We start from the raw sequence: 72,089 nt of genomic DNA, 5'->3' as shown, positions 1-72,089 counted from the left end.
ATGCATATTCTTCATAGTGCTCTTTTATGGGTGATAGTGTTTTGACTTCATACCCCTGCATACTGATATGTATTCCAAACTGTTTATTGTAAGGACATCTTTCTTACTGGTGTTCTGAGCTTTTACTCTTCAGTATTAGAGAACAATCATTTACTTTTAAATTTTGAATTTTTTCTTATTTCTACAAGATTGACATGTGGGAGTAGGTACGGGTTTCACCATTTGTTCAATCTAGCGTCTTGCAGTTTTAAAGTGGAATATTATATTTTTTTTCTATCTGATTCTTTTTCTCTTAAGAAATTAATTGAATGAGTGTTTTTTTTTTTTTTTTTTGAGTTGAATGTGTCTTTTTTGGTTCTGTGAACATTTTTCAACCTCATAAACTTTGTCACCCTGGCTATATCTTGCTGATTCTCTGATTCCATTATTCAGGCTTACCTTTGCCCATCGCCTCACCTACCATGTAGAAGGGGTGGATGCCAGGAATGAGGTCAAGTTTAAGTTTCTGCTGCACGTATGACTGCTTTCTCTTCCTTCCTTCCTTCCTTCCTTCCTTCCTTCCTTCCTTCCTTCCTTCCTTCCTTCCTTCTTCCCTCCCTCCCTCCTTCCTTCCCTTCCCTTCCCCCTTCCCTTCCCTTCCCTTCCCTTCCCTTCCCTTCCCTTCCCTTCCCTTCCCTTCCCTTCCCTTCCTCCCCTTCCCTTCCCTTCCCTTCCTTTCTTTTTTCTTAAAAAAGATTAAATTTGTTTGGGACCATGAAATGTACTCCAAATCATGGTGGTCAAAAGCTAAAAACTTTCAGTTATGGGGGCTGACTCTGTGGCTTAGTGTGTAAAGCCACCTCCTACCATGCTGGCATCCTGTATGGGTGCTGGTTCTAGTCCCTGCTGCTCCATTTCTGATCCAGCTCTCTGCTATGTCCTGGGAAAGCAGCGGGAGATGGTCCAAGTCCTTGGGAGTACCCATGTGGGAGACCCAGAAGAAGCTCCTGACTCCTGGCTTTGGATCAGCACAGCTCCGGCTGTTGCAGCCATTTGGGGAGTGAACCAGCGGGTGGAAGATTTCTCTCTGCTTCTGCCTCTCTCTAACTCTGCCTTTCAAATAAATAAATAATCTTTTAAAGAAAACCTTTCAGTTATAAAATGCATATTTTCTGGGGATCTAATGGACAGCATGGTGGCAACAGTTAATAAAATTACACTATGTACTTGCTATTTGCTGAGAAAGCGAATCTTAAATGTTTTGACTGCACCAAAACATGCTGTGTGAGGTGATGGACATGTTGACTAGCTTGATTGGTAATCATCTCACCAATGTATATGCATACCAAAGCACCACATTGTACTCACACATACTTTTATTTTTCAATTAAACTTCAATATACTTTTGTGATTTTTTCATCAACATTCTTAGTTTTTCAAAGTGTACTGAATTAAAATAACTTGAATTCATTGCAAAAATTGAGCAACTTTATTGCTCAATTTATTTATTTATATGAGGCAAATATATTTTGCAAAAAATATTCTGTTTTCTCCTCGCAGAGTTTCTTCAGTAGATCATGTGGTTAATGTGACTAATTAGAACTTTTACATTAACTTTGCCCTAGCCCAGAAAATATAACCAACTTTTCTTAAATGTAATGTGGCATATTCAATTTCCATTTTCTTTAACACACTTTTTTTCTAGAATATTGTTGAATTTTCCAATTTTATTCTTATTTTAACTTTTTTTTTTTTTTTTTTTTTTGACAGGCAGAGTGGACAGTGAGAGAGAGAGAAAAAGGTCTTCCTTTGCCGTTGGTTCAACCTCCAATGGCCGCCGCAGCTGCTGTGCTGTGGCCGGCGCACTGCGCTGATCTGATGGCAGGAGCCAGGTGCTTCTCCTGGTCTCCCATGGGGTGCAGGGCCCAAGTACTTGGGCCATCCTCCACTGCACTCCCTGGCCACAGCAGAGAGCTGGCCTGGAAGAGGGGCAACCGGAACAGAATCCGGCGCCCCGACCGGGACTAGAACCCGGTGTGCCGGTGCTGCAGGCGGAGGATTAGCCTAGTGAGCCGTGGCACCGGCTTATTTTAACATTTTCTGAAATGACAACAGGGAAGTGGTGGAAAGCATCTTTCTCATTCTTGTTGCAGCTGATGAGCCACACTTGAGGTGCTCCCTAGATGAGCTGGATTGGAGTCTGCAGAGACTGCTGTGGAAGTGACGTAGCAGTGACAGGAGTGCTGCCTAAGTGTGACAGTCTCAGGACCTGCTAGGGTACAAACCCCGAACCAGAAGTTTCTCACATACGAGGGCATTTTTTCTGATAAAAGGGTGAGAGAGGAGAAGATGGATTTCTGTAGGTTAGTTTCATAATAGCACCAAATCTCAGTTTCTCCAGGCTGGGGAGCGGAGACACAATCATCTGTTTGTTTTTCTCACTTGAACTGAACTAGGGATGTTGGAACTTGATTATCTATTTGTGCAAGCAAAGTTTTTTTTTTTTTTATTACATTTCTGAATTTCAAAGTTAGAAAAGTCGTATCTTGAAGGCTCTAATACTTAAAGTTGCACAGACTCTGGGTTCTAATCCACAGGCCATTCTGCATATATCCTCATGCTTTTTATTTGGGAGACAAAATAAACTTGAAATTAAAAAAAAATCCCATTTAAGCATATGAGGTAGGTGAGGATGGGAGACGAGGAGACTCATTAGAATAAAAAAAGTGTGTATTATTTTTGATCTGGGTCGCGTGGCCACCAGGATATACTGCCTTATTAAGGGATGTGTATTCTGTAGAGCTGCTTTCCTTTAATAACTCATTTTTATTTCCCCGTTTCCACATAGAAGTCCAAAAGGGTATAAAAGCTATGGAAACAAGGTACAATCAACCACTGCTCTTTGAACAACTGGGTCCCTGTTCTATCTTTTTTTGTTGTTGTTTATTTATTTGTTTTTAATTTGTATGTATCTGATAAATACAGCACTATGTACTTATTAATTCTCCCCACTGTACCCATCCTCCCACCCATTCTCCTCTCCCCTTCCTGCTCTCACTCCTGTTTTATGCAAGAAAAAAAAAATGAATAGATTAAGTGAAAAAAAATCTAAGAGATCTGTTCCTCAAGTCTATACAAAGACTGATCTGTGTTGTTGCTTCTCAAAGGTGATTTCGCTTTTCCCCCTTCCTCTTTTCCCTTCCTTCCTCCTCCTCTTTCATTTAGAAGCTTACTTGTCTTTAAAGAAGAACCCAGGGATGATACATGTTTTGTGAGCTCTTAAAACAATAACTTATGAGAAATAATAATATCCTCCTTTTAATACACTAAAAGAAAGTGATTCTTTTTTTCTTTTATTTAATGAATATAAATTTCCAAAGTACAGCTTATGGATTACAATGGCTCCCCCCCATAACTTCCCACCCACCCACAACCCTCCCTTTTCCCACTCCCTCTCCCCTTCCATTCACATCAAGATTCATTTTCAATTCTCTTTATATACAGAAGATCAGTTTAGCATATAGTAAATAAAGATTTCAACAGTTTGCACCCACATAGAAACACAAAGTGAAAAATACTGTTTGAGTACTAGTTATAGCATTAAATCACATGTACAGCACATTAAGGACAGAGATCCTACATGAGGAGTAAGTGCACAGTGACTCCTGTTGTTGATTTAACAAATTGACACTCAGTATATGGCATCAGTAATCACCCTAGGCTCTTGTCATGAGCTGCCAAGGCTATGGAAGCCTTTTGAGTTCACTGACTCTGATCATATTTAGACAAGGTCGTAGTCAGAAAGGAAGTTCTCTCCTCCCTTCAGAGAAAGGTACCTCCTTCTTTGATGACCTGTTTTTTCCACTGGGATCTCACTCACAGAGATCTTTTTTTTTTTTCAGAGAAAATTTTTTTTTTATTTAGTAAATATAAATTTCCAAAGTACAGTTTATGGATTACAATGTCTTCCCCCCCCATAATTTCCCTCCCATTTGCACCCTTCCCATTTCCTGCTCCCTCTCCCATTCCATTCACATCAAGATTCATTTTCAATTCTCTTTATATACAGAAGATTGATTTAGTATATATTAAGTAAAGATTTCATCAGTTTGCACCCACACAGAAACACAAAGTGTAAAACACTATTTCAGTACTAGTTATAGCATTACTTCATGTGGGACAACACATTAAGGACAAATCCCACATGAGAAGTAAGTACACAGTGACTCCTATTGTTGACTTAACATTTGACACTCTTGTTTATGGTGTCAGTAATCTCCCTAGGCTCTAGTCATGAGTTACTAAGGCTATGGAAGCCTTTTGAATTCTCCGACTTCGATCTTATTCCAACAGGGTTATAGTCAAAGTGGAAGTTCTCTCCTCCCTTCAGAGAAAGGTACCTCCTTCTTTGATGGCCCCATTCTTTCCACTGGGATCTCACTCACACAGCTCTTTCATTTAGGTCTTCTTCTTCTTTTATTTTTTTTTCCAGAGTGTCTTGGCTTTCCATGCCTGAAAAACTCTCATGGGCTCTTCAGCCATATCTGAATGCCTTAAGGGCTGATTCTGAGGCCAGAGTGCTATTTAGGACATCTGCCATTCTATGAGTCTACTGTGTATCTCGCTTCCCATGATGGATCGTTCTCTCCCTTTTTGATTCTATCAGTTAGTATTAGCAGACACTAGTCTTGTTTATGTGATCCCTTTGACTCTTAGACCTATCATTATGATCAATTGTGAACTGAAATTGATCACTTGGACTAGTGAGATGGCATTGGTACATGCCACCTTGATGGAATTGTATTGGAATCCTCTGGCACGTTTCTAACTCCACCATTTGAGGCAGGTCTGATTGAGCATGTCCCAAATTGTACATCTCCTCCCTCTCTTATTCCACTCTTATATTTAACAGGGATCACTTTTCAGTAAAAATTTAAACACCTAAGAAGAATTGTGTGTTAATTACAGAGTTCAAACAATAGTAATAGAACAAAACAAAGAAAAAATACTAAAAAGGATAAAGTATTACATTGTACATTAACAGTCAGCACAAGAGCTGATCAAGTCACTCTTTCTCATAGTGTCAATTTCGCTTCAACAGGTTTCCCCTTTGGTGCTCAGTTAGTTGTCGCTGATCAGGGAGAACAAATGATATTTGTCCCTTTGGGACTGGCTTAATTCACTCAGCATAATGTGTTCCAGATTCCTCCATTTTGTTGCAAATGACCGGATTTCATTGTTTTTGACTGCTGTCTAGTATTCTATAGAGTAAATGACCCATAATTTCTTTATCCAGTCTACTGTTGATGGGCATTTAGGTTGGTTTCAGATCTTAGCTATTGTGAATTGAGGTGCAATAAACATTAGGGTGCAGACTGCTTTTTTGTTTGCCAATTTAATTTCATTTGGGCAAATTCCAAGGAGTGGGATGGCTGGGTTGAATGGTAGGGTTATATTCAGGTTTCTGAGGAATCTCCAAACTGACTTCCATAGTGGCTTAATCAGTTTGCATTCCTACCAACAGTGGGTTAGTGTCCCTTTTTCCCCACATCCTCTCCAGCATCTATTGTTGGTAGATTTCTGATTGTGAGCCATTCTAACTGGGGTGAGGTGAAACCTCATTGTGGTTTTGATTTGCATTTCCCTGATTGCTAATGACCTTGAACATTTTTTCATGTGTCTGTTGGCCATTTGGATTTCCTCTTTTGAAAAATGTCTGTTGAGGTCCTTGGCCCATCTCTTAAGTGGGTTGTTTGTTTTGATGTTGTGGAGTTTCGTGATTTCTTTGTAGATTCTGGTTATCAACCCTTTATCTGTTGCATAGTTTGCAAATATTTTTTCCCATTCTGTCGGTTGTCTCTTCACTCTCCTGACTGTTTCTTTTGCAGTAGAGAAACTTCTCAATTTGATGCAATCCCAAATGTTAATTTTTGCTTTGACTGCCTGCGCCTCCAGGGTCTTTTCTAGGAAGTCTTTTCCAGTACCTATATCTTGCAGGGTTTCTCCAATGCTCTCTAATAATTTGATGGTGTCAGGTCATAGATTTAAGTCTTTAATCCATGTTGAGTGAATTTTTGTGTACAGTGATAGGTAGGGGTCTTGCTTCATGATTCTGCACATGGAAATCCAGTTTTCCCAACAACATTTATTGAATAGACTGTCCTTGCTCCAAGAATTGGTTTTAGATCCTTGATCAAATATAAGTTGGCTGTAGATGTTTGGATTGATTTCTGGTGTTTCTATTCTGTTCCATTGGTCTATCCATCTGTTTCTGTACCAGTACCATGCTGTTTTGATTACAACTGCCCTGTAGTATATCCTGAAATCTGGTATTGTGATGCCTCTGGCTTTGTTTTTGTTGTACAAGATTGCTTTAGCTATTCGAGGTCTCCTGTGTCTCCATATGAATTTCAGCATCATTTTTTTCCAGATCTGAGAAGAATGTCTTTGGTATCTTGATTGGGATTGCATTGAATCTGTAAATTGCTTTTGGGAGAATGGACATTTTGATGATGTTGATTCTTCCAATCCATGAGCATGAAAGATTCTTCCATTTTTTTGTATCCTCTTCTATTTCTTTCTTTAAGATTTTGTAATTCATTGTAGAGATCTTTAACGTCCTTGGTTAAGTTTATTCCAAGGTATTTGATTGTTTTTATAGCTATTGTGAATGGGATTGATCTTAGAAGTTCTTTCTCAGCCATGGCATTGTCTGTGTATACAAAGGCTGTTGATTTTTGTGCATTGATTTTATACCCTGCTACTTTGCCAAAATCTTCTATGAGTCTATTAGTAGAGTTCTTTGGATCCCCTAAATAAAGAATCATATCATCTGCAAAGAGAGATAGTTTGAGTTCTTCTTTCCCAATTTGTATCCCTTTAATTTCTTTTTCTTGCCTGATGGCTCTGGCTAAATCTTCCAGAACTATGTTGAATAGCAGTGGTGAGAGTGGGCATCCCTGTCTGGTACCAGATCTCAGTGGAAATGCTTCCAACTTTTCCCCATTCAATAGGATGCTGGCCGTGGGTTTTTTATAAATTGCTTTAATTGTATTGAGGAATGTTCCTTCCAAACCCAGTTTGCTTAGAGTTTTAATCATGAAAGGGTCTTGAATTTTATCAAATGCTTTCTCGGCATCTATTGAGATAATCATATGGTTTTTCTTCCGCAGTCTGTTTATGTGGTGCATCACATTGGTTGATTTGCGCACATTAAACCATCCCTGCATACCAGGGATAAATCCCAGTTGGTCTGGGTGGATGATCTTTCTGATGTGTTGTTGCATTCTATTGGCAAGAATTTTATTGAGGATTTTTGCATCTATGTTCATCAGGGATATTGGTCTGTAATTTTCTTTCAATGCTGCATCTTTCTCTGGCGTAGGGATTAAGGTGATGCTGGCTTCATAGAAAGAATTTGGGAGGATTCCATCTTTTTCGATTGTTCTGAATAGTTTGAGAAGAATTGGAATTAGTTCTTCTTTAAATGTCTGGTAGAATTCAGCAGTGAATCCATCTGATCCTGGACTTTTCTTTGTTGGGAGGGTCTTTACTACTGTTTCAATTTCTTTCTTAGTTATGGGTCTATTTAGGTTTTCTGTGTCTTCCTGGTTCAATTTAGGTAGATCGCATGTGTCCAGGAATCTATCCATTTCTGATAGATTTCCCTGTTTGCTGGCATACAAGTCCTTGTAGTAATTTCTGATGATTCTTTTTATTTCTGTGGTGTCTGTTGTTATGTTTCCTTTTTCATCTCTGATTTTATTGATTTGGGTCTTTTCTCTTCTTTTTTTAGTTAGTTGGGCCAATGGGGTGTCAATTTTGTTTATTTTTTCAAAAAACTAACTCCTCGCTTGGCTGATTTTTTGCAATGTTTTTTTTTGGATTCAATCCTGTTTATTTCTTCTCTGATTTTAATTATTTCTCTTCTCCTACTAGATTTGGGTCTGGTTTGCTGCAGATTTTCTGGATCCTTATGATGCGTTGAAAGCTCATTTATTTGGTGCCTTTCCAATTTCTTGATGTAGGCACCTATTGCTATAAACTTTCCTCTCAACACTGCTTTTGCCGTATCCCATAAGTTTTGATATGTTGTGTTGTTATCCTCATTTACTTCCAGAAAGTTTTTGATTTCTTCTATGACCCAGTGTTCATTCAGGAGCATGTTTTTCAGTCTGCATGTGTTTGCATATGCTCTAGGGATTCCTGAGTTGCTAATTTCCACCTTCATTCCACTGTGGTCTGAGAAGCTGCATGGTATGATTCTAATTCTTTTAAATTTGTGAGAAAGTGATTCTTGAGAACAAGTTTTACTATTAAGTTTCATGCCTATCTTTTTTATTTCCATCACATATATTTCACAGTTTCTGGTTAGAATATTAGCAGATAATAAATCTTTAAAGTCTGATTTTCAATTAAAATTCTTACAAATCAAATTTTAAAGGAATTCTATAGGATAGAGAAAACATTTTATATTATGTATGTGCCTTTGAAACACAAGAAAATTTCTGTACATTTTAGACTACACACTTAAGAGTGCATTTAAGACTACGCATTTAAAAGTGCCCTTTTGCTGAAGACTTAGGAGAAAAATAAAGAGGTCTAGAGTATTTGAAATTGGAGACACAAGACATATGAAGATATGATGATCAGGATAATATAAATCAGATTCCAAACCCCGACTCCCCACAGCAACATTCTGTAGTTCTGTTGCTATGCGTACTCACTTGGCACTTGCATGGCCTTTTAAGTTTTTGTGTTGCTATTTTTCTTGGAAAATGAATAAATCACTCAGCAGAAGTAAATTCGACACTTGCTTGCCACTCAAATTAATCATGCTCACCATGCTCAGAAGATGGCTTGACGGCTCCTGGGCATTTATCTAGCCATTTCTTGACATCAGGACATGAGTTTGCATGTGGGTATGATGAGAGTTTCGACGTTTAGAGGTAATTATCTTTGCATGCCCTTAGGATTTAAAAGACTGATCAAAGAAAATTTAAGACACTCTAAGTCTTTTTTTTTTTTTTGAAGCCAAGGATGTCTTGGAAACTTTTTTTAAAGATTTATTTATTTATTTGAAAGGCAGTGTTACAGAAAGGCAGAGGCAGAGAGAAAGAGAGAGAGAGATAAAGAGAGAGAGAGGTCTTCCATCAGAGAGAGAGACAAAGAGAGAGAGAGAGAGGTCTTCCATCCGCTGGTATACTCCCCAGTTGGCCGCAATGACTGCAGCTGCTGTGCTGATCCGAAGCCAGGAGCCAGGAGCTTCTTCTGAGCCTCCCACGTGGGTGCAGAGGCCTAAGGACTTGATCCAGCTTCCACTGCTTTCCCAGGCCATAGCAGAGAGCTGGCTTGGAAGTGGAGCAGCCAGAACTCAAACTGACACCCATATGGGATGCCGACACTGCAGGTGGAGGTTTTTATCCACTATGTCACAGCATCAGCCCCATTCTAAGTCTTAAGGAGACAGGCTTACGATGTGCAATCCAGTCAGAGTTTGTGATTAAAATTAGGAAGTGGGTATGTTGAAGAGGATTGCAGCAACATTGAGCTCAGTCAGGATTTAATTTCTCACAAAACTGAAATTTTAATAAAATAGATGAAAACTGGTAGGTTGAGAGACTCGAGTCTATGACTTCTGAATTAAGAAAACAAATTCCAGACCTCTTTTCTAGGCGGCCTTAGGAATATGCCCTGGAATCTACTTGTTTAAGTAATGGTGCTGACATGCTGCCTTCCACTGACTGAGAGGTAGTAGAGAGACATAATTAGGAAGCAGGCAAGAGAGAGTGATGTGAGAGTGGATTTTGATGCACTAATTTCTGTAGACAGCATCAGTACCCGTGTATAAAACCTATTCTGTATTCTTAACTCTTAAAACCTCTCTCTGCTTTATATCCTTTAGCAGAACACGTGCTTAGGCTATGCAATTTCTTTAAACACATGAGCAAAACTACTGATTCAATGCACCCATTAAGACCTGAAATATTTTAGAGTGCAACTGAAGAAAATAAGGTAAAAGTCTAGAAGGAAAAAAAAAACTCAATCAATTTTTTTAAATTTATTTAAGAAGTGTTTTTAACAATCATTCTCTCGGAAGGTGCACCTTTGTTTTAGCAGATGCATTGTGACTTGGGTAAAAATGGAATAGAATTGTGTGAGAATCATCAGAGGACTGCGTGATTATCATTAATTTTGCTTGGCCAACTGGGGTAAACATCTACTGAAAATTCTAGCAGCAGAGTAATATTTGAAAAATATTATGAAGTGATTTCACCTATTTTTCCAAGCAATAGTCTTCAGGACCTGCCATCTGGGGAAGTGTACTGGAAAAGAATGGATGCTTGAATGAACAATAAATGGGCTCCATGATGACTGGATAGTCTCACTGCTAGGACATCGATTTACTTCTATTACAGATATTTCAGGACAGAAATTGTTTTAGATGCCTATATAGTAACAAAACAAGCATTTTTCTTTTACTCTCTTCTCTCAGTTAGTTAGTTCTCAATTCTAAAACTCATATTCCTGAGAGAAATGTGTGAACTTCAGCATAGAACCAAATTCTGCTTTTCAGGTAAGGAAAAAGAGACTTAAGAGATAAAGTAACTTAGAACCAGCAGCTAAGTTAGCTACACTGTGTGCACCTTTGTCACATCTTACCTGCTCTCTGGGAAGGGGACATCCTTTTTTTTTTTTTTTTTAATTTTTTTTTTTTTGACAGGCAGAGTGGACAGTGAGAGAGAGAGAGACAGAGAGAAAGGTCTTCCTTTTGCCGTTGGTTCACCCTCCAATGGCCTCCGCAGCCGGCGCACTGCGGCCGGCGCACCACGCTGATCTGATGGCAGGAGCCAGGTGCTTCTCCTGGTCTCCCATGGGGTGCAGGGCCCAAGCACTTGGGCCATCCTCCACTGCACTCCCTGGCCACAGCAGAGAGCTGGCCTGGAAGAGGGGCAACCGGGACAGAAGCCGGCGCCCCAACCAGGACTAGAACCTGGTGTGCCGGTGCCGCAAGGTGGAAGATTAGCCTATTGAGCTGCGGCCGGCCAAGGGGGACATCCTTAACAGGCATGGGCCATGTTACATACTGAACATTCGTGTTAACCCTCAAAAAACATACAGGTTGGGGTGAGCCTTACAGTGCAGTGGGTTAAGACAGTTTTGGGACACCTGCTTCCATGTCAGAGTGTCTGCTTCAAGTTCTAGACACTTTGTGCTTCCAATCCAGCTTCCTGCTAAGGTGCTTGAGAGACAGCAGCAGATGACCCAAGTACTTAGGCCCCAGCCACCCATGTGGGATACCCAGAGGGAGTTCCCAGATACTGGTTTTGGCCTGGCCCAGCCCTGGCTGTTATGGGCATTCAGCAGTGAACCAACAGACAGTTGATATCTCTTTCTCCTTTCTTTCTCTTACTCTCTCTTTGTCATTCTGCCTTTCAAATAAATCAATGAACCATATCAATCAATTGATCATATATATAAACAGAAGCCAAAACCCCTAGTGTGGCTGTATTTGGAAACAAGGACTCTAAAAGTTAAATGAGGTGATAAAGGTAGGGCTTTGATCCAATAGGATTAGTGTCCTTATGAGAAAAGACAGCAGAGGGGCCTCTCCTGCCTCATGTCTCTCCCCACCAAGTGATTGCACAGCAGGAGAGCAGTGCCTCCAGCCAGGAAGAGAGCTTTCACAGAAACCAGCCCCTGCTGGATCTCCATCTTAGATGTTCCAGGCTGCAGAACTGAACAGGGAAAAACCGTATTTCTGTGGTCAAAGCTGCAGAGTCTGTGGTATTTTGTTGGCTATGGAAATTTGGATAGACAAGACAGACCATCACATGTGTGGCTATTGAGACATTTTCTCACATGCTTGACTGTACATTCGTAACTGGAAATTATATAGGCAGAAGAGGTGAACGGAGGTTTTCCTTTCTTTTTATTTTAATATGTGAACCTCAAGTGATTAGTTATTTGCTGTGGGCAGTGTAGGGATATTACTATTGATAAGAACTTATCACATAATCGAAAATGTTTATAGAGTCTCAGTTGATTGTAGATGTTTAAATGGCTAGGTAAATTTTTATATCATTATAATAAAAAATAACATGGGGGCAGGCTTTGGTATAGCAGTTGAGATGTTGCTTAGGATGCCTGCATCGCATACTGGAGTGCCTCAGTTCTATTCCTGCCTCTGCTTCAGTCCAGGTTCCCTTTAATGCACACCTGGAAGACAGCAGGTGATGGCTCAAGTACTTGGTTCCCTGCCACTCACGTGAAAAGACTTGAGACTGAGCCTGGGCTCCTGGTTTTGGCCACAACAAGCCCTGGCTGTTGCAAATATTTGGGGAGTAAACCAGCAGATGGAAGATCTCTGTCTCTCTCTCATTGCCTTCAAATAAAATGAATATAAGTAATTTTAAAAATTCATAAAAATAAATATACATAACAACATGTGTTATTTTATATTCATGAAGAGAGAGAACATGTCTATGTGAATTGGAATAATATATACAAATAAGCAATGCGATAATGTGGTCCCTTTATGAGGATGCTACATGCAAAGTTTTTGTTTTCTTTTTGCTTGTATGAGTTTTAAAAAAAGCAAATTTTGTAGAATTTCTGCAAAATATTGTTAAAGTAAATGTACTCATTGGAATGAATTTAAATAAGCTGCAAGCAGGTGACATTTAGCTAGATGATTGAGGTGCCTCATTTGGCTGTTCTGAAGATGCTAAGAGTGCCAGTTCAGTTTTGCCAAGTCACTCTGTGGAATTACTCAGGCCATGTGCTGAGAGAAGAAACAGTAGATTTGCAGTCAGCAGACCTGTGCTTAACTTAGCTGCCATCTGTGTCATTCACAAAGCCCTCAGAGCTTTAACCTTCTCATTAGTGAAACAGAGTAACGATTCTATGTCCAGAATCAGCACCAAAGCAAATGAAATGTGTGAAAAGTTTTGTGATCTATGGCGCTCTATGCAAATGCTAGCTATAATTATTCTGAAGATGACTATTACAAGTGAAATTATATAAATATAAAAATGTAACAGAAGTTGCCCTGAAAACACTACATCTTGTGACTATAATCTAATTATGCTTGAGCATATACTATTGCATATTCTTAATTTCTGCTCTGATCTTTTAACAGATACCAGGGTAGTCATTTTGCATTTCTAGTAGACAATAGAAGTTGGAGTTCAGGAGTACTATTAAGAAATGATTCTCTGAATAGGATGCAGTTTTGCAAGTTTCATATTTCATTCATTTGATATTTACGGTGTTCCAATTGTGGTTACAGCAGAAAATTGAACAAAATCTCTGGCTCACGAGAGTTTACGATCTAATGGGGTGGAGATTACCAAAAATGCCAAAGAAAATGGGCCAGCATCACGGCTCAATAGACTAATCCTCCACCTGCGGTGCCAGCACCCTGGGTTCTAGTCCTGGTAGGGGCGCCAGATTCTGTCCCGGTTGCTCCTCTTCCTGTCCAGCTCTCTGCTGTGGCCGGGGAGTGCAGTGGAGGATGGCCCAAGTGCTTGGGCCCTGCACCCACAAGGGAGACCAGGAGAGGCACCTGGCTTCTGGTTTCGGATCAGCGTGGTGCGCCGGTCGCGGCAGCCATTGGGGAGTGAACCAACGTAAGAAAGACCTTTCTCTCTGTCTCTCTCTCACTGTCCACTCTGCCTGTCAAAAAAAAAATGAATATATAATATATCAGTAATGACTGTGTGATAGTAAATGTAATAAGTGCTAGGGAGGAAAAAAAAAAAGGAAGGCAGAATCTGGGAGGGGAGCTACGGGTCAGGTGTGAAGGCCTTGAGTCAAGGATGGAGGTTAAAGTGCAGATGGTTTATTGAAGTGGTCTTAGGATGGAAGGGGGATGTTGGAGGGGGGACCTAGGTTACAAAGCAGATGCAACTGGGCCTTTGCCGACCCCCTAGAGTTGGAAGTCTGGAGTGGGCCCTCAGACATGCCTGGAGTTGGAGCAAAGGGGTCAGGCCTTTATACTCTTGTAATGATCGGGAATGGGACCTTCCCTGGGAAGGCTTCTCCTTCACATGTACTCTCAAAAGTTTCTCTGGCGCATCATGGTTTTCTTCATACACTCATCCTTCTTTCTTAATAAACCAAGTAAATGAAAGTACTGGGACCCTTCCAACTTTCTTTACTTACTTGCTTTGCTCTGCACCCTCAGGTAGGAATGTAATGCCAATTCCAGTGCCTTCTTTCTGTTTGGTTCAAAGTAGAGTGTCTGGACACTATAGAGTGTCCAGTATGAGGTTTAAAGTGTCTCCTAATTTAACTAGGTTAATTTTTATTCTATACTTAGGTTCTTTTTTTGTTCTTTTAGGCAGATTTCAACTAGATATAATTTGTAAAATTTTTCTTAAATTACACTCTTCTCTAGACATTTGAATCTTCATTAATGAACACTTAAAATTATTATTATTTTTCTTAATTTGTTTTTAATTGCTATGTCATTGTTTTGTGTTTCCAAATGAATTCTCAATTTATCCTTCTTATTAGATAGGATATATTAATAGTGTGTTTGAGAATGGGAGGAGCTGTTTTATTGGAAAAGGCACAAAAATGGTCTGTGAGGTTTTTTTTTTTAACTTTTGTGCAATTGTTTTGCCTTACTACAAACACATAGCACTTTCCTTAGGGTTTACTATGAACAGCTAGAATGGTATAGATGCCATTTCTCTTTTCAGTTAAACTGCAAGCAGCTCCCTTTTTAAAGAATTGTGCTTGTCTCTAGCAAGCAGTCCAAAGTATGTGATATATAAACACACTTATTGCCTTTTTTTAAACTCGATATCTATAGGATAAACCATTTACTATTTCATGGTGCCTGCTGAGGATGGATCTCCTGGGGTGCTGCTTTCTTTCCGGGGGCCATGTGCACCATTGACTTTCCACTGTCTACCATCAAACTCCCCCTGCCATGCAGTACATCAGTCCATCATCACGTGGCAGGAGGACACAGGAAAAGGCTGAGGTCTTGCTGCACATCTTTCTAGGAGCTGGATTTGGCTGTCATTTTGTTTTTAGTCATTTTTTGTAAAATTTTTAGTAGCATTTATTTCCATTCCATTCTATTTGACCCATCCCAGTGTTTTCAATGGTTTTATGCAAGTAATTTTATTTCCAGCATGCTATTCTAATTTCCTTATAGCTAACAGGATAAATATGAGGGAAAATGTGTCAAAAATATATCAATTATGAAGTTCAGATGGGGAGGGTGATGAAGAAGCAACCAGTATATAACCACATATGTTTGCTCCATAAGCTTTTGATACTCATTAAAGTTTTTAGGGGAATCTTGGGAGCAATGAAAAATGTACCCAAATTTCTTTCTGAAAGATTGCTTTGAATGATACTACTGTAATAGTGCAAGTTCACTGTAGCCTCTGCGCATTGTTGTATTAAAAGTAACACTTTGTAAGCTTCACGGATAATGAAAGAAGTTTCACTGTTTTAATTTCTATTTTAAAACATTAGTTAGGTTGAAAATAGTCATGCAACTTTGAAATTCGTGTGCATAAATAGTTGAATAGAAGTTTATTGATCAGAATGTGAAATGATATTTGAACAAGTTGAATGGTTTTTTTCTAAAAAAGATTTATCTATCTATGTGAATGGCAGGAAAATGGAGGGAGAGACAGAGAGAAAGATAGGAGAGAGAGAGAGATCTTCCACTGGTTCAGTCCTCAAATGGCTGCAACAGTTAGGGTTGGGCCAGGTTGAGGCCAAGAAATAGGAACTTCATCTTTGTCTCCATGTAGGTATCAGGAGTCCAAGTGTAAGGAAAAGGGGGTGTGGAACATAGCGGAGACAGGATGTGAACCGCAGCCAGCACGAGTTTATTCAAGAAAAATTTGCAGAGATAGTCAGCTGCCGGCGGACACACAGACTGAACACATGGCAGAGGACACAGTCCTGCAGCAGGCTGGGCCCTAAATATCTTAAGGTGGGCTAAGGGTCTGGAGGTGGCATTGGGGGGGGGTGGTAGTCAGATGATGCGTTATTTCATACAGGTTTTTCAGGTTTTTGGGGGGCTTACACACCTGGAAAAGAAAGGAGAGGATGGGGTTGGGAAAGTACAGGGTATAGGGTTTAGCTGATCTCTTAAAAGAAGGAAGAGGTAAGGTGTAAAAAGGAATTTTATCTATTTTCAGGAAAGGAGCTCAACTAGCTGAGGCTTAGCTGAGGCTTATGTCCTGGTTCCATCACCAAGTTCTCAGGACGTCCTGCTCTGCCTTCCTAGGTGAATGAGCAGGAAGCTGTCAGAAGCGGAGCAGCCAGGACTCAGTGGGACAGAATATAAGCTTGGAAATGAATCAAGCATCTTTGGTCAAGAGTTTCTAAACAAAGGTTCCAAACACATCTAGTGGGAAAGGCTGGTACCTTCAATGAATGATTCTGGTAAAACTAAATATTCACATGCAGATGACTGAAACGATTCCTCTACCTTTCACTCTGTACAAAAATTAATCCCAAATGAATCAAAGATCTAAAGGTAGCATCCAAAACTACAAAACTGCTAGAATAAAACACAGCAGAGACAACACATTGAAATCGGCAATGATTTTTTTTAACAAGACCCCAAATGCACAAACAACAAAAGCAAAACTATTTATAACAAAGAAGCTCTGCACAGCAAACACAGTGAAGAGACAACCAGAAAATAATCACAAACTTTGCATCTGATAAATGATTAATACCCAGAATATAGAAGAAATTTTAAAAATTCAACTGCAAAAGAACAACCTACCCAGTTATGAAGTAGGCAGAGTATCTGAATAAATATTTCACAGAAGATTTCTGTGTGTGTGTGTGTGTGTGTGTGTCTCCCTCTCTCTTTGTAACTCTAACTTTCGAAGTAAATAAATAAGTCTTTAAAAAAGTCAATTCTCGGCCGGCACTGCGGCTCACCAGGCTAATCCTCCGCACACCGGGTTCTAGTCCCGGTCGGGCGCCGGATTCTGTCCCAGTTGCCCCTCTTCCAGGCCAGCCCTCTGCTGTGGCCAGGGAGTGCAGTGGAGGATGGCCCAAGTACTTGGGCCTTGCACCTACATGGGAGACGAGGATAAGCACCTGGCTTCTGCCATCGGATCAGCGCGGTGCGCTGGCCGCGGCGGCCATTGGAGGGTGAACCAACGGCAAAAGGAAGACCTTTCTCTCTGTCTCTCTCTCTCACTGTCCACTCTGCCTGTCAAAAAAAAAAAAGTCAATTCTCACAAGACAGACTGGTGTTTTCTAGGTAGCTCATGTAATTTTTCAAAGAAAACCCTATTGCCCAAATTACACTTTATTCTTTCTTCTTCAGTCAACATTCTTTTATGTACTTTCAATTTTCCAGAAATGTTCCCCTGTTTTTCATCTCCCTTCTGTTCTTTTCTCTTTGCTTTTATCCTTTACTATTTTTAGACGGAGTCTCAGAAAGGAAAGAATATAAATTCACAGGTTCGCTCTACCATCTTGACCTAAATATTCCTTTAGGTGTGATTAGAAGTGTGATTTGCACTAAAATTTCATCAGTTGGGACTTGTGACCTACATCAGTCTGCTTTCCCAGGCATGATTCATGCTTCTGAGATAAATATCTTTTCACTTATATGTGCCTTCTATTTTCCTATTCTGAATAACTCCCATCTCTAACTCTTGAGTCTTTCTTGAAACACAAGCTGAACACGATTTCTCTCCCAGCTCCCCATCCCTCTATCATCTGAACTCCTAGGGCACTTTTAATATCTCACTGATTGTATTTACATGTTTTCTTTTTTACTATGACCACTCCTATGCACATTTTCATCTCCATACTGTACAAAAGCTTCTTATGAATGTTAGCATATGTTAGTAGTAAATAAAAAAAGCAAAAAAAAAGATGTGCTTTGGAATTAGGTACAGTTGTATTCAAATAATAATTACAAGACAGAGATTTCTCAATAGCTTCAGAAATAAAGCACTTATTAGATAGGGTTCAATATTATCTGTGATGTTAGTATTCCTTATCAATTAGAAAAGAGCTTACTTAATATAATAATGATGATAGCTTAAAAATTACAGACTTACAGGAAACAAAATTCTTTTCTTTCAACTTATATTCACTTATGTGCATGGGAGAGAGAAACAGAGACACAGAGAGAGAGAGAGAGATCTCACAACCACTGTCTTACTCTCCAAATGTCCACAGTGACTGGCTGGGCCAGGCTGAAGCCAATAGCTGGGAACTCAATCCAGGTCTCCTACATGGGTGGCAGGAACACAAGTACTTGAGCCATCACCTGATACTTCCCAGGTTGTGAATTAACAGGAAGTTAGAATCTGGAGTGAAGCCCAGATTTGAACCCAGGCACTCTGACATGAGATTCAGGCATCCCAAGAGGCATCTTAACTATTATGCCAAATGCCCACACCTAGAACATTATTCTATTTTTTGAAGATTTTATTATTCATTTGAGAGGTAGAGTTACAGAGAGAGAGACAGACAGACAGATAGAGAAAGAGAGAGAGACAGAGAAAGGTCTTCCATCCACTGGTTCACTCCCCAAATGGCCTCAATGGACAGAGCTGAGTGATCTGAAGACAGGAAACAAGAGCTTCTTCCAAATATGCCACTCAGGCGCAGGGGCCCAAGCTCTTGGGCCATCTTCTACTGCTTTCCCAAGCTACAGCAGAGAGCTGGATCAAAAGAGGAACAGCCAGGTCATAAACTGGTGGCTGTATGGGATGCTGGTGCCATAGGTGGAGGCTTAGCCCACTACACCACAGCGCCAGCCCCTAGAACATTGTTCTTAACAGAGAAACTTTAGAAAAAGAATCAGAATTTTTCTGACTATCTCTGCCACTGTCTAACATATTACTGGAAGCAGTGGCTAAAACAGCTCCTGTGGGGAGCAATCCGGACTAGACTAAGTTACTCGAATTAGGACTTATTCTATGCATCTGCTCTCCCACAATATGGCGCTGGGAGAGAAGTAAACAGCTTCCGCACAGCTGCCTCCAGTTCAACTAATAAACTGTAGGACTTGCTCCTGATTGGAGGAGAGCAGCGTACTCGGCGTGTGGGCAGCCGAGTTAGGATTGGCGGAGGAGGACTATAAAGGAGGAGAGAGACGGCATGCACGAGGAACATCTATGGGGAACATCTAAGGGAACCCGTGCAGCCCCCGAGAGAGCCGGCCGGCGGTGTGCCGCTCCCCTGCGGAAGTGGGGAATGTGGCCAGGGGGAACTGCCCTTCCACGGAGGTGGAAGGGATAGTAGCCAACCCGGGAAGAACCAGCAGCAAACCCGGGGAGGGCCGAGCAGACGAAAGAACAGCGCAGGGTTTAGTGTCGTTCCTCCACGAAGAGGGGGAGTGACATAATGGTGCCGTGACTCGGATATGAAGCCTAGGCAGGACTTAGTGTCGTTCCTCCATGAAGAGGGGGAGCGACATAATGGTGCCGTGACTCGGATAGGAAACCTAGCTCGGATAGGAAACCTAGGACGGATATGAAACTTAGGAGGGAAGAAACGGGAAGAACTGGGAAAATATCAGAGAGAGAAACTAGCAAACAGCCTAGGGAAAATATCGGAGAGAGAAACTAGCAAACAGCCTAGGGAAAATATCGGAGAGAGAGACTAGCAAACAGCCTAGGGAAAAGCCGGACGAAAAGGGTGCCGGAAGAAGCTATTGAAAGCCTAGGCATAGACTCGGATACGGACTACGGGGGGAAGCTGGGAGAAATCTCTAAGGTCGAAAGCGAAAGTGAAAGCTAGAACAAACAGACTCGGACGCGGACTGTGGGGAGAGGCCAGGAGAAATGAGGGAGGAATATCGTTGGAAGAAAACTTAGGGAAACATACCGGGTAGAGAAAAATGTTAGGGAAATTGAAGCCGCGGGGGGCAGGCCAAGGCGGACACGAAAGCCACTTTGGGGTTCTCAAGTTAGCCCGGGAATAGGGGGCGAAAAGTTGAAACCAGAAGCTGAAACGTGAGCCTGGTTGGGATCCGTCTGATTAGCCCGGGGAGCAAAGGACGGGAAGCCAAACCGTGGGGCGGAGACGTACGCTGGGTTGAATTCGCCAGGCTAGCCCGGGGAACTTAGATTGAATGCTAGTGGCGGACACGTAAGCTACACGCTGTGTTACTCGCGGAAGCCGCCGCGTGCAGAGAGAGCACGGGGCGTGAATAGATAGGGAACGGGGCTGGCGTAGGCCGTGGTGCAGACACGAAGGGCGTGGAGACCGCGGAGCGCGCGAAGCCGAGCCGCGCAAAGCCGGGAAGCTGCGCAGATGAGAGAGGCGCGCGGGCTGAAGCGGCGCAGAGCCGGGAACCCGCCGGCGGGGCGAGGTGCCGGAAAGCTGCGGGGATAAGAGAAACAGAAGTTTAGAAGTAAAAGAGAAATAGGAATGTTGGCAGACAGAAGTAAAATGGGAGAAATAGAAATGCCCGGAGATAGAGAAATAGAGAAAAATAAGGCCTCCCCTCAACATGCCAATGAGAAAGCTTGGATTCGGTCTGCCTGATTAAGTGAGGCGATGAGCACCTGGGCGGCTAGCAGCTTATGCGCCGCAGGTCACCGAAGACAGGCACGAATTAACATCAGTAAAGCTTCCCCACAATGCAACAATTAGGAGGCTTGGATTCGGTCTGCCTGATTTAAGGCGGTAAGCGCCAGCAAGCAGCTCGACCAGAGTATGAGCTGCAGGTCACCGAAGATAGGCACAAACCAACACTAATAAGTCTCCCCCACAATACGGCAATGAGAAGGCTTGGATTCGGTTTGCCTGATAGGTTTTGTAAGCACCTGCAGGCAGTTCTAGCAGAGCAGAGCATGCGCTGCAGGGCACCGAACACAGGCACGCATCAGCGCCTAAAAACCTCCTCACAACATGGCGAAGAGAGGACCCGGATTCGGTTTGCCTGATTGATAGGACTTGTAAGAGCCTGTGGCAACTCTAGCAAGTAGAGCAGAGTGTGTGCCGCGGGACACCGAAGACAGGCGCGTATCAACGCCAAAAAATAAAAAGAAAGGGGGATCTGTGGGGAGCAATCCGGACTAGACTAAGTTACTCGAATTAGGACTTATTCTATGCATCTGCTCTCCCACAATATGGCGCTGGGAGAGAAGTAAACAGCTTCCGCACAGCTGCCTCCAGTTCAACTAATAAACTGTAGGACTTGCTCCTGATTGGAGGAGAGCAGCGTACTCGGCGTGTGGGCAGCCGAGTTAGGATTGGCGGAGGAGGACTATAAAGGAGGAGAGAGACGGCATGCACGAGGAACATCTATGGGGAACATCTAAGGGAACCCGTGCAGCCCCCGAGAGAGCCGGCCGGCGGTGTGCCGCTCCCCTGCGGAAGTGGGGAATGTGGCCAGGGGGAACTGCCCTTCCACGGAGGTGGAAGGGATAGTAGCCAACCCGGGAAGAACCAGCAGCAAACCCGGGGAGGGCCGAGCAGACGAAAGAACAGCGCAGGGTTTAGTGTCGTTCCTCCACGAAGAGGGGGAGCGACAGCTCCCAGCATCATTGGTAGTTAAATGTGGTCATTCAACGACATGACATAGTGAATGGTGTATGATGAAGGCTATCACTTACCCAGAACACCTCCACATCCTTTTCCCTGGCTGCTGGTTGAATGGGAAGGTGCTGTCCAAGATGACTTTGTAGATTGACAAGCATAAGTGTGTACTTGATGACTATGGGGAGTCTCTTCCTCTCCCCTCTAGATTCACTCTGGACAATTATATAAGAAAAACGACAACTCTAATTGTCTTCAGCCTTTCAATTTTGGTTCTGCTTGTTACAGTATTTAGCCTAATTAAGAAAGAGAAATGCTAGCATGATAAAATCCTGACATATATGGCTTGGGTTAATATTTTCATTTCAGGAGATAAAGAATTGGACATTACATGCTGGAAAGAAATGTACTAATGCTATGTTGATTGCAAGTTACCTAGTGGGTCTTGTCTATAGTAACTTAGAAAGAATACCATGTGTCTGGTGTAGCCATACTTAAGGAGAGTTGTTAGAAAAGTTTTGTTTTTTAATTGTTGCTTATTGATTTTAGCTATATTATAAGAAAAAAATGAGTTCATGAAGTAATTGGCTGACTTTCAAGAGTAAATTCAAGATTTCAGAGTGTTGTAGTAAACAAATGTTCTTGCATCTAAAACAGTAGGAGGTAAGATGGGAAAAGGCCTAGAGGAAAATAAACTTCATGGTCTCATTAACCCAAAGAACTCAACCCCATGGCTAAAATCATGTGAAGAATGCTGATTTTCATCTTAGCTCATTATTTCAGATGCCTCAAAGAAGCTTCCATTAAATTTGAGACAAAGATAAATGCAACTACACAAAGAAATAGAGAGATTTAGCACTGTGCTTTGGAGGTAACTTTGGATGTACTTACAGAACGATGGAACGAACTCAAAGCAAGCAGGTTGGAATCTCTTAAGGTTTCTAAGGGATTAATATTGCCAAAGTAACCATAAGCCTGCCTTGACAAATCCTTTGCCTATGTGTTCTATAAAATAACCCTAACACCATTAGAAATAGCTTTGCAAGAGCTGTGTATTTCTCACTGGGATTATGCCCCCAATACTCCAAATGTGATCATGGAATCCAATGACAAAGCAAGAACCTTTCAAAGTGCAAAGCCAAGAGCAAGGAAGATCAATGGGTGCTTCTTCCACTTCATGGGAAGGAGTCTTCAGTGTTGGTATAGCAGACCGAGAACTATGTGTGTGTCACATCTGTCTTTTTCTTGAATGGTAATTTTATCATCCATATCTTAACCAGCTTCACCTTTATGACTTGGGTGTGGCAGTGGGCAGATAACGTGTATTTTAATTTATTGAATGTCTGATTGTGAGGAGCTACACTTCAACCTGGTGAAAATTATCATACATCACCAAGAGACTCTGGCTTTGAGCTTCATGCTCTCAGCTTAGATCCATGAATGACTGCATGTAGGATAATCTCAGTTCCCCACTGGAATGAAATAATGGTGTGCCATTAATTGAGCAAGAAGTAATTTTTTTAAAAAGATTTAATTTTTTATTTGAAAGTCAGAATTACATACAGAGAGAAGGAGAGGCAGAGAGAGAGAGAGAAAGAGAGAGAGAGGTCCTCCATCTGCTGGTTCACACCCCAGTTGGCAGCAATGGCCGGAGCTGCACTGATCCGAAGCCAGGAGCCAGGAGCTTCTTCCAGGTCTCCCATATGGGTGCAGGGGCCCAACAACTTGGGCCATCTTCTATTGCTTTCCCAGGCCACAGCAGAGAGCTTGATCTGAACTGGAGCAGCTGGGACTCGAACTGGCACCCATATGGGATGCCGGCACTGCAGGTAGCAGTTTTACCTGCTACACCACAGTGACGGCCCCAGTAAATTTCTTATGTATCAGCAATATTATACTTTAGGTCTTGAACTGCCCTAATTAAGATGATTTACAATCAGACAAATGGGATATTGTAGCAATGATCTCAAGCTGTGACAATCCTCAAACTCAAAGTCCTTGTCTTCATGCAAGAAAGAATTCAGGTGTGAGACAGAGAGTAGTGGAAAGCAAAATAGCAAGGTTTATTAGTCACTTTACCTTAAAGTGCTTTCATAAACGAACAGAAAATACATTACTATTTTCATTTCCCCTATCTACTTACAGAATACTTGAGGGAAAAACAAAATCAGGAACTCCAGGTCTGTCTCTGTTTTGACTTCAAGAAGAGTTACTAGAAAACTCATCTACATAATGGTAATTTTGGTGGATTCTACTCTAGACATGACTGAGGAGCCGGGGTGTGAAGGAGCTTTGCCTTTGCCTTTGCCTCAAGGCTTTCCTGGTGCACTGGAAATCAGAGAACCACATGCCGTGATACTGCAGCTCACCTCTACACTCATATTGAGAAAGAATAAGGGGAGAAATTTGGGACCTATAATTTCTGTATACCAGAAGTTTTGTAAAAACTTCAAGGTGAATAGATTCAAATTGTTAAAAGTTTTATTAAAAGTAATTGTGGCATGGTTATCATTTTTTAGAAGATTGTTTTTAGCTTCAGGAGTAAACAACAGCTGTTACATATCTGAGAAAGCAGACAGTATAAAACACCTACATTGATTGTTGCTTAAATGGTCCCCGTGAAAGAGATGAGAGCTATGTTTGCTGTTCTTTTGGGTTTTCTTTATAAGCCTCATTCGGAATCATGGCCATAGCTATATGGGCTAGCTATTAAATATCTAGAAACCAACTTATATTAGGAGCCGACTTAGTTTGAGCAAAAAACAGATGCATGATTTTCTACCTTCAATTGCACAGAGTTCCTCAGGTGCTACACAGGAGAATTTGCCAAGTTTTTCCAATTAGGATTTGAAAGATGAATTAGAATTTTCTAATCTGCTAAAAGATGACATACACACTGTCCCTAACATTACATCAAATTTATATGTTCTAATATAAGAAATGGGTTTTAAAAATAGGTGCTTTGGTATAAAAATTTTTTTTAAAATACAGCACAATTATAAAGTTCACATTCCTTTCTAAATAAATGAAGTTATCTTATTGATGAATTAGGAAGCAGAAATATTTCTGTCTCTCGCTCTCTTTGAAACATTTTTACTTCAGCTCTCAAGGATTATTTATGCAGAGTCATGGCATATATTGAACACACCCCAAAAACATGTTTTGTGAGATAAGGACAATGATGCCCTATCAAGATGTCCCTAGTGTTCGGTTTGAAGTAGGGTTCCAGCTTAGAGACTCAACAGGAAACAGCAATGTTGTCTTTACATATTTAAATCAGCAGTACTGGTTCTGAAATAGCAACAAGAAGAAAGGCACTGTTGAACTCCGAATATCGCTGTATATTTTTTATGAGCTTTTAAATTATACATTTATATTTTTGTGTAGATGTAGCACTTCACAGAAGTGTCGCTTAGTGTCCCTTGAGAGATTTGAAAAACTCTTTGCATGAGCCCTCTGCAGTCCTCCTAGGATTCTATTAAATGTACACTCTGTGCTCTTTATGCTTTTTTTTCCGAATTTGGCATACTTCTGTTGTCTCTGCACTTCATTCTGAATATTTTCTTCTGATCTACCTTTCAGTCTTCCCATTCTCTATTCAACTGAACCCTATGCTATTAAATCTAGTACTGAGTTAATACTTTCAATGGACTTTTTAGTTCTGGAGTTTCTGTGTGATGTTTAACTATTTTAAAGTCCCTATCTTGCCAAATGATTTCTTCTAAAAGTCAACCAGAATTATTTTAAATCCTATTTCTAAGACCTGTAACATCTAGATTTCTGATGATCTTATTTGTTTTATGTTTTGTGTGAATATGAAATTAGTTTTTATCTTTTTGAATTCCTTTTTTTTTAAATTAAGTATTGGGCATTGTATAGAAGAGTAGTAGAGATAATCTGAGTATCTGTATTTGTTATTGTCCTCTCAAATATTTATGTTAGCTTTTGTCAGGTAGTTAAAGTAGAGGAAGATAATCTTCAATTAGTCTGGGGTTAAGGCGATACAAAGCAAGTAGTCTGTGTTTGTGAAGATTTGTGTATTTCTGGTCCCTCCCTAACTACTGCCTTACACTTAGGTTCCAGCCGTTTGGGTACTAAACTGAAACCCTGTGGGATTCCCCCAAGGCTTTCTTTGGTGAGCCCTGTGAGAGCACTAGCTTTCCATCTAGTCCCCTGAGATGGTCAGAAACTCTGCTTATCTTCTTGTCATCTCACTTCCTGCTTTGAGACAGGCAAATGCATGGAGGGGAAATGTGCGTCATCCATGGCCGTTGACTTCAGAGCTTCCTTTTCCTTTAAGATTACGGACCCTTAAGTCCTTACTGCTTTGCTAGTTCTCTGATGCCTCTGTCAGATTAAAATAATTATTTTGTTAGTCTTTCCTAGAGGGAGTTTCTCTGTGGCAAGCTACTCTCCATTACCAGAAGCAGAAGTCCCGAGAGGCACTTCTGCACGGTGATAATGAGAAGGGGGCTAGTGCTGTTCTCCTGCATTCACACTGCGCTCCCCCACTTACACATCAGGTTATGTTGGGGATGTCATGTAGCCTCTTTGAGCATGAACTGCTTCATCTTAATATAAATGAAAAAATGATATCTACCTCAGAGGTGTGTATGAAAACCAAAAGAAACATTTCAAACAACCTTGACCTTTTCACGTGTCCCAAAGGTCAGGCGACCGGGAAAGCAGGGGTGCCTCTCTTTGTGCCTGTGGCATTGGGGCCATGGCAAAACAAGTATAGGGGATGATTCTTTCACTCTTTAATTGGGTATCCGTTGAAAGGAGTGCTGCGGGAACCCTAACCAAAAGAGGTGTTGTGCTCCTGGAAAAATCTGAAGGAAAAGTATCGCAAGCAACACTAGTAGCTGGATCAGGCTTTGAAGGAATGGGTGGGGAGACTCAACAGTTAGTGTGAAAGTTGGACATAAAGTTGTTCTAGAACATGGAGGCACCAAAGTGGCTACAGATGACAGGAATTAGTTTTTATTGAGAGATGGGGACATTCTTGGAAATATGTAGACTGAAATCTCGTAAATAATTTCTGTGTCTCTTTGTAATAAACTAAAGTTGTCTAAAATAATAACATCCAAAAATAAATAAATAAATAAATAATAAAACAATGTGGAACACATGGTAAGTGGTCAAGAAATTTACCCATGCCATTTGTGTTTTAAATAAATTTAAACATTGAAATATTTATTGAATGCATAATTGCACTATGATGCTATGGTAAACAAAAGAGAAAAATTTGACCTCATTTCTAACAAAACTTTAAAATTTAAGATGTAATGCAAATGTCTGCATTTGTGGAGAAAACCTCGTGAGAGAAATCTATTGTTATCCTCACAACCAACTCACCTACAAAAACACAATTCAGAAAAGAGACAGGTATTACAAAAAAAAAAAAAAACATTTTTGAAGAGAATATTTGGTAGGCTCTTGCAAATTCTTTGGGTTTAAACATCAATGCAATGTGTGATTCTGAATAGAGGAGCTATTCCTCTGTTGGTTAGAATTGATCAATATCCAAAAAAAAGTGTCTTCCTATTTTAAAGAAACTTTTTTCAGGTACAATGTATACATTGTAGCTGGTACTTTAGAATTATAGGATTTAATCCAGGCTGGCACTGTGGTGTAGTGGGTAAAGCCGCTGCCTACAATGGCAGAATCCCATATGGGTGCCAATTCAAGTCCCAGCTGCTCCACTTCTGATCCAGCTCTCTGCTATGGCCTGGGAAAGCAGTAGAAGATGGCCCAAGTCCTTGGGCCCCTGCACCCATGTGGGAAACCTGGAAGAAGCTCCTGGCTTTGGATGGGTGTAGCTCTAGCTGTTTCGGCCATCTGGGGAGTGAACCAGCAGATGGAAGACCTCTCTCTCTCTCTGCCTCTGCCTATCTGTAACTCTGCCTTTCAAATAAATAAATAAATCTTAAAAAAAGAATTATATGATTTGAAACTTAACTATTAAGGTATATAAATATTTAATTCATATGTTTCCATAATTAGCTATTAAGTAAAAATAGCAAGAATTTATTTTAGGAAAGCCTAAATTTTTCATGCTTTCCAACTAATTCTCTAAGAGGAAGACTAGAATAGATAAAAATTATTAGAGGGAAGAAGTTTTTTTCTCAAATTGCAAATGCCCAAAGTGAGTCATTGTGTTGGTCCAGAAAAGATAAAGAAAATCAAGATATTATTCCACTTTATTGAGGTCCGATTTTCCAACCCTGTTGTCTTCAGAACAAAACTGCTTTTTAAACTCAAGTAATATTTTAAATCTACTAAGGAAAACTGAAATATTAAAGGACAATGGATTTTTTACACATCTACTCAGTGAAAGAGTATATTTGTAATATTCCAATGATAAAAGATAAAGAAAAAATTTTGATTGTTCTATTTTGCAGAAGAAAAATAAGGTGATGAGGCTGGCCTTGTGGCATGGTGGGTAAAACAACAGCCTACTATGCCAGCATCCCATATGGGTGCCACTTCCCGGTTCGTGTCCTAGCTGCTTCACTTCTGATCCAGCTCCCTGCTAATGGCCTGAGAAAGGTAATGGAAGATGGCCAAAATGCTTGGGCCCTTGCTACCCTGTCTCCTGGCTTTGGCCTGATGCAGTGCTGGCCATTGCAGCCATCTGGGGAGTGAACCAGTAAATGAAAGCTTGCTCTCTCTCTCTCTCTCTCTCTCTCTCTTTCTTTCTCTCTCTCCCCCCTTCTCTCCCCCTCTTCCTCTCCCTCTCCCTCTCTCCCCGTCTCTGTAATTCTGTCTTTCAAATAAATAAGTGAATCTTAAATTTAAAAAGAGAAAAAGAAAAATGAGATGACCAAAAGAAACTTAAGACCAGCCTTCAAAGGCTAAATGCTGCCACTGGATATTTAAAATGGATTAGGCAGGGCACTCTATGCTGCCTTACTGATCAGTGGGCAAGGAAGAATTTGTCCCCAGGTGACAGTAATGACAGCCACCGTTTATCACATACAGAGTGCTGACCATGCTCTGTACCTCATTTCATAAAAATATCATATTAATTCTGAAAAGTTGTTATCATAATCTGCATATTAGAGATAAGGAAACCAAAGTTACATGGATAAATAGTGAGGGTTCAAACTCTGTTTCCAAAATTGAATCTCCACACCATGGCTAACTAGACATTTATGATGTCCCCATAAAAATGCTATCATGAATATTAACAAAGGCTTATGGGGCCAGCATGTGGTGTAGCAGGTTAAGCTGCCACCTGCGACCCCAGCGTCCCATTTGGGCATCAGTTTGTGTCCCAGTTGCTCCACTTCTGATCCAGCTCCCTGTTAATGGCCTGGGAAAAGCAACAGAAGATGGCCCAAGTGTTTGGAATTTTGCCATCCACATGGGAGACCCAGATGAAGTTCCTGGCTCCTGACTTTGGGCTGCTTTGTCTCTGGCCACTGGCAGATGGAAAATTCTCTCTCTCTCTCTCTCTCTCTCTCTCTCTCTCTCTCTCTCTCCCCCTCCCTCTGTGTGTGTGTGTGTGTCTACCTGTCTCTCTCTGTAACTTTTTCAAATAAATAAATAAGAAATAAGAAACAATTTTGTTAAGTCTCTCTAGAATCACAGACATGAATTAAAATCCCTGATGTTAATGAGTCACAGGAAAGCAGGGTTGGAATTCAGATCACAGCAATGCTGGGTGCTGAGTGCAGAGTAGATCCGAGGACACGTTGAAATCCGGGAGCAGAAGATGGTTCAGCAGCAGCAGAGCATGTCTTCCAGCTCAATGGAAGCAATACACTAGGACTGATATGATGCAACAACAGGCCTATGCATTAGTGGGAGCAGCATGTTTATTTGTTTTTATTTGAATAGCATTTGATTCATAGAAGCTTCTTTGAAGAGGCATGCTACATTGATAGGATGAATACCTAGAATAAGCCAGAGGCTATTCCACGATGACTAAAACACCACCTTCACTATGCCTTTGCTGTCCATGTTCTGTCTTCACAAGACCCTCACCTTTCTGCATTCACTGTCTCCCTAGTGTAGACCCTTTGTTCACACACACACACACACACACACACACAAACAGTACTGAAGAGTAAAATCGTCTAATGAGCTTCACCACCCCTCCCACCCTAGCCTTCAGTTTTAAGAAATTCAGCATGGGGCAGGGGGCTGGTGCTGTGGTGTAGTGGGTAAAGCTGCCGCCTGCAGTGCCGGCATCCATATGGGCGCCGGTTCGAGTCCCAGCTGCTCTACTTTCAATCCAGTTCTCTGTTATGGCCTGGGAAAGCAATGGAAGATGGCCCAAGGTAGTTTGTTAAAGTTGCTAGGCCCACATCCATACATAAAATTATTCACTTAATTATCACATCAAGTATGGAATTTTATTAATTTGGAAATAGACTATTACAGGACTGTATTTCTTATTTTTATTTTTTTTTGTTTCACTATAAATGAGTAACAGCTGGATATCCACTAGAACTCAGTCTAATATCTAGAAATTTCTTTTAGATAACTTAAAACAATTTCCAAAGTTTTATTAATGAGAGAACTGAAACTGATGGGTTAAAGAATTCAGTTGAGAAAACAGAGTGACCTATTCAAATATTTACCTACATGTCACATTTACACATTTTGTTACATTCAGAGTCAAATTTGTGTTCCAAAAAAAGGAATTGATTCTTTTCTTTCTCAGTACACTCTGACCACTTACATTAATAACTTTTTCAGTGAAACAAAATGTATCAGTCAGGGCACTGAAGGAGTTAATGTTCCACTTTCACACAAGTCATTTTAAGTAGGTCATTTATATATATGTTACATATCATTTTTAAATGGGAATAACACTTTGTATTGACTTGTGCACTAAATGATGGCTGTGACTATCTTTATATATAATGGCATTTCCAAGCACAAGTTTTATTAGTGTGAACAGAATATCATCCTTAGTGTAAAACCACATCTTGCCTGTTCAACAACTAAGAGAATGAGTGACAGGACTTCAGTATCCCCTGAATTCATTTAAACAGTGAAAAGGTGTTACAAGCCCTTCACTTGATAGTGCCATGATTAAAACAATAGTATAGAATAAGAATGAATTCCACTAAAATTTTGGGCCTGAATTTCCAATAACTTGATTATAAAATTTACAATAACACAAAAACAAACATGCAAGAAAATTTTTTATCTTGAAATATTAATGACAGGAGATTTTTTTCATGTTTGAGTCACTGGGAGTTGTGATGTAAAAGCTGCATTCTAAAATTGTACAAGTTAGGAGCTACATGATACTAGAATTCCAATTCATATGTTCATTTTTCACTTCACTGAAGTCATGTCTCCTTTGAGTTTTTCCAAAAATTTGACTGCATGAGCAGATTTCCATCGATTAATTTCCTGTAGGATTAAAATGGGAAAAGAAATACAATGTGATATAATTATATGTAAAACAGCAAGAAATTATTGCACAAAATAAATCTCAGGCTTTGCCATTCCCACAGAGCTACTCTTGAATATAATTGATAGGAAATGAAATGAATGTCCTTAGAGATTAGCTCTGCTGGAGTTTTATGTAAAGAAAGATACAGATTTTTTTTTTTTAAGGAAATCAATTCTAAAAGCCTTAGGTAAGGAACAGATATAATTACTGTGCTCCTAGTTTCCAGATGAGAAGCTAACGGAGAACTTGTGTAGAGGCAGAATATAGTGCGCAAACAACAAATAAATGATTAGAATTACATCTGCAGGTTTGAATTTAGGTAAGCTCCCAAGTCTGTCAGATCTCTTTTAGGAATCATTTTTTCCTTTTTGTTTTCTTCAAGGACAGGTCTTCACAGAAACTTACTCTAAATTCCTCTCAGATTCTAGCACATGAATGAAGGTCATGAGCAGATCAAACCCCATGAAACCTCGTCGCCTTCTTGGTTGGAAAGCTGGATTCATGTTGCTCCCAGAGAGCCAGGGAAGGGCTGGGGGGAGCCTCGGCTCCTATGGAAGCAGAGCATTATCCGGTGTTTTCTCTTTGGGTTGCACAGGAAGTGGGCATCCCAAATGCTCTTCCATGAGAAATGGGCTGGCATATGACTCAGATTCACTCATCCTCATTTCTCACCAAGCGCAAATCATGTGCAGTTTAAAGGAGGTAAAAGCAATTCATGCCTTAATTATTCCCTAACATCTTTAGTTCTTGTTGAAATAACACAGCACTCTACCGTCTTATGATTTTAGCTTGTAAATTCTTCTACCGCTATAGTCTATTAAGTAGAGCTAAAGCATTTTTAACAGTTTTGTGTTTTCTGATATTTCTTGTGAGATGGGGTCAGATTTTATAACCCATTTCATTAACTTACTAAGATACGGTTAATAACTTCATTTGCACAAATATGGGGAAATTAAATGAGTCTAAAATTTGGTTCATCTGCCTTTCCCATGAATTTGAGACAGAGAGACAACCAGAGCATTAATCCTGACAATATGGAAATGTGTGCAATTTTGGGTTTGTGCCATATTTTATCATCTTCTAGGCATTTGTCCACACTGCCCTTCTGTTAGGTTTGCTTTACCCTGTGTAACGTCCATCTGTCCTTTAAGACTGATCCCACGTGATTTCAATTCTTGAAATCTCAGTCCCTATTGGATGCTGTGGCCTACACTAGCTTATAACTTGTTCATTGCAAATAAGCCAGGTGCAGAAACAAATACTGCATGTTCTCATTTGTATGTAGAAGGTTAAAAAGTTGATCTCATGGAAGTAGAGTGTAGAAGAATATTCATTAGAGCCTTGTAAGAGTAAGAGGAATTGAGGTTAGGAGGTCAGATAAGGGGTACAAAATTACAATTATGTAGGAGGAACAAACTCTAGGGTTATACAGCACAGCCAGGTGACTATAATTTATAATAACTTATTATATAATTTAAAATGAAATAGAAGAGAGGAGTTTGAAGTTCCCAACACAAAGAAACGATTGTCTAAGTAGATGGAAATGTCAATTATCTTGATCTGATCAACACACATTGTGTATATGCATTGAATTCTCATACAGTAGCCCATAAGCATGCACCATTACTATGTGTTCACTAATATGCTCACCATCGTGACCCCATTCTGTTTCCTTTATTAGACCCTCGGTTTCCAGAGGATAGAATGAATTTTAATTAGTTACCCTTTTCCCCAACTAAGTTCTTTCTCTTCCCCAAAGACAAATGCAATGCAAATATTAACACTAACCTGGAATTTCTGCTTCAACAGAATTTAAAGGCATGTTTGCACCCTGTGAGAAGGAAAGTTGTATGTCAAATGAGTTTTTCTATGAATAAAAATATTAATACTACAATTTTCTAAACTTCAGACATTAAAATTAAGATGTTTCAGATTAAAATATCTTTTTATATTTATTTTCTTTTCATTGAAATTCACTTTGAAAATTTTGTAGTAAGTTGATCTTTTGTAATATTTATAAAAACTGATTTAAACTGTGTAGGTATTTCTGAATATTATTTGGTATTTTAAAAGGTGAAATATTACCTCATAAAGTGAGATATTTCTCTACCAAAATGAATAGCAAAAGTAGAAATAAAAATAAAGAGGGTGTGATCTTTCACTTGTGAAGACCATGACCAAATTCTTTTGTACATATAAAGGAAATTCTCCAAAATTGTCAACTATTTCTTTCTTTGACTTTTTCAGGTCTTAGAACATTGCCCAAGAGAGAATACAACTTCATCTGACATATACACTCAAACATAAGGAGATTAGTTTTCTTGAATATTTATATTTCAGGCAAGAGAACACATCCTATTTTCAAGTCCTTACAAAATCTCTCATACAGCACTAGGCATTCTCAAGTAAAGCAGTTTCCCTTGCTAACAAATAATTGAAGTTATAACTTTGATTACACATCTATGTGGAATGATAACAACCAGTAATAGGCTTGAGCAATTGTAGAAGTCACCTGACAGATGGAGTTAAAAAAGAAAGGAGGAATTCAAACCATGTGGATTTACTCCTTGTTATGGTTAAACCATAACAGTGTTGCTATCCTTCTAGATAAGATTATTTTAAAGAATAGATATAGAGGTTATGGTCAAGAGACTAAGAGTAATGAAGAATGAAAATGCACCTGTACCAATCTCATATGACTGAGTATTAGAATGTTAGAAGGTAGGATTGCAGAGCCAGTGGCAGCACCATAAATACACAAACACATGATGAATTTTAAACACCTTAGAAGATTCTTAGAGTAAAGCCATGTGCTTTAGAAAGCTGTGTCATGTGGATTTAAAAACAGTTTTAGTGATAAAAACTATTCTGTGAATTCATGAGTGAAATTAGAATGTTTTTTTCAGGAATGTAAGAATGGAAAAAATCAAAAGTTGTACGCATATGTAAATATGTCATATTATTTTAAATATTCTTGTGTACAAATTCAATAAATACTGTAAGTAGAAATTTGGCTATTTCATCTATGTTCATTACATTACACTAAATTGCATTATAACTTTGGAAAATCTTTCATTGGGGAAACAGGACATAGATTTCTATCTGGAAATTCCCTTAAATTGGAAAAATGCAAAAGAAAAAAAATTCTGTTATGTAATTCAGTCTCTTCTATATGTCCAGTTGAGAAAGCTAGAATTTTATACACTTTTCTTTCTCTTTGAGTTTAATTGAGCTCAGAGCAATAAACATTCCCAGCACAGTTCACATTAGTACCGACAGAAAAATTAAAAACCGAATTCTCACCTTTGTCAGTCGGCTAATACAATAAGAAATAAGGAGGATAACTCCAACGATACCAGCAATCACACCAAAAATAATGGGTATTATCACTATGACAGAAAAGGAGAGGAAGGAATTTAAAACTTGTGAATAAATTACCATATAATAACTGAAAAATAAGCAGATAATCTAAAGACACTACGACTTTGCCTTTTCCTAGAAATACATTAATACTGTTTATTTCCATTTTTCTACTCAAAAATTGTTTTTTCATAGTAATTTGTGGGAAACTGGAATTTTGAGTGACCATTTTTTTTGTCCAAAGCTGCACAACTACTCCAGCACAGAACCCAGAGCTGAAAGTTCTATTTCTGTGTCTAGTATTCTTTATGTGTTTAAACATAAGAGCTATGTGGACTTCTACTTGGACATGGGAAAATCACAAATTCTTCTAGTTTGAACATTATGAAATAAAATAATATCTTAATGTATAACAGGGTACCAGATGAATCGTAGGATCAGAAGTTGGCAGAAAAGCTGGTGTTACCAGTTTATAAATGAGTAAATTGTGGGGAGCAACTCAGACTAGACTAAGTTACTGGAATTAAGACTTATTCTATGCATCTGCTCTCCCACAATATGGCGCTGAGAAGGGAGTAAACAACTTCTATGCAGCTGCCTCTCACCAACTTGAGTGATGACCTGCAGGAGCTGATCCTGCTCCTGATTGGGGGAGAGCAGCGTACTCGGCATGTGGGTAGCAGAGTTGGGATTGGTGGAAGAGGACTATAAAGGAGGAGAAAGACAACATGCACCAGGAACATCTAAGGGGAACACCTGAAAGAACACCTGAGCAGCCCCCGAGAGAGCCGGCCGGCGGTGTGCCGCTCCCCTGCGGAAGTGGGGAAAGTGGCAGGGGGGCCCGCCCCTCCACGGAGGTGGAGGGACGGCAGCCAACCCAGGAAGAACCAGCAGCAAACCCGGGGAGGGCCGAGCAGGCAAAAGAACAGCGCAGGGTTTAGTGTCGTTCCTCCGTGAAGAGGGGGAGCGACAGTAAATGAGGTTAAGGTACTTAACCTAGGTCAGACAACCAGGGTACAATTATGAGAATAATCCTGGTCACCTATATTCTATGCTTATGTTCCTTCTGCAGTATTCATATGCACAGTCACTAATATAGGCATAAAATTATTTTTCATATCTGGAAATGAAGCAATTTAAATCAATTAAGTTAGAGGAACCCCCCCCCCCCACACACACACACTCAGTTTTCTGTGGTGATTTCAAGTAAAGTAAATAGAAGCTAGGATTAGATACACAGGTAAACAGCACATTTATGTGCTAATTTGTCAGTCATACTATTGACAATAATATATAAATACCTTTTTAAAAAAGATTATTTATTTTGAAAATCAGATTTATAGAGAGGAGGGGGAGAGAAAGAGGAAGAATCTTCCATCTGCTGGTTCACTTACCAGATAGCCCCAGTGGCCAGCTCTGGGCCAGGCAGAAGCCACAAACTTCACCCAGGTCTTCCACATTAGTAGCAGGGGCCCAAACACTTGACCCATCTTTTGCTGCTTTCCCAGGTGCATTAGCAAGGATCTGGATCTGAGAGTGGAGCAGCAGGGATATGTACCAGTGCCCCTTTGGGATGCCATTATCACAAGTGGTGGTTTTATGCACTGTGCCACAACGCCAGCCCCTAAATAATTTTTTAGAAGTAGCTTTTCCTCTCTCTGATACTGCCAACCCGTCTTAAGCATTTAGCTTTAATGTATGAGACAGCAGTGCAGTCCTACAATTTATTCTTTCCCTGTGTGAGATATGGACACAGACCAACTGTGAAGAGTTAGAAAGGCAGAATAGTAGCTGGGCACATAAGTAACTGAAGCCAGATCTACAGTGGCATCTAAGTGAGAGGAGTGACATTACCAGTAACAGGGGAGGTTGTGGTGATATCCCCAAAGTGGTAACCTGTGGCCAAAAATGAGTCAGAATTGAGATGTGAGTGGTATGTATTATTTCTTTAAAACATAGTATCAACTACTTAGATGATTGTAAGCTCCTAGATTTCTGTACAGTAGGAATGAAGGAAATTGTTTTATAAACTTTGAAGAGCCTTCTCAAGTACTTATGGTCAATTAGAAAGCTAAAAAAATCGAACTTAAGAGAAAAATTATTATCAAATAACATATGATTGTTTCCAAAATGTTTAGAAAACAAGAAATGCAGGGCTGGTGCTGTGGCATAGCAGGTAAAGCCACTGCCTGCAGTGCTGGTATCACATGTGGGCACCGGTTTGAGTCATGGCTGCTCCACTTCCAATCCAGCTCTCTGCCATGGCCTGGAAAGGCAGTACAAGATAGGTCAAGTCCTTGGGCCCTTGCACCCACATGGGAGACTCAGAAGAAGCTCCTGGCTCCTGGCTTCAGATTGGCACAGCTCCAGCCATTGCAGCCAATTGGAGAGTGAACAAGTAGATGGAAGACCTCTCTCTCTCTCTGCCTCTCCTTCTCTCTCTGTGTAACTCTGACTTTCAAACAAACAAACAAACAAATAATTCTTTTTTTTATAACAAAAGAAAACACTGGGGCCGGCGCCGTGGAAAAGAAGGTTAATTCTCCACCTGCAGAGCCAGCATCCCATATGGGCACCAGTTCTAGTCCCGGCTGCTTCACTTCTAATCCAGCTCTCTGCTGTGGCCTGAGAAAGCAGTAGAAGATGGCCCAAGTCCTTGGGCCCCTGCACCTGTGTGGGAGACCAGGAAGAAGCACCTGGCTCCTGGCTTTGGATGGGTGCAGCTCCGGCCATTGTGGCCATTCCAGGAGTGAACCAATGGAAGAAAGATGTTTCTCTCTGTCTCTCTCTTTCACTGTCTGTAACTCTCTCAAATAAAATCTTAAAAAAAAAAAAAAAGAAGAAATGGAAATTTTACAATCTGATGTGACAAAAATTAGCAATATCTGCTCTTCTCTTTTAAAATTGTCACTCCCAAGGCAGACAATTTGGCACAGAATGCTGATCCACCTCTTTGGATGCCCGAGTTCAAGTTCCAGCTCTCCTGTTTCTGATCCAGCTTCCTGCTAGGGTGTCTGGGAAGGCAGCAGAAGATAGCTCAAGTACCTGTGTCCCTGCCACCTCAAGGAGACTAGGGTGGAGTTCTTGGCTCCTGGCATTAGCCTCTTCCAACCCTCTCTACTGTGGGCATTTGGAGAGTGGACCAGAAGATAAATGTCTCTTTTTCTGTCTCTCCCTCTCATTCTCTGTCACTCTGCCTTTCAAATAAATAACTAGGTGAATTAAATAAATAAATAATTTTTCAAAATAGACACTCCCTATTTTCCTAGGCATTTTTTTTAGCTTTGATTTAATGAATATAAATTTCCAAAGTACGACTTATGGATTACAATGGCTTCCCCCCCATACCTGCCTTCCCACCCACAACCCTCCCCTTTCCCACTCCCTCTCCCCTTCCATTCACATCAAGAGTCATTTTCACTTATCTTAATATACAGAAGATCAGCTTAGTATACATTAAGTATGGATTTCAACAGTTTGCTCCCACACAGAAACATAAAGTGAAAAATAATAGATGATTTTTTTTTAAATGATGATGAAATCAGAGCAGACCTATTGTCATGTTTAATCCCAGTGAGAGTCAAGTTGGGAATTGATAATTTCTTTTTTTTTTTTTTTACAGAGGATCAGTTTAGTATGCATTAAGTAAGGATTTCAACAGTTTGCACCCCCATAGAAACACAAAGTGAAATATATTGTTTGAGTACTCGTTATAGCATTAAATCTCAATGTACAGCACATTAAGGATAGCGATCCTACATGAGGAGTAAGTGCACAGTGACTCCTGTTGTTGACTTTACCAATTGACACTCCTGTCTATGGCATCAGTAATCTCCCTATGCTCCAGTCATGAGTTTCCAAGGCTATGGAAGCCCTCTGAGTTCTCCAACTCTTCTCTTGTTTAGACAAGGTCATAGTCAAAGTGGAGGTTCTCTCCTCCCTTCAGAGAAAGGTATCTCCTTCTTTGAAGACCTGTTCTTTCCATTGGGATCTCACTCACAGAGATCTTTTGCCAGAGTGTCTTGGCTTTCCATGCCTGAAATACTCTCATGAGCTTTTCAGCCAGCTCCGAATGCCTTTAGGGCTGATTCTGAGGCCAGAGTGCTATTTAGGACATCTGCCATTCTATGAGTCTGCTGAGTATCTCACTTCCCATGTTGGATCACTCTCCCCTTTATTTACTCCATTGGTTAGCGTTAGCAGTTACTAGACTTGTCTATGTGCTCCCTTTGACTCCCAGTCCCTCCACCATGACCAACTGTGAACTGAAATTGATTCCTAGGCATTTAAATAACAATTCATATTTAAGGTGGAATGATTATAATTCCATAATAAATATTAGCATACCTGGTTCTGACAAAGCATGATTATATTGTTGTCTTGTTTCTGAAAGATAAAATTTCAAAACAAATCAGAATATATAGGTAAATCTAAAATAGTCATTTTGCAATTAGACTATTTAGGGGTTTTCATTTTTCAACCAAATTTGAGAGTTATTGGTCAACTTTCTACATTTAGCTAGTAAAAATTATAAAGTGTCAGTCTTACCAGTAGCAATTCTAGGAATCTACTTTTAATTACCCAACAATTGTTCATGTGTGAGAAATTGGCAAACATCTCATAAACTAAGGGGAAAGGAATGAGAAAATATTGGAAAAATAATTATTTGACTTCTACCAGAAGCAGTGATTTTTTTTTTAAATGTCAAAACAGTCAGAAGAAAGGAGACAGGTTCCTCATCACGCCACACAGACTCCAGCCCAACACAAAGAAGGTTGCTGGCTGTCACTTTCCAGATTTATGTCAGAGATACTGTGGGAATGTAAACCTTATTGTGCCTCCTTCAAGCTTCTGCCAATTGTCCCCCAGTTTTCCTGTCTGTAGAAGTCTCTAGGGTGGTTGCCTTAATGTTCCACCTGAGCTCACCTCCCTCCTCAGTCCACATCTTAGATTTCTCTCTCTCTCTGTCTGCACATGCCATTTTACATCTCAAAGCCCTCTTAATACTAGGGCCACATTGTGTTCTTGAATTTAATTACCATAAATTTCATATCACACTCTATTATATAATAAGGCCAAGGACTTAGTTATGTTTTGTCATTCTCTAGGAGTTAGATATAAAAATCAACAGGGCTTGACTTCTGTCTCTTTTTGGCACTCAATGATTATGGTTCATATATGATTAGTATATACTGTAGTACATGATCAATGTTGTGGTTTGTATACAGTTGCAGTGAGTACATGCGGGTAGTACACGTGGGCTCATCCTGCAAGGCCTGCGCCATCGGGGAGAGTAGGGCGATGGTATTCTTCCACAAGAAGCACCAGGGACAGGGTTCGGTGAACATGTCTGCTTTATTAACGACCAAGCAGAGAGCAGACAGAGGGAGCCTAACTAATTGAGGACAATACTAATTCCATAGGTTGAAGCTGATATTGGCACTGCTATGCGTGCCCAATCAGCTTGAAGGTCACATAGCTAGGATGGCTTTCCAGGTGGCCTGGCCACACCTAGAAGCAGTTTACCTGCTTGCTGGGGGTGGGGAGAAATGTGCCTGGGGCTCCCACTGCCAGCCAGCAGCCAGGCTGGGGGGGGGGGTCTCTCCCAGAGGACACAGCGCGCCATACCCTCTCAAGATCTTGCATGGTCAGGGCAGGCAACCTCACAGGATCACCCACAAGCACATACTGTAATATACAGTCAATGCTGGTAGTTAGTGTGAGGAGTCTTCAAAAAGTTCATGAAAGTGAATACAATGAAGAAACTAGGAATGGATTTCAAAAATTTTGCAACAAAAAAACCTATATTTTAATTCTATTTTCTATGAATTTTTGGAAATACCCTCATTTAAAGGGCTTGGGAAAAAAAGGTGGACTTTCAGTCGGGAGGGTGCCCCTGACTTGTTATGGGTTCTCATGAGGATGAGGTTAGGTCACACATGTAAACACTCAGTGCAATGCCCCACCATGCAGTCATCATTTATAGGACACCGGGCATGTAGCCCTTCAGTGCTTCCCATATCACACCATCACGTTGGCTTCACTTGGAAATCATTTGAAAGTGAAGTTGTCTAACTGGACCCAGGATCTTAATAACTACTTCTGATTTCTCTAATGTCATCCCAATTTCCCTCCCTTGGCTTTTGTTCTACTTAAAACCCATTGCCTCCGTTGGTCTCTGTGCATTTGCTCAACAGTTCTATTAGCTTGTGGTCCTGTGGCCTCTCTAAGTCTTCTTTCAGGTTGTATTTTAAATCTGGGGTATCCTTCTAGAATCCCACATAGAGAAGATCCCCCTGCCCTTTCTACTATAAAGCCATGTTCTCCCTAGAAAAATAATGAGAGGGAGTGAACACTCTCTGACCATGCTGATCTCAGCACACAGCTTGGCTTACAGATATCATCTATGAGGGACTGATGCTATGTCAGGCTCTGAGCTTAACACTTACGCATACATCGTCTTATTCAATCTTTAGAGAAACACTGCAAGGCAAGGATTACTGGTCCCACTTTGAAATTTAGACAGGGAGTTCACCCCTGGGTCAGTAGCTGGCACAGGACCAGCCCAGCCCTGAGCCCATCTGGATTTTCCCACTGGTCCTCTTCATCCATCACTGCATTATGGGACCCCTTCATCAGGTCACCATTTCATTCATTCCTTCTGTGCTCCCTTAGATTATTTTGTTTTCCTTAACCATAGGATTATTTCTGTGAGATATCTCAGAAGTGAGCATTGTCCTGCAGTAGGGACCGTCAACTCAGCTTCCATTTCTTGTTTGTCACAGTGTCCATACAATGGCAGGTCCCATTCAATACAGTGGTGTTCCAAAAGGGACTCCAGAGAAACCATACAAGAATAAAAACAAACCTGGCTTTTCTACAGAACCATTGCCATTTCCACGTTCTGTTTCGTTGAGAGCTTTGACAGGTGTTCTGAGCTGTGTGGAAACAACACCTGTAAAAACAAAAGTTGAGAAAGGGATCAAGGATGGGTTGGTGGAATGGACCACGAAGCATACAGAGAAACAAACTTACCCCACATCCCTCCCAGGGGCAGCTCCAGAACTCCACATCACAAGGACTTATAGACCACACCCGCCTCAGAAGTCATTGTGAGGACTGGGCTTGTTACAGACATGCCTGGTGTGTGTGCATGCACATGAGCCTGTCAGGTCATACAATAGAGTACGTGGCACACAATCAGTGTGACGCACATATTAGCTACTACTATTGTCATTCTTATGAAAGGGTAACTTGGAGCTGCACTTGGGAAATCGTCCGTGATAAAGACACATGGAAACTCGTTAGGACTGTCCAAGGACTAAAGTTCTGCCCTAGACCTGCCTGTCACCATCTCTGAGGAACAAACCTATTTACCCCATACAAACTAAAGCAAAAATAAAACACCATCGATTCAACTTTCTTCAAGATCCCTAAATGGTGAATCTTTTCTCAAGTTCCCTGCTCATATTTCTTTTTTTAATTTATTTTTATTTATTTGAAAGTCAGAGTTATACAGAGAGAGGAGAGGCAGAGACAAAGAGAGAGAGAGAGAGTGAGAGAGATTGAGTTCTTCCATCTGATGATTCACTCCCCAGTTGGCTGCAATGGTTGGAGCTGCGCCAATCCGAAGCCAGGAGCCAGGAGCTTCTTCCAGGTCTCCCATGCACATGCAGGGGCCCAAGGATTTGGGCCATCTTCTACTGCTATCCCAGGCCATAGCAGAGAGCTGGATTGGAAGTAGAGCAGCTGGGACTAGAACCGGCGGCCATATGGGATGCCAGCACTTCAGGCCAAGGCGTTAACCCGTTGCGCCACAGTGCAGGCCCCATCATATTTCTTTTCATTCATTCAGTAGCATTGCAGCATTGTAATGCAATTGCATTGAATGTTGGCTCCAGTCCAGGATGACTGGCGAGGATACAGTGAACCAAGTGATGTAGCAGGTTTTAGTTACTGTCTACTCTCTAGTGTAAAATATAACCATGGTAACCTGAAGACAGAATTGAGTTCTAGTACTGTCTTTAAATCTCACTAAATGAAGTACAGGTCATTTTTATAATTGAACAATAGTTTATTTTAAAATTAATTCTATACATTTACATTCATAAGCTTTACAAATGAGGCAAGATTTTTCTGTTGCAATAGTAATGTAGATATGGGGCACACTGTGGCTCAGTGATTAATCCACTGCCTGCAATGCCAACATCCCATATGGGCATTGCCTGTGTACCAGCTGCTCCACTTCTGATCCAGCTCCCTGCTAAAGTGCCTTGGAAAGCAATGGAAGATGATCCAAGTCCTTGGGACCTGGCAGCCACATGGAGACCTGGATGTAGCTCCGGGTTCCTGGCTTTTGCCTGGCCCAGCTCCAGTTATTGTGGCTGTTTGCTGAGTAAATCTGAAGTTTGAAGATCAATCTCTCTCTTTCCCTCCACTTTGTAACTCTGACTTTCAAATAAATAAAATAAATCCTTTTTTGTAAAAAAATAATATAGATTCAACAAAGATAATTTATGAAGCACAAGAAAACTCAAAGAACTATACAAATTTCATCTATATTCAAACTATCCAATGGTAAACACTAGACATATTCTGGTGTATAGTCATCTGAACTTTCAGCTAGTATATCTGAATGTGGGATCATTATAATTAAATGTGTCTGAATCTGTAGTAATATTTAGAAGATGAGTTTCCTGTTTAATATACTACATACATTCCTGAGTTGTCAAATGTTCTCTGCTCAGATTTTTAATGGCTGCGTAGTATTCTGCTGCACGAACATACTGCAGGTATCCTCCCCTGAGCTTTCATGTTATTTTCTACTCCTCTGGGGGTCATCAACTGTTTTGAGGTTCAGGTCAGGTCAGGTTGGGGGCATTGCAAGGTCTGCGTAGCAGCAGTGGGAGATTGAGAAGGAGAGGAATAGAGAAATGGGTGAAAAGGCAGGGGGAAGGCTGAAGAAGCAGAGAACACCCAGCATCGTGGGCCCTGTTATAGAACTTGAGCTTTATCCTTAGGGAAGTGGAAAGACTAAAGAACTTGAACCACATTTTCACTGGGGAAGCTCACTGTCAGTCGTGGGGAGGATGGCACAGGAAAAGAGCGCACGCCCCAAGCTCTGCATCGAGGACCCCACCTTGTGTCCCAGAGTGGCCCAGATAAGCAGGTGCTTGACCAACAAGCCACTCCTCCCTGCACAGCCCTTATCACATCTTGACATTGCCTTTGGCAGAGAAGGCCTGGAACCAGAGAGCTTTAGGGTAAGAAAATGTAGCAATTTATAAAAAAACATAGCCAAGACCCTACAGCGGGATGTAACATCTCTAACAACTGGCACTGTAAAGCTTTTACTTTTAAAAAGTCAGAAACGTGGAAAATATTTTTAAATTCATAAGAAAAATATGTGCAACATTTTGGTACTAAAACAAGAAAATGCTTCAGGAGAGAGAGCCCATTCAGATATGTGTTGAACTTTAAAAAAATTATTTGCAGAATCATTTATCATGGAGAAAGTCCAGAAATGATCTAAAATATTAGTTTCTAGAAAACTAGCTACATCAACTGTGGTACAAGTCAGTGCAGCACGGTACTTGTTGGTGTCCAGATAAAACTCTGGGAATATGCTCTTGATTCCTCCCAGTTTCTCACTCCCCACCAAATGAATATCAGGTGTAAATCCTTCAAATATGTTTAGAATCTGACTGGTTCTCATTACTGCCACAGCCACAACCTGACCTCAGGCCTCTATCATGTTTCTTACAGACGTTTGCCATTGTCTTTCACCAGATCTCCGTGTTTTCATCTCGTCCCTTCTAGCTATGGTGGCATCCTTGCTGCTCCTTGAGCCTATTAATTGCATTCCTACCTCAGGGCCTTTGTATCTCCTGTTCCTGATGCTTGTAATTCCCTTTTCTACCATGTTCTGGTAGCGCCTTAACTTTATCCAAACACCTTTAATCCTGTAGTGACCAGGTAGATCTGCTTCTTTTGCAACAGCTATTTCTTACAGGACAGAAACATTTCATAAGCATTTTGATATGAAGAAGTAGAAGCTGAAACTCCAGAAATAAAAGCATTGTACTCAAGTTTACAGAGTAAGATTTATACACTGACAGTAACATTAAAATTTGTCCCAAGTTAGACCATGGTGTCAGCCTTCATCTATACAACTCCCTGCCTTGCTTCTATAAAGCTCTAAGCTATTATCAGAACCTGAGCATTTCTAACATTAAAGGAAGCACAATGTGTAGAGGAACAAAGGCCTTGAGATGATTTCCAAAACTGGCACACACTTTGCCCGAGTTCCATCTGAGCAAGTTCTGTTGTGTTTGTACCCTTAGAAAAACCTGATTGGCTGCCACATTGAGAACTAATATGCCACTTGCACTCTTGCCAATAGCCTGTTTTAATTCTCCAGATATAGCTGCTTTGATACAATTTCTTTTTATAGCTACTTAAGTCAACACCATGAGGAAATAGATACATAAATGTCCTAAAATCTGTTTGATAAAACGTGCTTTCAACATCATTCCCTCAACAATCGAGTAATGATAGTTGACCAATAAGAAACATTTTAGACAAATTTTTCACTTTTATTTTCTGAAAGAAAAAGAATCACCTTGTTAGCATTTCAATAGGAATGAACACCTGCGCTTGCTTACTGGTAAGAGAAGGGCACAGACACTAGCTGCTGAATGTGCAGTTATAGAACAGTGCAGCTTGAAAGAACAACACTTCTGGTCACAAAAATAAGCTTTTATGGTTTCTAATATTTAATTAAGACTTCTCCTGTCATTCCAATATAAATTCACCTGGGACAATTTAAAAAAATGTTATCAATAGCTTCAACTTAAATGAATCTGTACTTGGTTGGAAAGAAATAACATTATTTACCCAAAAGGAGAATCAAGATCAGTATCATTTTATACAGCCTCCTTGTGGAATTCAAAGTAAGGAAACCAAAATTGTCCAACATGTTCCCCCCTCCCAAAAACCATCAGGAATATCCAAAAACTGTTAGCAACAGCCCACATGTCTACCTGCCTCCCCACGTTCCCAACACCCTAATCAGCCAATAAAAGCTTTGAACATCTTCAGTTCTGCAAGGCTGTACAATATCTGTAGAAAAGTAAATTCTGAACACAACTTTTTACTATAGCATCTATACTTTGGTGAACTGTATAGAAAAGTTTCAAGCAAATCTGCAACAATTCAAGAGCAAACACACTTTGCCTAACCCTTTTAGAGATTGGAAGATGTGAAGGATCTCTCCTGCTTTTTTGTATTGTTTTATGCTCTGGGCCACTAGCCTTCTGTAGGTGAATCAGCTTTCAAAAATATTTTGTCTCGTTCCCAGATTAAATACTAACTCAAATATTTTCCCATTGAACTCAGAATTTCCATAAGCTACAGGACTATTTTACAGAACATTGAATCGATTTCCTGACTTTACAGGTAATCTTTGATGTCATAAAAAAAATTGAACAGAGCAACACAGCTGATTCTCATATTATTCCCAATCTTCCCTCTCCTCCTTCCCACCTCCTCTCCAACCAGATCTCAATGCCTGGTTGAGTCTTTGTCAACAAGATTTCTTTGATATAGCGTATTGCTCAGTGAGCAGTTGTATGCAAAAAAGGACAACTAAAGTCCTTGAGATTCCTGGACATTGTAAGAGTTAAACTTTTTAATAATGATCACATAATCTTCATTTTGATTTTCACACAAATTTATTAGTGTGATTATACCTCTTATCCTCAGTTTTCTCTTGCTATAGCTACTAAGAGAAACTTGTTTATGGAAGTCATTTTCTTCACCTCTTCAAGCCAGGACACAGCCAGACTTAACCTGAAACATTCCACTTCTCTCCAAGTGCAGCATATTTATCTTTTGGTATGGGAGAAGATAAGGCCAGCATCTGGCTACCCAGGAACAATGGGCCTTGTGCCAACCCTGCACATTCCTTAGATACACTGGCTTCTGAAAACCTTATTCAAGTCCTTACTTTAAGCCTCCTTGCAGACAGTTGCTGGCTGGACCTGGAAGGAAAGGTAGTTTCAGATGGAGATGAGGGTTGGGAAGTAAGATGAAGAAATGGCTGGGTTGACAAATGGAGGAAGGAGAGTGTAATGTGCATATACCTGGAGTTGGGGGGGGATAATCATCAGGCTAAGCTTTGCAGACCTCAGAGACTGGCACAAAATAAAATGAAAGATAGGTTTGGTCAGATTCACAAGGCCCCAAACTGCCAATTTACTTTTTTTTTCTTTAAGATCCTAGGCACTGCAATGGCATTGACTGTGATACTTTATAAAAAATACTACACACCTATAATCTGAACTAAATAATTTAATCCTGAGTTTGGGAAACTTGATTGGCATTGATTGGCATACCCCTAGAAAATGCAATCTTCCAAAAATGCATGCCTAGCTCATCTCATAGCTAGAAGGTGTCTGCTACCATTCCCATCAGGCAAAGTGATGGGTGACTTGTGGGCCAAGAATATATTAGGGCTGCAATTGGGAATAGAGGAGACACCTGTAGCTATAGACTCTTTGCTCCATCCACTGGACCACATGGCTTTCCTAAACAATGGATGTTTCTAATGTGAAATGTTAGTAACAAGAAGGTAAGTAAAATGTGACACTGGACAAATATCCTACACTTTTTCTGTATGCAAAGCTTCCTGTAGCTGAGCTGATGTCTTGATGTGATAAAGTCAACTCCTGCAGCCACTGGCTGGGTTTTGGTTTCCTCCCAATGTGTAATTGATAAAAGTCTTATCTTGCAAAGCAAAAGTTTATAAAGAAACACTCTGTGTATGAAATGGCTTGAGTAGTATCCAAGTGAGAATGCTGAATTTTCCAAGTGTGACTAGAACTGTGCTTGTTTTGTCATTCTCTAGGAGTTAGATATAAAGATGAACAGGGCTAGACTTCTGCTTCTTTTTGGCATTCAGTGATTGCAGTTCATTGAAGATAAGCATATACTCTAGTAAATGATCAATGGCTGTAGTTCGTACGTAATTACAGTGAGTACAGGTGGGTAGTACGTACTATAATATTTAGTCAATACTTGCAGATAGTATGAGGCGACTTCAAAAAGTTCATGAAAGTAAATACAATGAAGAAACTAGGAATGGATTTCAAAAATTTTTGCATCAAAATAGACTCATATTTTAATTCTATTTTCTATGAATTTTTGGAAATACCCTCATTTAAAGGGCTTGGGAAAAAAAAGGTGGACTTTCAGTCAAGAGGGTGCCCCTGACTTGTTATGGATTCTCATGAGGATGAGATTAGGTCACACATGTAAACACTCAGTGCAATGCCCCACCATGCAGTCATCATTTATAGGACACCGGGCATGTAGCCCTTCAGTGCTTCCCAGTATCACACCATCACGTTGGCTTCACTTGGAAATCATTTGAAAGTGAAGTTGTCTAACTGGACCCAGGAGCTTAATAATTACTTCTGATTTCTCTAATGTCATCCCAATTTCCCTCCCTTGGCTTTTGTTCTACTTAAAACCCATTGCCTCCGTTGGTCTCTGTGCATTTGCTCAACAGTTCTATTAGCTTGTGGTCCTGTGGCCTCTCTAAGTCTTCTTTCAGGTTGTATTTTAAATCTGGGGTATCCTTCTAGAATCCCACATAGAGAAGATCCCCCTGCCCTTTCTACTATAAAGCCATGTTCTCCCTAGAAAAATAATGAGAGAGGGAGTGAACACTCTCTGACCATGCTGATCTCAGCACACAGCTTGGCTTACAGATATCATCTATGAGGGACTGATGCTATGTCAGGCTCTGAGCTTAACACTTATGCATACATCGTCTTATTCAATCTTTAGAGAAACACTGCAAGGCAAGGATTACTGGTCCCACTTTGAAATTAAGACAGGGAGTTCACCCCTGGGTCAGTAGCTGGCACAGGACCAGCCCAGCCCTGAGCCCATCAGGATTTTCCCATCGGTCCTCCTCATCCATCACTGCATTATGGGACCCCTTCATCAGGTCACCATTTCATTCATTCCTTCTGTGCTCCCTTAGATTATTTTGTTTTCCTTAGCCATAGGATTATTTCTGTGAGATATCTCAGAAGTGAGCATTGTCCTGCAGTAGGGACCGTCAACTCAGCTTCCATTTCTTGTTTGTCACAGTGTCCATACAATGGCAGGTCCCATTCAATACAGTGGTGTTCCAAAAGGGACTCCAGAGAAACCATACAAGAATAAAAACAAACCTGGCTTTTCTACAGAACCATTGCCATTTCCACGTTCTGTTTCGTTGAGAGCTTTGACAGGTGTTCTGAGCTGTGTGGAAACAACACCTGTAAAAACAAAAGTTGAGAAAGGGATCAAGGATGGGTTGGTGGAATGGACCACAAAGCATACAGAGAAACAAACTTACCCCACATCCCTCCCAGGGGCAGCTCCAGAACTCCACATCACAAGGACTTATAGACCACACCCGCCTCAGAAGTCATTGTGAGGACTGGGCTTGTTACAGACATGCCTGGTGTGTGTGCATGCACATGAGCCTGTCAGGTCATACAATAGAGTACGTGGCACACAATCAGTGTGATACACATATTAGCTACTACTATTCTCATTCTTATGAAAGGGTAACTTGGAGCTGCACTTGGGAAATCGTCCATGATAAAGAGACATGGAAACTCGTTAGGACTGTCCAAGGACTAAAGTTCTGCCCTAGACCTGCCTGTCACCATCTCTGAGGAACAAACCTATTTACCCCATACAAACTAAAGCAAAAATAAGACACCATCGATTCAACTTTCTTCAAGATCCCTAAACGGTGAATCTTTTCTCAAGTTCCCTGCTCATATTTCTTTTCATTCATTCAGTAGTAGCATTGCAGCATTGTAATGGAATTGCATGGAATGTTGCCTCCAGTCCAGGATGACTGGCGAGGATACAGTGAACCAAGTGATGTAGCAGGTTTTAGTTACTGTCTACTCTCTAGTGTAAAATATAACCATTGTAACATGAAGACAGATGTGAGTTCTAATACTGTCTTTTCAAATCTCACTAAATGAATTTTAAGTCATTTTTATAATTGAACAATAGTTTATTTTAAAATTAATTCTATACATTTACATTCATAAGCTTTACAAATGAGGCAAGATTTTTCTGTTGCAATAGTAATGTAGATATGGGGCACACTGTGGCTCAGTGATTAATCCACTGCCTGCAATGCCAACATCCCATATGGGCATTGCCTGTGTACCAGCTGCTCCACTTCTGATACAGCTCCCTCCTAATGTGCTTGGTTAGCAATGGAAGATGATCCAAGTCCTTGGAACCTTGTAGCCATGTGAGAGACCAGGATGTAGCTCTTGGCTCCTGGCTTTGGCCTGGCCCAACCCCAGCTCTTGGGGCCATTTGCTGAGTAAACCAGCAGTTGAAAGATCAATCTCTCTCTCTTTTCCTTCCCTCCACTTTGTAACTCTGACTTTCAAATAAATACTTTTTTTGTAAAAAAGTAATATAGATTCAACAAAGATAATTTATGAAACACAAGAAAGCTCCTAGAACAGTACAAAATTCATCTATAATCAAACTACTGATAGTTAAACAATGGATCATTCTGGTGTACAGCCATCTGAACTTTCAGCTAGTATATCTGAATGTGGGATCATCATAATTAAATGTGTCTGAATCTGTAGTAATGTTTAGAAGATGAGTTTCCTGTTTAATATACTACATACATTCCTGGGTTGTCAAATGTTCTTCTCCACCCAGATTTCTTTTTTTAAAGATTTATTTGTTTATTTGAAAGTCAGAGCTACACAGAAGAGAAAGAGAGGCAGAAAGAGAGAGATGGGTGCCCTCCCTCTGCTGGTTCACTCCCCAGCTGGCCGCAATGGCTGAGGCTGTACTGATCCAGATAAGATTTTTGATGACTGCATAGTATTCTGCTGCACGAACGTACTGTAGGTATCCTCCCCTGAGCTTTCATGTTATTTTCTACTCTTCTGCGGGTCATCAACTGTTTTGAGGTTCAGGTCAGGTCAGGTTGGGGGCATTGCAAGGTCTGCGTAGCAGCAGTGGGAGATTGAGAAGGAGAGGAATAGAGAAATGGGTGAAAAGGCAGGGGGAAGGCTGAAGAAGCAGAGAACACCCAGCATCGTGGGCCCTGTTATAGAACTTGAGCTTTATCCTTAGGGAAGTGGAAAGACTAAAGAACTTGAACCACATTTTCACTGGGGAAGCTCACTGTCAGTCGTGGGGAGGATGGCACAGGAAAAGAGCGCACGCCCCAAGCTCTGCATCAGAGGACCCCACCTTGTGTCCCAGAGTGGCCCAGATAAGCAGGTGCTTGACCAACAAGCCACTCCTCCCTGCACAGCCCTTATCACACCTTGACATTGCCTTTGGCATAGAAGGGCTGGAACCAGAGAGCTTTAGGGTAAGAAAATGTAGCAATTTATAAAAAAACATAGCCAAGACCCTACAGCGGGATGTAACATCTCTAACAACTGGCACTGTAAAGCTTTTACTTTTAAAAAGTCAGAAACGTGGAAAATATTTTTAAATTCATAAGAAAAATATGCGCAACATTTTGGTACTAAAACAAGAAAATGCTTCAGGAGAGAGAGCCCATTCAGATGAGTTTTGGACTTTTTTTTAAAAAAAAACATTTTCATCAGTCAAGGAGATGGGGTGAACTGTGGGCCCAGAATTTATTAAGGCTACAGAGAAAGGTCTTCCTTCCATTGGTTCACCCCACAAATGGCCACCACGAAGCCAGGAGCCAGGTGCTTCCTCCTGGTCTCCCATGAGGGTGCAGGGCCCAAGCACTTGGGCCATCCTCCACTGCCTTCCTTGGGCCATAGCAGAGAGCTGGACTGGAAGAGGAGCAACCGGAACTAGAACCCGGAACCCATATGGGGTGCTGGCACCGCAGGCAGAGGATTAATCAAGTGAGCCACAGTGCCAGCCCCAGCAATTGATGTTTCTAATGTGAAATATTATTAACAAGAAAGTAAGTAAAATGTGACATTGGACAAATATCCTACTCTCTTGCTGTATGCAAAACTTTCTGTAGCTGAGCTGATGTCTTGATGTGATAAAGTTAACTCCTGCAGTTACTGGTTGGGTTTTTGGTTCCCTCCTGGCTTGTAGTTGATAAAAGTCTTATCTTGCAGAAGCAAAAGTTTACAAGGATACATCCTGCATATGAAATGAGGAGTTTCCAAGAAAGAACACTGAATTTCCTAAGTGTTATGATTTATTGGCATTGTGATAGCCATGAAAACCCATGGATACATTTTTTGTGAAAGTTTTGCACAGCTAATTTATGAAAAACAGAGACAGAAACATATCCACTCATGTCCTACTTTATGCCTTTCTGCACAATCTAATTGTCTTGCACAGAATGTAGGTAAAAATGGGAATTTTTCCTGTGCCAAAAGATGTTTGAAGAAGTTAATTGCCAGGAAGTAATATTTTAAAGGGGGGCATTCAGTTTTGTTCTTGAACCAAAGCATTGACAAAATCAGTTGGATCAAGTTTTAATAATATAGTCATACATTTTTATTTTCGGGAAGGATTTTATTATGCCAAAGCAGCTAATGACAATTTAGAAAAACTGAACTTTCTCAAGGACAAAGTGTTTCATGTGATAATATTTGGGTCCAGAATGTTGGATAACTCTCACTCATTTTTGTTAGAATTCTTTAGTCAATAGTTCTTAAAGGAGAGCACAACCTATTGACTTGTACTATTAGTCAATAAGGTATCAAATACAAGGATCAGTTTCTACTCCTCTGCAGATAGGCATGCATCACTGTGCACCTATTGGTCACACTCTTACCTCTCCCAACTTGAGAGATATCCAAGAGACATCACACCTGATGAGAGCCTCAAAGGTATAGTGGTCCACGAGGGCAGGAGCTTCCCTCTAGGTCCCCTGAAACTCAGTATTGTTCACTGAGCTTTTAGCCATCCTCACTGTCCCAAACCATGACAGAGGCAGTAGTGGTAGACAAAGAAATCAGTCTATAGCCTCAGCTAATGCACCTTCTTCTATCTAGGCAGACAGAAATCCAGGGACAGTTCTGTCTTCTGTTCCAGTGAGAAAGGAAGTTGGAGTTCTAGTCCTGGCTTTGACACCAAATGGTTGGGGAATCTGAATCAGTCACTGAATTTATCTAAGCCTCAATTTCACCTCTAACATGACACTAATAAAACACATGTCTTAAAGGTACTTCACCATTTCAAAATCCTAGAAATATGTATGTTCATGATGATAATATTCATAGCTAACACTAGTCACTTACTACATTTCAGACACCATCTCTTTCCATTTTCAATATAATTTATTGCAGGCCTATTATTATGTATTAATTATTATTTATAGAGGAGAAAAACAAAGATCAGAAACATTGCCTCAATTACCCCGGGTCCTGTAGCTGTTAAGGGGCAGAGTAGGATTTTGAATTCAGGTTTAATTGCACAAGTTTCTGTCAAGGTCTACCACGATCTTATGCAGAATAAAAAGAATGAGTGCACCAGTAAGTTTCTTTACCGGTAGATTAGATTACATAGTCACTAATTTCCAATGCAACTTCAAGCAGGCTCTCACTTTGAACAAATCAAAGTAAGTGGTATATCAGTGTTAGCTGTTATTATTCATAACATAACTAGAAATGAATCCTAATTTATTATATATAAATCTAGAGGCGGATTCCTATGGTGTCCCACAAAACTCTAGTATTGAAACTTAATCATTAATGTAATAGCACTAGGAAATGAGGATGCTAACAGATAATTCATGAAAACAAAATCCTCATGGAAAGGATTAGGGCCCTACAAAAGGGGTTGAGGGCATGAGCTGATTCCCTTCTATCACTTCTATATCACGTGAGGACACAGTGTTCTTCCCCCATAGATGACACAGCAACAAGGCACTATTTGGGAAGCAGAGGGCAGCCTTCACCAGTCATTCATCCTGCCACAGTATTGATCTTAGTCTTCCCATCCTCCAGAACCGTGAGTCGTAAATTTTTACTGTTTATAAACTACCTAGTTGCAGGTAATTTGTTGCAGCAGCACAAACAAATTAAGGCATGCACACAACAAAGCTGAGTTGATTCAAGTAGCTAATTATAGAACTTTTTTTCACTAGAAATAGATGGCATGTTCTTTTTCGGTGCTTACATATAGTAATTTGGATTACAAAGAAATATTTAATAAATATTCCAAAGTAGAGATTATATAGACCATAGTCTCAGAAGAAGCAGATATTTGACGTACTGGTTAAGAAGACCGCATCCCATATCAGAGAGCCTGAGTTCAATTCCTGTGTCCTGCTCCTGATTCCAGCTTCCTGCCAATGCAGATCCTGGGAGACAGCAGGTGGTGGCTCAACTGGTTGGGTCCATGCCACTCACACAGAAATCTGGATTGAGTTCCTGGCTAATGGCTTCAATCCAGCCTAGACCCAGCCTCTATAAGCATTTGGGAAGTGAATCAGCGGATGGACACTCTCTTCCTTTATCTTTCTCTCTCTCTCTGGCTCTGCCTCTCAAGTAAATGGCAAAAAAATTTTTAGGTTAAGAAAAAAATTAAGAAAGAACCTTTCTGAAATAGCTTCAGAAACCAATAGTAAACATAGGACACCACTGCAAGAATATTCTACAATTGCCTAATATTTATATTAGGATGGAAAGGATATTCTTATATATAATATAGGATAACTTCTCATTTCAACTTATTAAAGGTTAAAAATACAATTATATTTACACAGATTAGAAGATTAACAGAGATTCCTAAATAAAATGAAAGCTTAAATAGTATTCTTACTATGCTTCGGACAACAGATTTTTTTTCATAATAACTCTTAGGAAATTATATATTAAAATTATATCTCTTAACTCATAAGAATCAACATTCAACATATAAACTATGACACAGAAAAGTTTTTTTTAGAATGATTTATTTTTTTACTTGGGAGACACACAGAAAGACAGAGAGAGAGAGAGAGAGAGAGAGAGAGAGAGAGACAAAGAGCTCCCATCTGCTCACTCACTCTCCAAATGCCTGCAACAGCTTCCAGTTGGAGGTAGGAACTGAATCTCAGCCTCCCCCATGGATGGCAGGGACCCAACTTCTTGAGCCATCACTACTGCCTCCTAGGGTCTACCCTGGGCAGAACGCTGGAATCAGAAGCAGAGCTGAGACTCAACCCAGGCATCCGATAAAGGGATGCAAATGCCCCATTCCTGTATCTTAACTACTAGAACAAACAACCATCCCAGAAAGATATTTTATAGAATTCAACGTCTTTCTTTGATAAAATTTTTTAGTTTAGGACAGAGGGAAATTTCTTAACATGATAAAGATTATTTACTGAAAGTTACAAACACAATTCATGGTATAACATTCACATTGCAGACTTAAAAGAGAGTGCTAATTACCATCATTATTATAAAATAGTATTGCCTTAGAAGGTTTAACAAATGCAATAAAAAAAACAAAAGTCTTGACTCTAATGGGTCTTCTCTGTACTTAAGATTATAATAGTGGGGCCTTTACCCTGTACTGCAGGCATCCCGTATGGGCACCGCTTTGAGACCTGGCAGCTCCACTTCCTACCCAGCTCCCTGATAACGTGCCTGGGAAAGCAGTAGAAGATGGCCCAAGTCCTGGAGTCCCTGCATCCACATGGGAGACCTGGAAGAAGCTCCTGGCTTCTGGTTTCAGATTAGCCCAGTTCTGGTCTTTGTGGCCACTGAGGAGTAAACCACTGGATGGAAGACCTCTCTCTCTCTTCTCTTCTCTTCTCTTCTCTCTCTCTCTCTGCCTCTGCCTCTCTGTAACTCTGCTTCCAAATAAATAAATAAATCTTTTTAAAAAATATTATAATAGCTTACTCACTGTGGCTTTTTGAAATTTACTCTGAGTTGTTAATGAGTCAAAGCATTATTTATCTTTGTGACTAAGTTTTTGGTGCCACCTTAGATTCAGGTTCCCTCACTTGCCTTATGCTGTCCAGTTCTAACTCTATTACTTGAAATGAGGGAATTCTATTGCAAACAAATGATTTCTTAGTAAAACTGTCAAAAAATAGAGGCATGGTTTACATTCACTAATAATCAAGGAAATAAAAACAGAAGCATAAATACAAATACATCCTATCTTTCACTTATCACTACGACAAAGGTGAAAAGGCTTCAAACAGACAAACTGGCAAGAGGGTAGAGAGAAAGTCACTTTCAAACATTGACTTCTGTTGTATAAATTTGTAACTTTTCTGAAAGCAAATTTGATGCTACTGGTCGAAACCTTTAAAATGTGAATCCCCTGATAAGTCTGTAAGGTTCCCATCACAGCATTGTTTAAAGGATTGTAAAGGAGAAATCATCTAAATATTTAAAATCATGCCATAGGTGAAGTAAAGCATGGTTTTGCATCAGAAGTGATATTCTGCAGTTGCTAAAATGTTTTACAAGTGCATTTTCTAACAAGGAAAAAAAATGTTGAGTGAAGAAAACCCAAGTTTCAGAATCATACATATAGCAATTTTTGAAGTATATATTTATAAACAAAAAATAACTGAATGATTTTCAGCAAGATGTCCACAATGCCTATTTCTAGGTAGCAAGATGGGCAATGATTATTATTTTTCTTGGGGAAGGACATTGGTTAAAGACGAGGGCTCGCTAGTCCATTTGCCTGAACTGTAATCCCAGCTTCATTATCCACTGACAGGATGACTTTGGCAAGTTTTTAAACGTTTTGAATCTCTTTTGTTTCATCTGTGCAATGGGGATGATATCTGAGCCATAGTTTGCAGGATAAAGTGAAATAATCCATGTAAAGGCTTAGCATGGTGTCTGGCACATAGACTATATTCAGTAAGAACTACTAATGTCTATACATTTTCATTTTTCTTTAATACATGAATCTTAAAATAACCTTATGAAACCAAAAGCAATAGAAGTCAACCCTTTTCCTCTCTTCACAAATGGCTTTTGTGAAGTAGAGAATTCATTGCCTCTGTCACTGGGCACACTTTCTTACACAATACACAATACTGAAGGTAGTAGGCGGCCCATGGTAAATGAGAAGGAGCTGTAAGCACAGCTTACAGTGTGGAAACTACTAAAGAATATTAACAAGGTAAGGTCACAGGAGGTGACAAAGGCATCCCATAACTCCCAAATGGGCCTCACTTTCATATTGGACTGGAAGAAACGCAGCTAAGCAGAACACGTTCAACCTAACTCTCTCCGCCATTAACTACCTACAATCTATACTTTTCTTTCAGAAACTAGGGAATTTGTTTTTCTGGTTCTACCTTGTTAATTGCCTGCAATGTCCTAACCTATTCTGCTGTCAAGTTGCAGAAGCAATTGCTGAACTGGAGTCTGATCTAAAACTTCAAAGGAGATGCGGCAGCGGAGGGGACGTAGGTCAGAGCGCTGCTCCTCTTCTTTGGCACTGGGGCTTGGTATGGCGCTGTGGGACTGAAACAGAGATGTACAGTTTTCCATGATCTGGGGGTTTACAGTCATTTGGAGTAATTTGCATCTGTGAGACAGACATGGACCAGAGCACTGTTGGATCCCTGTGACGTGACAGAAGTGTCTTGGGCAACAAATGTTCTACTGCTCTATTTGTTGTCACTTTTGTGATCATTTAGTTGCCGGAAACAAGGCAGTTGGGGACTCAGGGATGTTTTCTTGTAACAGAAACAAGTCCTAAGGAAAACCTGGAAATAAGGAGATGGCGCTGTGGCACAGCAGGTGAAAGCCCTGGCCTGCAGCACCGGAAGCCCACAGGCACGCTGGTTCGCGTCCCAGCTGCTCCAATTCCCAGTCCAGCTCCCTGGCAAGGCACTTGGGAAAGCAGCAGAGGATGGCCCAAGTTCTTGGGTCCCTACATCCACACAGGAGACCACACTGGAAGAAGCTCTTGGCCCCTGGTTTATGGAAGAAGTTCCTGGCCCCTGGCTTCGTATCAGCAGGATCTCAGCTCCAGCCGTTGTGGCCATTTGGGGACTGACCCAGCAGATGGAAGACCTCTCCCTCTCTCTCTGTCTTTCAAATAAATACAAGAAATCTTAAAAAAAAAAAAGCACTTGAAAAATTTTAACATTTCATTATTTGATTCTTTTTGCAGCTAACTTAAAAAAATACGAAGCAGAAAAAAGTTACCCATAGCCCAACAACTTAGAGGAAACCCTAGTACGTTTTGTTTTTATATTTTAGTTTTATTTCAGATTACTTATTACAGGAAACTGTTCATATAAGTATTTATTAAAGATGTGCTTATGATAATAATGGCTAGAAATATTTTACATAAAAATAGAGGGCCTACTTGGTTTTGTTGGGTCAGTTTTTCCACTACTTAAGGTTGAAGACCAGAGTTTGGCAGTCGATGTAGAAACAGAACCTATAAAGAAAAGGTAGGGAAAATACTTAAAAATGTACTTCCCAAATAGGTTCTCAATTGTTTTCAAAAAAAAAAAAAGTATTTAGGGACATGGTTATGATAATAATGCATAGAAATCAATTATGTAAAAATAGAGGGCCTACTTGATTTTGTTGGGTCAGTTTTTCCATTACTTAAGGTTGAAGACCAGAGTTTGGCAGTCGATGTAGAAACAGAACCTATAAAGAAAAGGTAGGGAAAATACTTAAAAATGTACTTCCCAAATAGGTTCTTACTTGTTTTCAAAAAAAAAAAAAAGCAAAAAAAAGAGGTCCTACTTGATTTTGTTGCTAAAACCGTATGTTCAGAAGTAATGTCTTGTTTTTCATTATTTAATGTTGAAGCTGTGAAGTTGGCAGGTGCTGTAGTAATGAAACCTATAAAGAGAAGGTGGGGAAATACTTAAAAATTTACTCCCAAGTAGGTTAATAGATGTTTTCAATAATCTTTAGAAACCATGGCAAAAATAAAATCATCATGGAATGTTTACCTCAGTTTCTCATTTTAAAATCTGTATATGAGGAGTCCTCAAAAATATCATGAAAAATGTGTATTATGAAAAACTGGATGGATTTCAAAATTTTTTTGCACCAAAACAAATTCATCCTTTAATTCCATTTTCTGAGGACTTTTTTTAAAAATTTTTTTTGACAGACAGAGAGAAAGATCTTTCTTTTCTGTTGGTTCAACCCCAAAATGGCCGCCCCGGCCAACGCGCTGCGCTGATCTGAAGCCAGGAGCCAGGAGCCAGGTGCTTCCTCCTGGTCTCCCATGCAGGTGCACTTGGGCCATCCTCCACTGCACTCCCTGGCCACAGCAGAGAGCTGGACTGGAAGAGGAGCAACCGAGACAGAATCCGGCGCCCTGACTGGGACTAGAACCCGGGGTGCCGGCGCCGCAGGTGGAGGATTAGCCTAGTGAGCCGAGGCACCGGCCTTTCTGAGGACTTTTTGAAGTCCCCTCCTAAGTTAGTTTCGATATCCTATCCCTTCTTCTCCCTTAGGAGTTTTTCTTCTCTTCACAGTGGAATGGCCATTTATTTGTAGAAGCCAAATGTCACACCAAGCTAAAGATATCTGTGGGTTTGGCAACAATCGACAACTCATTTCAGGTTGATGTTGCACCAAAGCTTGGAGGTGGTAAAGATGTTTAAATGCCTGGCTGTGCTGGGCTCCTTGGAATGGGCAGGAGGAGACAGGCTCACAGGGGCCGACCTTGTCTCCCATAAGACTCTAGTCATTGGCTGTTTCTGAAGTGCAGAGTGTGTGAGTGCTTGGCAGGGTGTGGGACACCTAAGGGGAAGACACAGTTTTTATTTTCAGTCGTTTTATAGTCTTGGGGTCACTGACAAGCAGTTCCTGTCACACTCCCTGTCCTAATTAAACAGTTAAAAAGTCTCTGTACTTGGATCACTGAAACAAACAGAAATACCTCATTTCTTCCATTGTGTAGTGTGCACCTGGTAGGGTGCTTGGGTTAATCGTGGTTTACATGGAGCATGCCTTTTGGCTCAAGAGCTGAGAACAACCCTTCCCCGCCTCTACCCTCCCGCTTCCTCTTTTCCTCCCTCCCTTCCCTGCCTTCCCTTCTATGAATCCAGAACTCTGCTAGATTCTGGGGACACTCTAATGAATAAAGAGGGCACAACACCACTCCCCCTTGGATCTTCCAATTAAATCAGTATGTTATAACCTGGACTGCAAATCTGCATGAATTGTAAGTAAAACCAGAAACTTCCAGCAGGTCCAGATTTAGAACATGATTTACTAGTTGAAGAGACATAATATTGTGTTTTCAACATTTTTTCAAGAGTTATTTATTTATTTGAAAGGCAGAGTTACAGAGAAGCAGAAGCAGAGAGACAGAGAGATAGAGAGACTGAGAGAGTGAGAGAGAGAGAGAGAGAGAGAGAATCTTCCTTCACTCCACCAAATGGCTTCAACGGTCAGAGCTGGCCTGATCCAAAGCCAGGAGCCAGGAGCCAGGAGCTTCTTCCAGGTCTCCCACCTAGGTGCAGGGGCCCAAACACTTGGACCATCTTCTACTGCCCAGGCCATAGCAGAGAGCTGGATTGGAAGTGGAGCAGCCGGGTCTCAAACCGCTGCCCAGATTGGATGCCTGCATTGCAGGCGGTGGATTTACCTGAATCGCCACAATGCCGGCTCCCTTCAAATTGTTTCTCAGCATAAGAATCCAATTTCATTTGAGCACACTCAGTTGGCTCCTCTCTCAGAACTGCTGTATTTGCTCTTCCTGTCACCTCCAGTTCCATCCCTGAGACTGCGGGATTGGCTCCTTGTCATTGTCCATCTTCTAGCACTCTGTCATCCACTCAGAAAAAGGTCCTACTGCCCTTTTCCAAAGCAACCTTCTGCATGCATGTTTATCAGCTTGATTTTGTTTTCTTTATAACATTTTTCCTGTCTGTTCTGATCTTAGTAACTTCCTTGTTCTGTTTATTGTCTTTGTTCCCTCCCACTGTCCTCCCTGGCAGGAGCTCATTCATCTTATTGCCATGGCGTGGAGGCCCAGCTCAGCACCTGACCTGTGATTACTAAACGAACAAATGAGAGAAGCAATTCAGGGACTAGGAACCAAATCTTTTCAGACAGAAAGAAAAACACACAAAAAAACCCACAACTTTTTCTCTATTTGGAAGATGACCTCTGATAAGGTTAGAAGGAGAAATAGTGGCTTGCTCCTAAAATTATTGGCACAAACAGAATGATCAATTTTTCCATTGCTAAAGATGTTTCCCCTTCACACTCTACACTCTCTTCTTCAACTAATGAGCAAAGGGGGAGGGTGAAATCTGCTCTCACGTCCTTTCTGTTGGACTATCAAGCAACAACATCCAGAGAGACATAGATGATAACAGCTCAGGCACTGAGGGCTGCTGTAGCTTCCAGAGCCATGGGCCTCGATGACCTGGTCATCAGCGTCACTTGAGGCCTTCATGCACTCCGTGCCTGAGCCACTGGAGACGCGAACAACTCCTTTATTTTCCAGGAACCCTTTCCAAATTTGGAGCACTTCTATGCCACACAGAGTTTCCAAATGTTGGATTCCTTCTTTCCCAAAAACATGCTGTGTCTAATTTTGATCAAATCATCCCCAAGCAACCCAAAGAATACCTCTTCTTTCTTCTGTCTAATCACACTCTGCAAATATTTGGATATATTTGCATACTATACCACATCCCTTCCATTTCTCTTCTTTTCTTCAAACTAGATGTTTTCATACTTTCCTACTTTAGAAAACGAGAGCAGTATTGCTAATCTGCTTTCTTGTAATTTTTTTTCTTCCTAACTTTTACAGAATTGCCAATCAATAGACCCAGGTTTGTTCCATAGTCTATTATTATTTTCATGCTAATACTTATCTTAATAATACTTATTAGTACTTCCTAATTATTATAATTAATTCTTTTTAGAGCTAGAGAATAGCAAACTTCACACTTTACTTTGTGCCAGGCATTCGGGTAAGAGCATTGCATTGCCTGGTTTGTGCGGCCTCCGACTGTTACTGTGAGGCAGGGATGGATGTTGCCCACCATCTGCAGATGAGGATATCCAGGGAGACAGAGGGCGTGCAGTTTGCTCCTAATGTCCCCCAGGCTATCAGATGTGGAATCGGATTTGAAGCCAGTTCTGTCTGTTCCTCACACCTGTACGCTGCTATTTTATCCCCTGGGGTAGCTTAGAAAATGCTGATCTCTGCCCTGTATTCTACAGAATACACAGGAGCTCCTTGACACCTGCTCTAACTTGAGTTAGGGCTGTGTTTGATGGGCTAAATAGATTTCAAATAACAGCCTGGTCCTTATCAAAGTGCTAGGCACCAGTGTTTCCCACATAGACATACTACGTTTGAAAGGACGGGACATATAACAATCTCAGAAAAAAACAAAAATAATGTTAATTTAACCCACCTTAACAATACCCCTAGGTATTTATTCATGTCAATGAATTGGCTTGGATTTCTCCCCAAACCACATTAATACCTAAGCCAATGAGAAATTTTATTTTCATTTTTCTTGCATTGCACCTCAATAACTGACCTACAGAGAGGGAGACAGCTCCCCATGTTTCGGAATTCATGCAGGGGTCTTGTCCCTTTCTGGCAGCAGAAATCAGAAATGATACTTTGTGAAAGCTGAGAACTGTTAGTCCACCATCAGCTTCATCAATAATTCATTAATCTGGAAACTTCTCTCTTTTAAAACTGAAACAAAGTAACACATTTACTCACACAAAGCTATTTCTCACATTTGATAAAATTCCTTTAGTTCTGACTAGGCTTCGAGTGGAAGCAAACTTGTGATTCAGCCACAAATACCAGGAGGCTTCACAAAGTTTGTGGAAAATAGAATTAAAAGAGAAATTGATTTGGGAACAAAAAAGTCTTGAAATCCATGCATCGCTTTTTCAGAATACATGTTTTGCACGAACTTTTTGAAGATCACTCATATGTATGGATTTCAAAATCTGTTTGTACTGAAGTCAACATCTTTTAATTCTATTTTTCTCTGTGAACTTTTTGGAGCATCCCCATAATGCGCCATGTCCCTTACCTGGCTGACTGAATTCCAATAAAACCCCTCCACCAGATGGGAATCTGAGCACTATTCAGTAATTTAATCAATTGAGTAAGATGCAACTGAAATGCGGTAGTTATCTTAACTCCATATTCAACAAAGCAGCAACCAGTTTAAAAAAATGACTTACCGGGCCGGCGCCGCGGCTCACTAGGCTAATCCTCCGCCTAGCGGCGCCGGCACACCGGGTTCTAGTCCCGGTCGGGGCGCCGGATCCTGTCCCGGTTGCCCCTCTTCCAGGCCAGCCCTCTGCTGTGGCCCGGGAGTGCAGTGGAGGATGGCCCAGGTGCTTGGGCCCTGCACCCCATGGGAGACCAGGAAAAGCACCTGGCTCCTGGCTCCTGCCATCGGATCAGCGCGGTGCGCCGGCCGCAGCGCGCCAGCCGCGGCGGCCATTGGAGGGTGAACCAACGGCAAAAGGAAGACCTTTCTCTCTGTCTCTCTCTCTCACTGTCCACTCTGCCTGTCACAAAAAAAAAAAAAAAAAAAAAAAAAAAAAAAAATGACTTACCGAACAATAGTAGTGCAATTGTTATTTTTTCATACATCCTGAGATCATGAGCTGGCTCACAAAGTCGGTGCAGGCAAACCACCAAGAATGACTGGAAGTATCAATTTCTGGCCCCCGCCTGAACGCTGTTATCTTCTAGGGCCACCTTCTAGGGCCACCGTCAGCTCATTGGCCTGGCATTTTAAATGATGCAAAGTTGTTAAGTGGCTGTTAACAAAGATATGTGGATATCTTACTTAACTGGCACTGTGAAAGTCATAAGGAAATCTTCACTTCAGGGAACTGGCTGCTACATGTGAAATTTTCTTTGCAAAAATTAAGTGGGCAGAGCAAGGTAATAGTCAGGGCCTGCCCATTCAGAGAAAGAATGACTATGGAGGCTTGAGGTCGCAGCTTGCACCAGGCTGATGTAGCTCTTGTGGGCTATGAACCTTTTCATTTTTAATGTGGAGTTGTTTGCAGTTCAAATTGAAAATGAGGCCTTTTTTTATACGAAAGGCAGAGAGAGAGACAGTGAGACAGATAGAGATCTCCCATCCCCTAATTCACTCCTCAAGTGCCCAAAACAGCTGGATTGCACCAGACCAAAGCCAGGAGCTGGAGGTCCATCTGAGTTTCCCAGATGAGTGTCGGGGATCCAAGTTCCTGGGCCATCACCTGCTACTACTCAGGTGTACGTTAGCAGGAAGCAGTGCCGGGACTCAAACCCGGGTACTACAGTATGGGATGCAGGTGTTTCCAGTGGCATCCCAACCACTGCACCAGATACTCATCCTGAAAATGAGCTCTTATACTTAAAATAACTGTTTCTGAACATTTTATTTAATTTTTTTTTTGACAGGCAGAGTAGACAGTGAGAGACAGAGAGAAAGGTCTTCCTTTTGCCGTTGGTTCACCCTCCAATGGCCGTATGAACATTTTAATTACCATTTGAAAACACTTCAAACTCAGCACAAGACATACAGTAAATTAAGAGACTCAAAATGCAAGAAATCTTTCACTGAAATCGAGCTTGAATTAAATAGTAGTGCCTACATAGCTTATGTAATATCAAGACAATACATGCAAACATTGAAAAACAGAAAGAAACTGTCAAATGTAAACCTTGTTATAAGTCAGGTGAAAATGTAGCATTATGGAGTCAAGCATTTGGCTCAGCTGTTAGGACACTGTGTCTCACATCAGAGCATCTGGGTTTGATTTCTGGCTCTAGGTCCTGATTTCTCTCTCTGATTCCTGATTCTAGCTGCCTGCTAATGCACACTCTGGGAGGCGGTGAGGATGGCTCAAGTAATTGGGCTCCTGTCACTTACATGAAAGATTCGGATTGAGTTCACAGCTTCTGGCTTCAGCCCCAGACAGCCCTGGCTATTGTGGTCATTTGGGGAGTGAATCAGTAGATGGGAACTCTCTCTTTCTGTATCACTGGCTCCCTCTGCTTCTCAAACAAATTTTTTAATGTGTGGTGTGAAAGTTTGAGGAAGAATGATTTCAAAGGGAGGCAGAACAAAACCAATAAAATAATTAAATTAGGCTTCTTTATTTGAACCCTTCCGAAAGTTGTTTTTAACAGATGATTGAATAGTCTACCTAAGTTGTGTTACTCTAGTAAAAAGCTTTTCGTGTGAAAGTTTTTCCTGCCTGATCCAGAAAGTCAATTTGCTAAGTAAGCAATTTGTGAAATACTCATTTACCTAAGAGGTGCCTTTTTAAAAAGCATTTAGGAAGCTGACATGATAGACGGCTGGGGAGAAGATGGAGATACACATCAGCTGAGCATCCTAGAGAGGGCGCACCTGCGACTATGGGATTGCCAGGGAGCTGGGATACAGACTTGGGCCAGCCTGAGATTGCAGGGCACAGAGGAGATTGTGTGGGCAACAGCATCAGGATCTTGTGGAACCTTGGAAGCTGAAGGCTTGCTCAGTGCTCTGACACTTCACGCAAAGCAATTGTTGCAAAATTTACAAAACGTTACATTTCACAAATACTCAATAAATCAGTACCTTCCATAAGCTAGTTATGGTGATTGGGTACCAGGTTGTGTTGCAGAAATGTTCTTAAGAGATTCTTAAGAATTCCTAATGAAGGAGATCCTGTGAATGTTAATATGAGCAGTAAACAATTATTACATACACATTTAAATTGATAAGGGAAAAGAAATTAGCATGAGCCTTCGAAAGGCCCTTTCTCTTTACCATGAGTAAATCAGTTAGTCAGTGTCCTCACAGTAGACTATTAAAATCATGTTTTCAAAAACAAAGACAGGAAGACTCCGGATAAAATAGGTGAATGGAAACAGTGAGATCACCAAACAGGATCTATGAAAACAAAATCCCGTTTGCCTCTTTTCTTTTGGGCTGGATTGCCTCTACCTGAACACACCTGCTATCATCTTACGTGACCTATTCCATTTCTGCTCAGGATCTCAGTTGAATAGGACTTCCTCCAAGAAGCCTTCCCTGACTCCCTAAGTCTCAACCAGGGAAGGTCTCAATCCGTTCTGGGTTTCTACTCTGCCCTTGTCATAAAACTTATCATATTGCATCGCATAACCTTTGGGTCCTAGCTAGACTGTAACTTCTAAGTAGGCACACTCTGCCTGCAGCAGTCTTGTCTGCTATTGAGTGTTTGGGAACACTTGATGCTCAATAAGTTTTTTCCTCCATATCTGCAGGCTCCATATCCATGGTTTCAGCTAACTGTGGATCAAAAATATGTAGAAAATGTATTGAAAATGTACAGACTTTTCTCTTTATTCCCCAAAGAATACAGTGTAAGAACTATGAGGGTGCTTTAAAACATTCATAGAAAAATGGAATTAAAAGATCAGTTCATTTTGATGCAGAAATTTTTTGAACGCCATACAGAGTACACATTTCTCACTTTTTGAAGACTGCATGTATGCATGCATTTCAAAGTGTTTTTGCATCAAAGTAAATCTATTTTTTAATATCAAGTTCCATGGATTTTTAAAATACTCTTGTGTTTACATAACATTTGCACTGACCTATATATCAGCAATCAAAGGATGATTTAAAGTATATGGGAGGATGTGTGTGTGTGTTGTATGCCCATGATACACCATCTTATGTTAGGGACTTGATCGTTTGCAGATTTTGTGTCTGTACGGAGGTCCTGAATCCACTACACACAGATCCTGAGTGAATTTGTCAAATTAGTAAATGACAAATGAATATTGCAGTGCAGAGGAGAGCAACTTCTCTCTGTCAGTCTTGGAGTGTAGAGACAACTTATTTTATATATGAGAGGTCTTTGAAAAGTCCAATGAAAGTGCATATTATGAAAAAAAAAAAAGCTCTGCATGGATTCCACCCTGTTTTTGCACCAAAATAAGCTTGTCTTGAAATTCCCTATTTTCCACAATGTTTGGAAGTACCCTAGTATGCCCTGTGTTATATCCTGACTCCAGGTTACTCCCAGCCAAAGTCCCTTACAGGAAAGGAAAAAAAAAATTGGAAAACCAGCCTGGAATCCAGAGTTCATATTTCTTCAGGGTGAATTAATCGGACTCTGAAGATGCTTTCTCTTATTCCACAGCCTGCTTCCCCAGTGAAGTACCTCATTAATTATTCTAGAAACTCCCCTAGCCATTTCACAGGCAAGTTCATTCACATTTGTCTCTGATTGTCCTGAATCACTGGTTCTCTGTAATTGTGGGTCCTGTCCCCCCAGTTCTGTTTCCAGCATCTGGCAGAATGCCCTACAAGAGAGGGAGGCAGAGTCAGTAACTACCTGTCTTCAGGATGGTCGACCACGTGACACAGGGAGTCACCCATATGGGCAAGGGCTGCAGGACAGCAATGCATGTTTTGCCCTTGGTCTCTTGGTAGAGCTAACCTGCTCTTAAGAACTGGGGGAGCGTGTAGTGAACTCGGGTTAGAATAGGTTTGCAGTTTCTTTCAGCATTAGTATTGACACTGCCTGGCCTGATTAAAGAAAGGCAAACCCTGGAGTGTTCTTAATGCGGGAACCGGAGATCAGAGTCAGCATCACAGGCAGAAGGTGTGTGGAGGTGGAGCTATACAGTGACCTCTAGTGGTGAATCTACGTAACAGAAGCGAAAATGTGAGCCTAGAAAACGCAATCCAAAATACCATCAGATTATACTTTTCCTGTTTAGACATTTCTCTAGGCGTCTTTATATTGTTACACATCATAAAATCCTAACCATGAGATATATCATGCACAGGTTTTAGATAGAATCAACTATCTTTTGAGAATTTTAAATCTGTGCCTGAAGAAGATGCTCTTTAGACATGAAATGTAGTAGTGTTGCCTAATTTCTTGGTACTGTATGTCCTCGGTCTGTGTTTATCTTACTGAGTTGGCCACTGTTATAGCATACTCGAGGACAAAGATGAGGCACATGAAGCACAAGATGGTAAACTAGGAAAGTCAACCTGGATCCATCAACCTTTTGATGACAGGGAGACAATTATGTTGGTGATTATTTACCTCCCAAATATTGCAGGCTCAGGTTATGCCTGAAGGTGGTGGCATGCTAGTCTGGTCTGCCAGAGGACAAATCTGCTCTTTGTAGTTTATATGGAAGTCTGAGGACAGGGGAGGAACAGAAATGTCGAGACTAAGGCTTGTACTACCAGCCTCTTTGGACCTTGTCACCTTAGAAAGGTCCAGTCTGGGCCGGTGCCGCGGCTCAATAGGCTAATCCTCCACCTGCGGCACCAGCACACCGGGTTCTAGTCCCGGTCGGGGCGCCAGATTCTGTCCTGTTTGCCCCTCTTCCAGGCCAGCTCTCTGCTGTGGCCAGGGAGTGCAGTGGAGGATGGCCCAAGTGCTTGGGCCCTGCACCCTCATGGGAGACCAGGAGAAGCACCAGGCTCCTGCCATCGGATCAGCGCGGTGCGCTGACCGCAGCGCACCAGCAGTGGCGGCCATTGGAGGGTGAACCAACAGCAAAAGGAAGACCTTTCTCTCTGTCTCTCTCTCTCACTGTCCACTCCGCCTGTCAAAAAGAAAGAAAGAAAGAAAGAAAGAAAGAAAGAAAGAAAGAAAGAAAGAAAGAAAGAAAGAAAGAAAGAAAGAAAGAAAGAAAGAAAGAAAGAGAGAGAGAAAGATCCAGTCTGCTTTGCCAGAGTGGTCTAACTACTTTCCTGGTTATATTTTCATTTCAAAATTAAAAAAATAATAAGATTCACAAAGTTAGACAAATCCGATGTTCAAAATAACCCCGTTCAAGAGACAAAACAGGTATTATCAATCTTAGTTGATAAATGAGGAAACTAAGGCTAGATTGTTGATGTATTCATTGATTTGATTTGGCCCCAAGTGTTTTCCATTGATTTAGCTCCCAATGTTCAAAATGAGTTATAATTTATTCAAAAACCAGGAGAGATAGGGCCAGCATTGTGGCACAGTACATTAAGCTGTTGCTTGCAATACCGGCATCCCACATCAGAGTGCAGGTTCAAGTCCCACCTGCTCTGCTTCTGATCCAGCTTCCCACTAATGCACCTGGGAAAGCAACAGAAGATGGCTCAATCACATGTGCCCCTGCCGTCGATGTGGGAGATCTGCATGGATTTCCAAGCTCCAGACTTCAACATGGACTGTCTCAAGGTGGTGCAGCCATTTGGCAAGTGCTGATAGATTCTCTCTCTCTGTCTGTCTCTGTCTCTGTCTGTCTCTGTCTCTGTCTCTCTCCCTCCTCTTTCTTTATCTACCTCCTCTCATTCTGCCTTTCAAATATATAATAAATATTTCAAAAAAATAAAGATCAGAAGGCAATTTAGTTAAAAATTAAGATTCTGTTAAACAACAGGAAGATCTGGCCAAGAAGGAACCTGTGCTCCTGCTCAGTGGTGGCCACCGGAACTCACCATTGGTAGTCTCTGGAACAGGCATGCTTTCTTGACTTGACCTCTACTTACTTCCATCACTTAGACTAAGTTATACTGTGATGAAACCTCAAAACTTCTGTCTCAGCCGGCACTGCGGCTCACTAGGCTAATCCTCCGCCAGTGGCGCCGGTACTCCGGGTTCTAGTCCCAGTTGGGGCGCCGGTTCTGTCCCAGTTGCTCCTCTTCCAGTCCAGCTCTCTGCTGTGGCCTGGGAAGGCAGCAGAGGATGGCCCAAGTGCTTGGGCCCTGCACCCACATGGGAGACCAGGAGGAAGCACCTGGCTCCTGGCTTCGGATCGGCGCAGCGCGTCAGCCATAGTGGCCATTTTGGGGGTGAACCAACGGAAAAGGAAGACCTTTCTCTCTGTCTGTCTCTCTCTCACTGTCTAACTCTGCCTGTCAAAAAAAAATTAAAAAAAAAAAAACTTTTGTCTCGCAGCATCACTGGCTCATTTATTGCTCATACTACATTTTGTCTAAGATGACTACAAGCACCAGGATGCAGATTGGAGGAAACACTTCTATTGGGAATAGACTGTTCTTGTTTTATAGAGAAAATAAAAATGACCTGTTCAGACAGTATGTGTATGTGACAGTATGTGGTGGGTGTCATTTTTGCTTATAGTTTCCTGATCAAATAAAAGCATGACACAAGTTGACATCAGTGGACAATGGAAGGAAAATTCTTCCATAGGGAAGCCCTGCAAGAACAGTAGTGAGGTTATGTAAAATGTACAGGAAAGACATGGAATATTAGGAACAAAAATACAATGTCATCTTCATTTGTTCTCTTTGTCTAATTCTTTCTGCGTTTAGGTTTGAAAATGAAACTTGATTAGAAGGCCCATTCAAGGTCTTCTACTGATGAGATTTAACTGATGTCCTGGTTGACCAATTTTTCCCAGTTGTCTCTCAGACCCTTGTGCTACCCTTCTGGAGTCAGTCATCATGAATGATATTTCTGCACAGGATTGATGGATCCGGATTGTTCTTCATTCGTTTAAATCACTCAGCAAATGTTTAACAAGCACTTACCAGGCACTGTGCCAAGTGCTAGAGAAACAACCTTCAGGCTCCTTCCCCCTTTCCCTCCCCCTCTCCCTCCCCCTCCCTCTTTCCCTTTCTCCTCCTCTCCCTCTCTCCCCCTCCCCCTCCTCCCCTAAGAAAATAAACAAATTAAATTAAAAAAAAAAAAAAGAAACAACCTTCAGTAACTCGGGTTCCACTTCCGGAACTTGCAGCTTGATTGGGAGACAAACCAGAAGGCAACTGCACCATGAAGTGGCAAGTGATGTGCGGAAGTGAACAAAGGCCTCTGCTGCAGTATGTAAGAGGGTCCCTAACTCAGCCTTTCCAGGGCTAGCAATGCGTTCTGGAGGATGAGTACTTAGGTCAAGAAAGGAGAATATTTAAGGCTCAATGTCAAGGATGTCAATTCATTTTCCTTTTACCTTTGCAAACATGAAATTGGCCTGATTCTCTAAATGAATAGTAGATGAGGTATATCAGTGAAAGATAAAGAGGTATAAGGTAAATAGCAATTTTTATATTAAGTTTATTGATATGTAATCTATGCAAATATATAAATGTATAATTTACATATGTACATATATATGTGTATATGTATTTCCGCATAAGCATCATCAGATCAGGATATAAAATATGTACAATACTTTGAGAAATTTCTCTTTTGCTCTTTCTAACTTAAAAAAATGCTGAATTAAGGTAAATACTACTCCGATTTCTAATGCCATTGGTTAGTTTTGTCTGTTCTTGGATTTCACAGGAAAGGTTTTGTATTTTACCAAATGGTTTCTCCACAGCTATTGAGATAATCATCTGGCTTTTGTTCCTCAGTTTGCTAATATAATGTATCACATTTATTGACATGTGAGTGTTGACCATCCCTGAGTATGAGAAATAAATCCCACTTGGTCTGGTTGAATGATCTTTCTGATGTGTTTTTAGATTCAACTGGATAGTATTTTGTTGAGAATTTTTGCAGCTATGTTCATCAGGGAAATTGCTCTATAGTTCTCTTTCTCTGCTGTGTCTTTATCTGGCTTAGAAATTAAGGTGATGCTGGCTACATAGAAGGAGTTTAGGATGATTTTCTTCCTTGCAGTTGTTTTGAATAGCATGAAAATAATTGGATTACTTCTGATAGAATCCAGCAGTGAAGCCATCCAGTCCCGGGCTTTTCTTTGCTGGGAGAGTCTTTATTGGTGATTCAATATCTGTCTCGGTTATTGGTCTGTTTAGGTTTTCTATGTCTTCATGAAGGTAGGTTGTATGTGTCTAGAAATCTGTTTATTTCTTTTAGGTTTCCCAATTTGTTGGCATATAGCTCTGTGTAGTAATTCCAGATGATTTGTTTTATGTCTGTGGTATCTGCTGTTACATTTCTTTTTTTTTCTCTGATTTTATTGATTTGGGTCTTTTTCCTCTTTTTTTTTTTTTTTTTTTTTTTTTGGTTAGTTGGGCCAAGGGTGTGTCAGTTTAGCTTATTTTTTCAAAAAACTAGCTATTCATCTCACCGAATTTTTTTATATTTTAGGGGGAGGAGGTTCAATTTTGTTTATTCTCTAACTTTAATCATTTGTTTCCTCCTATCAATTTTGGGGTTGCTTTGTTGTTTTTCTAGGTCCTTGTGATGCTTTGATAACTTGTGTATTTGGTACCTTTCCAACTTCTTGATATAGGCTCTAATCACTATAAATTTCCCTCTTAAAACAGCTTTTGCTGTATCCCAAAAGTTTTGATATGTTGTATTGCCTTCTTCATTCTTTTCCATTTTTTGATTTCTCTTTAGATTTATTCAATGACCTACTATTCATTCAGGATCATGTTGTTCAGTCTCCATGTTTTTGCATATGTTCTAGAGGATTTGAGTTGTTGATTTCCAACTTTATTCCATTGTGGTCAGAGAAGATGCATGGCATGATCTTGATTTTTTTGAATTTGCTGAGACTTGCTTTACGGCCTAACATATGGTCTATCCTAGAGAACATTTCATGCACTGATGAAAAGAATGTGTATTCTGCAACTGTGGGATGAAAGATTCTGTAGATATCAATTAGGTCCATTTGTCCATAGTGTAGATTAGCTCTATTGTTTCTTTATTGATTTTTTGTCTAATTGATTTGTTTATTGATGAAAGTGGGGTGTTGATTTCCCCCATTACTATTGTATTGGAGTCTATATCTCCTTTAGATAAATTTAAATAGCCAGGTACCCTGCAATTGAGTGCACATACATTTATTATAGTTACATATTCCTGTTGAATTGATTCTTTAAATATTACACAGTGCCCTTCTTTTTCTGTTTAAAAGTTTTTGTGTTAATGTTCTAGCTTGTCTGATATTACAATGG

The 72,089-nt window shown here is 40.7% G+C and overlaps 1 protein-coding gene across 2 annotated transcripts; it reads right to left on the bottom strand.

The window, feature by feature from the left end:
* Window positions 1–29,291: 29,291 nt before the first annotated feature.
* On the bottom strand, window positions 29,292–63,141 carry GYPA (glycophorin A (MNS blood group)). 2 transcript variants are annotated; one of them, XM_070047194.1, is made up of 10 exons: window positions 62,833–63,141; window positions 58,003–58,101; window positions 57,829–57,903; window positions 57,611–57,685; window positions 48,508–48,594; window positions 41,133–41,219; window positions 38,612–38,650; window positions 34,208–34,293; window positions 32,693–32,735; window positions 29,292–30,861 (listed from the first exon to the last, which is right to left on the bottom strand). In XM_070047194.1, the coding sequence occupies exons 1-10, from the start codon at window positions 62,867–62,869 to the stop codon at window positions 30,854–30,856; spliced, it is 636 nt and encodes a 211-aa protein (XP_069903295.1). In that variant the 5' UTR covers window positions 62,870–63,141; the 3' UTR covers window positions 29,292–30,853. The 2 variants fall into 2 exon arrangements, with proteins under 2 accessions (XP_069903295.1, XP_069903296.1); XM_070047195.1 differs by lacking the exons at window positions 29,292–30,861; window positions 32,693–32,735; window positions 34,208–34,293 and adding exons at window positions 35,763–35,794; window positions 36,119–36,160 and having other exon boundaries at window positions 62,833–63,014.
* Between the last annotated feature and the right edge of the window lie 8,948 nt (window positions 63,142–72,089).

The sequence above is a fragment of the Oryctolagus cuniculus genome, chromosome 8 (assembly GCF_964237555.1).
Source record: "Oryctolagus cuniculus chromosome 8, mOryCun1.1, whole genome shotgun sequence".
Taxonomy (NCBI): Eukaryota; Metazoa; Chordata; class Mammalia; order Lagomorpha; family Leporidae; genus Oryctolagus; species Oryctolagus cuniculus.
This window is presented reverse-complemented; position numbering and strand designations above follow the sequence as displayed.

Excerpts from the sequence above, each read along its gene's own strand:
- GYPA (XM_070047194.1), bottom strand. The coding sequence starts at position 62,869 with ATGTATGAAAAAATAACAATTGCACTACTATTGTTCG. Across the intron at positions 58,102-62,832 it reads AATTGCACTACTATTGTTCG|GTTTCATTACTACAGCACCT; the intron begins GTAAGTCATTTT and ends TTCTCTTTATAG. Across the intron at positions 48,595-57,610 it reads AACTGACCCAACAAAACCAA|GTGTTGTTTCCACACAGCTC; the intron begins GTAGGCCCTCTA and ends TTGTTTTTACAG.